Source organism: Lissotriton vulgaris, chromosome 7 (genome assembly GCF_964263255.1).
Source record: "Lissotriton vulgaris chromosome 7, aLisVul1.2, whole genome shotgun sequence".
NCBI lineage: Eukaryota > Metazoa > Chordata > Amphibia > Caudata > Salamandridae > Lissotriton > Lissotriton vulgaris.
The window spans coordinates 974,808,846-974,880,934 of NC_141695.1; positions in this window are offsets into that span (position 1 = coordinate 974,808,846).

The window sequence follows — 72,089 nt, forward strand, 5'->3', positions numbered from 1 at the left end:
ATTCCCTGGTTATAGTTAGTTCAGCTAACTATAACTCAAGCCCCCGCAATGCACTGCTGATGACGTCACATATTACATCATTCATTACATCACTGGTGACATCTCAAATGACATCACTGATGACATAATCCAGTGAATATGGTTTTCTTTAAAATTTAAACATGTATTATATATATATATATATATATATATATATATATATATATATATATATATATATTTATATATATATATACCAAGCTGTATTGAAGAATGAGTGGCTGTATAGGTGTCTGGATGGAGTATTTAGTAGGTGTATGACTGACTGTTTAAGGGAGGTATTAATCGTGTCTTACTGAATGCTTGGGTTATTGAATATACTGTGTGAATGTCTGTATCAGTCTGTCTGCTGTTGTATACGCTGCTGCATGGGTTAGTTAGTAGCTCCATGAGTGTCGCTATGTGTTATTGATTGTTTGCCAGAGTATTCATATGGGCACCTGATTGTGTGTGTGGTGCATGGGGGTGTGTAACTCTGTGCATTTATGTTTGAGTGGAGTGGTTGATTCACTTGGTGTATGGGTTTAAGAGTGCATGTGAAACAGCTGTATGGGTGTTTGAGAGTGTATATGTGTGTGTTAGTGAGTGAATGGATGTCTCAGTGGTACATGTCCAAGTAACTACATATGTAAATGGCAGTATATGTGAGAGTTGGAGTATATAAATAACTATAGGTGAATCTAAGCGATTGCGAGAGTAGCTGTATGGAAATTGTGCACTCGTATCACTGATTCCATAAAAGAGTAATTATGTGTTTCTTTTTGTTTGCATAAGTAACTCTGGATGAGTGCTGGTGTGTGAGTGTATGTGTATGTATGAGTGCATATGTTATTGTTCTATTGATGAGTGACTGCATGTATGAGTAATTGTATGAATGAATGTGTGAATGTATGTGTAGACCTAAGAACCAGTGACTAGATTTGTAGAAACTGGTATTGGTGTGTCTATGGTTTGGAAAATGCTATTCTGTATTTTGGGAATGTATGACGTTACTTAGCATGCTATTACTTAGCATGCCTTTACTACGAAGTTTTTACTTCGCAAATGCCTTTACTTAGCAGTTTTTTATTACGCATACCTTTGCTTCGCAAAATCATAAAAAAGCATTAAATATGCATTAATAAGCAGTACTTTACTTCGCAGGATTTTACTACGCATAAAGATTCTTTTTTTTATTTTTTTCGCTACACACCAACACTACCCTCCACGCCCCCTACACTTCCCAAAACACTAAAACCCTACCCTACACTACATTTACACTACAACACTACCCTAAATCCTAAAACACTACCCTACACTACACATATACTACAACACTACCCTAAACCCTAAAACACTACCCTACACTACACATACACTACAACACTACCCTAAACCCTAAGCACTACCCTACACCACAAATACACTACAACACTACCTTTGTAGCTGTGGAGAAGTGTGGCTCAATGGTTAGAGCGGCAGACCCTGATGCAGAGGTCTGGACCGGCACCAAGGTTCAATTCCCGCCGCTGCCGGCCTTGGCGGGGTCTTGAGCTCTAAATTACTCGGACCTGATTTCTCGCCTCGGTGCCTATTCTAATCATGGGTCCCATGGTGCAACTCTGGGCAATAGCTTGCTTAATCTCCACAACGGCCCCAACAGCGCTGGGATGCCTGGCTTCACCTTGGGGATGCCCAGGAGTGGACATCTCATAGGGAAAAGCCAGGAAGGGTTCCTTAGCGGTATGAGTACAAGCGCCAGGAGACCCGGTCCGGGTAGCTGTGCGCTATACAAGTACAAAAACATATTAATATTTAAACCTTAAAACACTACCCTACACATACACTACAACACTACCCTAAACCCTAAAACACTATCCCCTACACTACACATACACTACAACACTACCCTAAACCCTAAAACACTACCCCCTACACTACACATACACTACAACACTACCCTAAACCCTAAAACACTACCCCCTACACTACACATACAGTACTACACTACCCTAACTACACTGCCCCACTTACCTCTCTCTGCTCATGGTACACTCTTCTCCTGCGAAGTAAAGGCATGCTAAGTAAAAGCATGCGAAGTAAAAGACAATGCTAAGTAAAAGATGCTAAGTAAAAGAAGTGCAAGTAAAAGATGCGAAGTAATGGTTGTTTACCGTATTTTGGAGACGGTGTATTAAAGGTTATACTAGGGTGTGAGAAGATGCATCAGATTCTAACATGGAGGATGTCATCAGTGATGTCATGTGAGATGTCATCAGTGATGTCATCAGTGATGTCACTGACCATGTCATGAATGATATAATATGTGACATCAGCTTGTGGGGGCACGAGTTATAGTTAGCTGAACTTACTACAACGGGGACATTTCTATGGTTTTGTACGAGTGAAATGTCCAACTAACCATAACGCCCCTGAAACCTAAGGTTTTTTCAGTAAATTTCTAAGGTGTTTTAAATGCTCATTTCTAAGTATAACGTGCCTGAAATCTATGCTTTCTTCAGTGTATATATATATATATATATATATTTAGCTTTATGAGATGCTTAAATCATTTACGTCTCCAACTGCCTGCGCTAATCCTACCCCTGTTTCTTGGATTTTATGTGATATTATCTACAGTTTTTTTAATAAAAAAATTGACAAAATCTATAACTAATTTCCCAGGGACTTCTGTATCTCTGACACTCCCCTTCCTCCTTCTAAAGCCTCCAGAAAGAAAGGTGTTGTTTTAGCTGGCTTCCCCCTTTTGCGTGATCAAGGGCTCGTGGAGCCTGAAACGCGTAGCTGTTTCTCTGCGCTAAATAAATCTTTGCACCTGATCCTGTGGTCCGTCTCCTCTCTCGCTGGTGTGGCTGTACTGCTTTCCGGGGGTGCTGCAGAGCTATTTTGTGAATATATATATATATCCACACCGGTTTCCACAACAATGTAACGGGCTAAATCCAGCCGCATCACCGCCAAGAAACAGGAGACCCAGATTTCCGTGAGCAATTTACTTTATTTCTGCAACGGACAGCATAACGTTTCGGCCTCCCAGAGACATTGGTCACATGAATATATATATATACTAGCAGCCCGTCCCGACGTTGTCCGGGAGCAATCATGGCTCAGGGCCCACGCCTGCCCTGACATTGTGCAGTCTTATGCCTTTATGTTTACTTTGTACGCTTTTGTAAGCTGCCCACGTCACTGCCCACGTCACTTTTTCCTCCTGTAATGCCCCATTTGGTACTTTCTCCCGATTGTCATTTTAGCTTTAAGCTGACCGCTCCACTTTGTACGCTTTTGTAACCTGCACACGTTTCTTTTTCTTTTTCCTTCTGTAATGCCCCGTTTGGTACCTGCCCACGTCACTGCCTACGTCACTTTTTCCTCCTGTAATGCCCCGTTTTCTACCTTCTCCCGATTGTCATTTTAGCTTTCAGCTGACCGCTCCACTTTGTACGCTTTTGTAACCTGCACACATTTCTTTTTCCGTTTGGTACCTGTTGCTCGCTTACCGCTCCTTCTGCCGCCGCCCCTCCCTCATGTTTGCTTTGCTCACTGCTTACTTTGCACCCTACCTCATCCGCCGCTCACCGCTCCTCACTGCCTGCCCGCCGATCTTCAAAGCCTGTCCCCCGCTCATGCCCGCTGCTCCTCCGCTCGTCACTGCCCCTCCCCGCGCTCATCTCCGCCGCTCCTCGTCACTGCTCCTCCCCGCGCTGATCTCCGCCTCTCCTCCCTGCGCTGATCTCCGCCGCCCCTCACGCTCGAGTACGCCACTCCTGATGTAAGCACGCACGTCGCGGCCGGCGCTACTTTGAAGGGACTACTTCTTTTTTTAACTTACATTTTTTAAATAACGTATTTATTTTTAATTTATATAGCCTATGTCCATCTGCACACCCTGAGGATTACAACGATGTATCGGGTGTGTGGATTGGCGCTGTGGTTCCCGAGTTTACCCGCCTCAAAGTTCTTCCTTTATAATAGTAGTATAGATATACCAATAGGAGAGCAGGAGGAGGTTTAAAGGTGGAGACGGACTGGTGTCGCATTTATGGAGGCATCTGACGAGGCGAAAGGTCGGCGAAATACATTGTGTATCATGCCCAGTGTCCATTAAAAGGCTTCTTCCACGATTTCCCCATGTGGCCTCTTGCTTCTCAGTTCGGAGGGACTTTGTTCGATCTTTATAGACGCTGGCCAGTGGCATGTTCAAGAGGCCCTCGTTCCATTTTGAGGCCGGAGCGTTTTCTGGCACAGCTGCGGCTGAACTTTTTCTGCAACCAAGGGATTGGTAGCTCCGGCCCGCCTTGGACTGCAGGGAAGGGATAGGGCTGCTTCCAGGAGCAGTTTGTCACTATACGAGGAGCCGAGAATTATTGCATCTCGACTCATGGCCCACCCGGCTGCTGCAAGAGGGGCTGGAACAGTAGTGGGGACTGGAGGAAGTCAAAGGACACTATTTCTAATTGTGCCCAGCCGTCGTAAAATTACTCACATTTCCCCGTGGACATTGACAGTTATGCTGTTTTCCCCCACGCATTGCCTTCCCACAATGGTGCATCTTGAGTACTGTAGTCAAGACCAACGGACTACAGAAGGCGTGCAAGCCAACAGCAATGGGGTGTTGTTTTCCAACCAATAGGAGAGCAGGAGGAGGTTTAAAGGTGGAGACAGACTGGTGTTGCATTTATGGAGGCATCTGATGAGGCGAAAGGTCGCCAAAATACATTGTGTATCATGCCCAGTGTCCATTAAAATGCTTCTACCAGGATTTCCCTGTGTGGCCTCTTGCTTCTCAGTTCGGAGGGGCTTTGTTTGATGTTTATACACGCTGGCCAGTGGCGTGTTCAAGAGGCCCCCGTTCCATTTTGAGGCCGGAGCGTTTTCTGGCACAGCTGCGGCTGAACTTTTTCTGCAACCAAGGGATTGGTAGCTCTGGCCCGCCTCGGACTGCAGGGAAGGGATAGGGCTGCTGCCAGGAGCAGCTCGTCCCTATACGAGGAGCCGAGAATTATTGCATCTCGACTCACGGCCCACCCGGTTGCTGCAGGAGGGGCTGGAACGGTAATGGGGACTGGAGGAAGTCAGAGGACACCATTTCTAAATGTGCCCAGCCGTCGTAACATTACTCACATTTCCCCGTGGATATTGACAGTTATGCTGTTTTCCCCCCATGCATTGCCTTCCCACAATGGTGTATCCTGAGTACTGTAGTCAAGACCAACGGGCTACAGAAGGCATGCAAGCCAACAGCAATGGGGTGTTGTTTTCCAACCAATAGGAGAGCAGGAGGAGGTTTAAAGGTGGAGACGGACTGGTGCTGCATTTATGGAGGCATCTGACGAAGCAAGAGGTCGCCGAAATACATTGTGTATCATGCCCAGTGTCCATTAAAAGGCTTCTACCAGGATTTCCCCGTGTGGCCTCTTTCTTCTCAGTTCAGAGGGGCTTTGTTTGATGTTTATACACGCTGGCCAGTGGCGTGTTCAAAAGGCCCCCGTTCCATTTTGAGGCTGGAGCGTTTTCTGGCACAGCTGCGGCAGTACTTTTCTTGCAACCAAGGGATATGTAGTTCCGGCCCGCCTCGGACTGCAGGGAAGGGATAGGGCTGCTGCCAGGAGCAGCTCGTCACTATACGAGGAGCCGAGAATTATTGCATCTCGAGTCACGGCCCACCCGGTTGCTGCAGGAGGGGCTGGAACGGTAATGGGGACTGGAGGAAGTCAGAGGACACCATTTCTAAATGTGCCCATCCGTCGTAACATTACTCACATTTCCCTGTGGATATTCACAGTTATGCTGTTTTCCCCCCATGCATTGCCTTCCCACAATGGTGCATCTTGAGTACTGTAGTCAAGACCAACGGGCTACAGAAGGCATGCAAGCCAACAGCAATGGAGTGTTGTTTTCCAACCAATAGGAGAGCAGGAGGAGGTTTAAAGGTGGAGACGGACTGGTGCTGCATTTATGGAGGCATCTGACGAAGCAAGAGGTCGCCGAAATACATTGTGTATCATGCCCAGTGTCCATTAAAAGGCTTCAACCAGGATTTCCCCGTGTGGCCTCTTGCTTCTCAGTTCAGAGGGGCTTTGTTTGATGTTTATACATGCTGGCCAGTGTCGTGTTCAAAAGGCCCCCGTTCCATTTTGAGGCTGGAGCGTTTTCTGGCACAGCTGCGGCCGTACTTTTCTTGCAACCAAGGGATATGTAGTTCCGGCCCGCCTCGGACTGCAGGGAAGGGATAGGGCTGCTGCCAGGAGCAGCTCGTCACTATACGAGGAGCCGAGAATTATTGCATCTCGAGTCACGGCCCACCCCATTGCTGCAAGAGGGGCTGGAACAGTAGTGGGGACTGGAGGAAGTCAGAGGACACCATTTCTAAATGTGCCCAGCCGTCGTAACATTACTCACATTTCCCCATGGACATTGACAGTTATGCTGTTTTCCCCCATGCATTGCCTTCTCACAATGGTTCATCTTGGGTACTGTAGTCAAGGCCAACGGGCTACAGAAGGCTTGCAAGCCAACAGCTGTGGGGTGTTGTTTTCCAACCAATAGGAGGGCAGGAAGTGGTTTAAAGGTGGGGACGGACTGGTGTTGAATTTATGGAGGCATCTGACGAGGCGAAAGATCGCTGAAATACATCGTGTATCATGCCCAGTGTCCATTAAAAGCTTCTACCAGGATTGCCCCGTGTGGCCTCCTGCTTCACAGTTCAGAGAGGCTTTGTTCGATATATAAATATATATATATATATATATATATATATATATATATCAACAACAGTAAGTTATAAAACTCACTAACGACCACTCCAATCGCGCTGTAATTTCAGATCTTTTTAATGGAGACAGCATAGCATGATGCGTTTCGCCTATTCAAGGCTTAATCATATGCAAATTAGCTCACGGATGGGTTCGTTGGCTTTTTAAATAAAACGTGACTTTAAACATTGAAAAGGGACTAATGCCCGACAGTTCGAAATTAAAGTGGCAGCAGGGTTACTTAATTCACATTCTTATCTCCAGTGTCAGTAAGTACTTAGCAGTCAATTGCGGATAAGTTCCGAGGAAATAAAGTATTTCCTTAATACCTGTGTCCTGACACTGTGAATTCATTTGCCTCTCATTCGCTGTGTTGGGCGAACCACAGCTCCCAGAATGCACCCTCATTGCTGCTCTTTGCCGGTTTCGTCTTTCAATGTAGATCTTGGCAAAAGCATTCTTTTTGGATTAGCTGCCAGCCAGTTCATACAGCGCCTTTGATAGGAAAAAGTTCCATGTGTGGCAAATGTTCCACGGCAACCGCTTTCTCCAAATTAAATCCTGCTACCATCCAAGTTATACTCCAATTGTTCTCGTCATCCAGAAAACATTTTCCACAGTGCGAAGGGCTCAGAGAAATCTCCTCCGCCAGCTCTAGCTGTTTGACCGTGTTTGTTACTCCAATCGAGGCGGGCCCTTCACGAGGGCCACTTCCATTCTTTTGCAGCAAGGTCACTGCTTCACAGCCGGTGGGCACTTCCTAAATTGGATTCTCTCCATCGTCACAGGAACCTGACAATGAAGCGCCTCTCCCAAGCGAGCCGGGGTCGTTTCCCAAGGTGTGTCAGACACCTTCCTTACATCAACAACAGTAAGTTATAAAACTCACTAACGACCACTCCAATCGCGCTGTAATTTCAGATCTTTTTAATGGAGACAGCATAGCATGACGCGTTTCGCCTATTCAAGGCTTAATCATATGCAAATTAGCTCACGGATGGGTTTGTTGGCTTTTTAAATAAAACGTGACTTTAAACATTGAAAAGGGACTAATGCCCGACAGTTCGAAATTAAAGTGGCAGCAGGGTTACTTAATTCACATTCTTATCTCCAGTGTCAGTAAGTACTTAGCAGTATATTCACTCAAAAATCCATAGGTTTCACACACGTTATAGTTAGGAATTAGTATTTAAAAAACCTTGCAAATTCATTGAAAAAAGCATAGGTTTCACAAGTTATAGTTAGCTGAACATTTCTCTCATACAAAACCTTTGAAATTCCTCCGTTATAGTTAGCTCAGCTAACTATAACTTGCGCGCCCGCACTGCACTGCACTGCACTGCTGATGATGTCACATATTACATCACTCATGACATGGTCAGTGACATCACTCATGACATCACTGATGACATCTCAAATGACATCCCTGATGACATCACTGATGACATCATCCAGTGAATGTGTGTCTTTCTGAAAAATATTTTTTTTATGTATGTATATCTAAAGGTCGATGGAAGAATAAATGGGTAAATAATTGTCTAAATGGATGTTTTTTTTTGTAAAATTGATTTTATAACTGACTTATTAAGTATATCTTAGTGAATAGGTGTACTAGCGAGTAGTATTTAAATATTTGAATATCTATATCAGTGTCTCACTTTGTAGATAAGTGGCTGCATGGGTTGGTGAGTAGCTACATGAGTGTGTATATGGGTTATTAGTTGGTTTTTTGAGTACCAAAATGAGTGTTTGTACGGTTCGGTGGGGAGTATTACTTAGAGCACAGATGTATGAATGACTGACTCACTGTTTGTATGTGTTTTGAAGACAGCATGTGTGCAGGACTGTATGAGTGGATGAGTGTGTGTATGGGTGTGTTAGTGAGTGAATGACTGTCTCAATAGTATCTTTATAAGTACCTACATATGTTTTAAACTAGTATATGTGAGTATTGATGTATATAAGTGAGTATATCTGAGAGCAACAGACTCTAAGACTCCCTGTATAAATATGTATGTGTTTCTATAATTGATTGTTTAAGAGAGTAAGTATGTCTACGATTCTGTAGAAGTTAGTGTAGTGGTGGGTGTATAGCTGTATATGCAAGTAAATGGATATTTTATAGTTTATTTGCATATGTGAGTATATGTGTGAGTAACTCTATAGATGAGTGTCGGTGTATAACATGATACATAGGTGTATGAATACATATGACGAGTCAGTACATGTATGAGTGACTATATAGAACTGTTGGTGAATGAGTGGATGTGTATGTAGATTTTGGGATTACTCAATAGGTTGTTCTAACTGGAATTGGTATCTCCATTTTTTTGAAAATTTTAGTTTCTATTTTCGATCCGGTGTATCAAAGGTGAGGAGGATACCAAAATAGAGGAGAACTGTACCTCTCGCTGCCCTGAAAACGGACTTCAGCAACCACGCTCCTTTGCTGTCTCTCCTCGGGCACTCGGACGTGGTGACGGGGGTGACCCGGAAGTGGATGAGGAAAAACCCGGAAACAGTAAGGCAGGACGAATAAGAAGCGACTACAAAGAGGCAGAGAAAACAATTGGGCATGCCAAAGATGGAGGCAGCAGTGTACAGACAGAGACGGAGAGAGAAGACGCGGGACCCGTAGAGGAGGCAGGAGTCCTAGAAGACTACGCGGACCCAGTGCAGGAAGACGCGGGATCCGAGGATACCAAGACAGCCCACGATCAGGACATCGACGAAGACAGCTGGTGTGAGGACTGGTGGTGTCAGGTGGATGCTGGAGAGCGGCCGTGACTCTAGGAAGAGTTACGGCGGGGTCGGTGAGTGACATCGGCTCTAGGGAGATTTGGGGTAGCGGTTGGCGGGTGGGAAAGGAGACGGGGAGGGATTGTTTAGCACTGTTATCTTGGTTTGGTTATCGGTGTTGACGCGCATTGTCTATGTGGTTAAACTACTCGGACTACGACCTGCTAGTGCAGCGTAGGCTAGTTAAATGCACGGCGCACTGCTATCATTTTCATAACATGCAAACTGTGAGCACTCTTTTCGTCTTACCCTAGGCACTATAAAAACTTTGCTCCCCAGAACCTACTTTCATAACCTAAATCTACCTCGGAATTCACTATTGACTGTGTACTCCGTCACCTTCTCACTTATTAGCACAGAACACAAATGGTGTGGTGAAGGGAAACACATCCTACCTATTTTATTATTGCCATTCTCACGGTCCCCTCTTTTTTTCCTCCCTTCTCTTATGAGCCACCGGGGAGACCAACCACGTCCTGAAGACAAGGCAAAGATCACACGAGAACCTTCATCACCCACTACTTCCCCGGAGACATCAGAAGAAGAAGAAATTATCGAAGAACCTTTACCAATCCCTGTCACATCGTCATTTGTTTTCAATAAACCTTCTTCCTTTAAACCACCACTACCGCCTCCACGCCTGTTTATAAAACCCGCCCTCTTACAAGTGGTATTTACCAACAAGGGGTGGTGATGGACAGAGTTTCTGAATTAAGCAGAATACTCTCACCCAGTCAGGAGATCAGGGCTAGATCCAACACCGTTTTTTAGCTCACTGCACCATCCATAAATAACGGTGATGGATCAAGCCCTGATCTTTGGACTGGGTAAGAGTGGTCTGCTTAATTCAGACATTCTGTTCATCACCACCCCCTTTTCTGAATCGTTTTTGGCCACTATAGGTGTGGCAGGGTATACTCAGACATGAGTCCCTTTCTCACTGCACCATCAGGATTCAAGCAAGCCGGGCCGACGACGGCTGAAATGCCAGAAACCGGTCCCCGGCAGCTTGTCTCCTTTCTGGTGAAGAATTGGCTTGGTAGTTTAGTCTGCCCTGTTGCCATGATGCACTGGGCCAGGGACAGACTGATTTGCATATAGCCAGGTTCTGAGCTGGGATGGTGCAGTGAGATAAATAACGGTGATGGATCAAGCCCTGATCTTTGGACTGGGTAAGAGTGGTCTGCTTAATTCAGACACTCTGTTCATCACCACCCCCTTTTCTGAATCGTTTTTGGCCACTATAGGTGTGGCAGGGTATACTCAGACATGAGTCCCTTTCTCACTGCACCATCAGGATTCAAGCAAGCCGGGCTGACGATGGCTGAAATGCCAGAAACCGGTCCCCGCTGCTTAATTCAGAAACTCTGTCCATCACCACCCTTTGTTGTTAAATATTTTGTCCACCATAAGCGTGGAAGGGTATACTCAGATGTGAGTCCCTTGCTCATTGCACCATCAGGATTCAAGCAAGCCGGGCCGAAGACGGCTGTAATGCCAGAAACCGGTCCCCGGAAAGCTTGTTTCCTTCCCAGTGTAAGAATTGGCTTGGTAGTTTAGTTTGCCCTGTTCCCATCATGCACTGGGAAAGGAACAGACTAATTTACATATAGCCAGGTTCTGAGCTGGGATGGTGCAGTGAGATAAATAACGGTGATGGATCAAGCCCTGATCTTTGGACTGGGTAAGATTGGTCTGCTTAATTCAGACACTCTGTTCATCACCACCCCCTTTTCTGAATCGTTTTTGGCCACTATAGGTGTGGCAGGGTATACTCAGACATGAGTCCCTTTCTCACTGCACCATCAGGATTCAAGCAAGCCGGGCCGACGACGGCTGAAATGCCAGAAACCGGTCCCCGGTAGCTTGTCTCCTTTCTGGTGAAGAATTGGCTTGGTAGTTTAGTCTGCCCTGTTCCCATGATGCACTGGGCCAGGGACAGACTGATTTGCATATAGCCAGGTTCTGAGCTGGGATGGTGCAGTGAGATAAATAACGGTGATGGATCAAGCCCTGATCTTTGGACTGGGTAAGAGTTGTCTGCTTAATTCAGACACTCTGTTCATCACCACCCCTTTTCTGAATCGTTTTTGGCCACTATAGGTGTGACAGGGTGTACTTAGACATGAGTCCCTTTCTCACTGCACCATCAAGATTCAAGCAAGCCGGGCCGACGACGGCTGAAATGCCAGAAACCGTTCCCCGGTAGCTTGTCTCCTTTCTGGTGAAGAATTGGCTTGGTAGTTTAGTCTGCCCTGTTCCCATGATGCACTGGGCCAGGGACAGACTGATTTGCATATAGCCAGGTTCTGAGCTGGGATGGTGCAGTGAGATAAATAACGGTGATGGATCAACCCCTGATCTTTGGACTGGGTAAGAGTGGTCTGCTTAATTCAGACACTCTGTTCATCACCACCCCCTTTTCTGAATCGTTTTTGGCCACTATAGGTGTGGCAGGGTATACTCAGACATGAGTCCCTTTCTCACTGCACCATCAGGATTCAAGCAAGCCGGGCCGATGACGGCTGAAATGCCAGAAACCGGTCCCCGGTAGCTTGTCTCCTTTCTGGTGAAGAATTGGCTTGGTAGTTTAGTCTGCCCTGTTCCCATGATGCACTGGGCCAGGGATAGACTGATTTGCATATAGCCAGGTTCTGAGCTGGGATGGTGCAGTGAGATAAATAATGGTGATGGATCAAGCCCTGATCTTTGGACTGGGTAAGAGTGGTCTGCTTAATTCAGACACTCTGTTCATCACCACCCCCTTTTCTGAATCGTTTTTGGCCACTATAGGTGTGGCAGGGTATACTCAGACATGAGTCCCTTTCTCACTGCACCATCAGGATTCAAGCAAGCCGGGCCGACGACGGCTGAAATGCCAGAAACCGGTCCCCGGTAGCTTGCCTCCTTTCTGGTGAAGAATTGGCTTGGTAGTTTAGTCTGCCCTGTTCCCATGATGCACTGGGCCAGGGACAGACTGATTTGCATACATCCAGGTTCTGAGCTGGGATGGTGCAGTGAGATAAATAACGGTGATGGATCAAGCCCTGATCTTTGGACCGGGTAAGAGTGTTTGCTTAATTCAGACACTCTGTTCATCACCACCCCCTTTTCTGAATTCTCTTACAAGTGATGTCACAAGTGGGATCACAATGCAAGATGGAGGCTGCCATGGCAAAGATGATGAGATTCAAGAACACCTGGGGAAAATCATGGAACGGTTTCTGAATGTTGTGGAAGAAGACCGGGACAAGATTCAAAAGGTCATTTCCGGACAAGGACAAACACACGAAGCAGCTATGGGCAAACTTACTGAAGTACTAGGACAACAAAAAGGTCCTACCACTTTACCCTCCGTAGTATTGCAACGATACGTGGCAGGAGAGGACCCTGATTTCTTCTTTAATAATTTCGAGAGAATGGCCACTGCAACATCTTGGCCGGCCGAGAAATGGGGCCAATATTTGGGACCTTTATTATCCGGCGACTTACAGGCCGCATACCAAGCTGCAACTCTACAAGGAGCAGTCCCCTATGCTGATATCAAGAGATGTATCCTAAAGAGACTAGGAATAGATGATGAAATTTATAGGGTGAAGTTAAGGCAAATGAAAGAAGGACCTCAAGAAACCCCTCGTGCCTTATACTTCAAAGTAAAAGATATGACAGATCGGTGGCTCAAACCTGCTACTACGGATAAGGATGGGATCATGGCCAAGATCTATCTAGAACAATATCTAACCTCTCTACACCCCCCAATTCAACAATGGGTGCAACAGCAAGCAAACCTTTCTCTGGAAACCACTGTTGAGATAGCTAGTGCCTACCACAGAGCTTTAGATTTTCAAAAAGGAAAAGACAAGTCAACTGGGAAAACAGGAGGGCATATGGGAGCAAGACATCCCCGACCACCACTAGTACAGAAACCTGAATCCCTGACTTTCATGCCAAGAGCTCCATCCCTTAGTACTCCTCTTCCTCCACGTCCACCTTCTACAGGGCCACAATGTTTTCAGTGTGGAGGGATGGGACATATAGCTAGGTTCTGTATATAGAAAGAGGAACCCATGGAGATCGGGATGGACCGTAACTATTACTGTTCACCTACCGAAAAGAAGCCACCCCCATATAGGTGCACTGTTTCAGTAAACGGACAACCTCTAACTGCTTTGGCTGACACGGGTTGTTTACATAGCGTAGTCAGGCCTCAAGATCTTGGTAAAAAGTTAGGACCTATAGATGGAATGGTGGCCATTAAATGTGTTCACGGGGACACGAAACCCTACCCACTGCTCAGGTTCAGATCCAACATTCTCATGATGCTGGAACGTCTATGACTGTAGGCCTTATACCCCGACTACCAGAACAAGTAATCTTAGGAAATGACTATCCCAAGTTAACTCAGTTATTGCAAAATGCTCCCGTACCCGAAGAAGAATGGCTGTCCACCGCTCCTTTTTCCACTGACACAGGGAAAGAATGGCCTTCAGCCAAACCAAGGTTAAGTCGAAGGCAAAGAAGGGTGGAACAAGGGAGAGAACCCATGGTAATGCCTATTATACCCGAAGAGAATCCCTGGGAAACAGACAGGAATTTCCATGCTGCCCAAAGAGAGGACCCTCTACTTCAAGAAGCATGGAGCAAGGCTCTTGAAAACGAAGAACCACAACATGTATGTCCTTACTTCTTTGTAAAAAAGGGTTTGTTATATAGAAAAGGAGGACCTAATCAGAAAACCCAGTTAATCCCCAAGCAGTTTCGAGACAGAGTGTTATACCTAGCTCATAGTTATCTTTTAGGGGGACATTTTGGGGCAGATAAAACGGAGAAAACCATTCTAGAGAGGTTTTACTAGACAGGGATATACCATCAGGTGAAACAATTGTAGGGAATGCCCGATTTGCCAGAAACATAGCCGATATCAACCCCCTAGGGTACCTCTGCAACCCTCTCTATTATTGATGAACCATTCAGTCGAGTGGGCATGGACATAATAGGCCCCTTGCTACCCTCGCGTAGTGGTTGTCGCTATGTTCTGGTGCTTGTTGATTATGCTACGCGATTTTCCGAAGCGGTACCCCTTCTCCGTCCAGACACTGCCAACATTGCCAAGGCTATGATTGGAATTTTTTCTAGAGTAGGATTCCCCAAAGAGATACTGACGGACCAAGGAACCCCTTTTGTCTCCAAAATGATGCAAGACATTTGTACTCAGTTGGGGGTGAAGTATATAAAAACAGCAGCCTATCACCCCCAGACAGATGGCTTAGTTGAAAGATACAATGCCACCATTAAGACCACCTTAAAAAAAATACTGGCGTTAGAAGCACGGAAGAGGGAAGATATTCTCCCTCTAGCTCTCTTCGCCATTAGGTGTAAGGAGCAGAAAAGTACTGGATATTCTCCTTTCGAGTTGTTATATGGACATAAACCCTGCACCTTACTTGACATGGCCCAAGAACAGTGGGAAAATGAACCTAACAATACGAAACCTCTCCCTGAATATGTCTCTATCTTAAAGACACATTTGAGACAAATTCGGGATATTGTACGAACTAACCTGGAAAACGCCCAGAGTATCCAAAAGGGTCAATATGACAAAGGGACTAAGAGTAGATCATTCCAAATAGGAGACCTCGTTTTACTCATGATGGCTACCTCAGACCAAAAGTTGTTGGGACAATGGCAGGGACCTTATAAAGTCATTGCTCAGGTCACTCCAGTTACCTATCGCATTGAAACTGATGCTGACAAACATGTAACCCAAAGATACCACATTAATTTGCCCAAAAAATGGGAGGGACCTGCACCAGCAACAGTGAATGTGGTAGAATCCCCAGACCCTTTGTTCCAGCAGAGTATTGATACCGAACTACCAGTTCCACAGAAAGAAGAGTTGATTCAAAAGCTACAGTCTTTGTCCCATGTCTTTTCTACCTATCCTGGGAGGGTTACTCTTTTTGAACACATCATTAAAACTCCACTGGGTAAACGAGTCAAATTAAGACCATATCGTATCCCAGAATCACGCCGTCAAGTGATACGAGAAGAGATACAGAGCATGTTAAAGATGGATATTATTGAACTATCTAGGAGCAAATGGAATTCGCCCATTGTACTTGTACCCAAACCTGATGATTCAGTCAGATTTTGCATAGATTTTCGCGAAGTAAATAAGATTTCTGATTTTGATACATATCCCCTTCCACGGGTGGACGAAATGGTAGAAAGCATAGGAAGAGCCAAGTACATTAGTACCCTGGATTTATGTAAGGGGTACTGGCAAATACCTCTCAAGAAGGAAGACAGAGAAAAAAACAGCTTTTTCTACCCCTGATGGGTTATATCAATTCAAAGTAATGCCATTTGCTTACATGGGGCCCCGGCCACATTTCAGAGAGCCATGAACATAGTTTCGAGACCCCATAGCAAGTACGCTGGGGCTTATATCGACGACATCGTGATATATAGCGATACCTGGGACCAACACCCATCACACCTTTCTCAAGTTGTTCAGACTTTGGGGTCATACGGGTTAAGAATAAATCCCGCCAAAAGTCATTTGGCTGCACAGACTGTGAAGTACCTAGGGTACCTGTTAGGGGAAGGAGTAATAAGACCTCAGACATCTAAACTAACAGCCATTTCACAAATCTCAATACCCAGAACAAAAAAAGATTTGAGAGCTTTTTTGGGGTTATTAGGGTACTATAGACGGTTCATCCCTAATTTTTCTCAGCTAGCGGCCCCCCTAACTGACCTCCTACAAAAAAACAGTCAAACAGAAACAATTTTGAGATCCCCTCCTGCTGGTGTAGTGAGTTCTTTCGACGCTCTAAAACATTCTCTAACTTCAGATACTGTTCTGATAAGTCCCGATTACACCTGACCCTTTATCTTGCAGACAGATGCTTCTGACCAGGGCCTGGGAGCGGTTCTATCACAGGAAACCCAACAGGGGGAGAAACCAATCTCATACATTAGTCGCAAACTGTTTCCACGAGAGAAAAACTATGCGACTATTGAAAAAGAGGCCCTGGCCATCAAATGGGCCATTGACTCCTTGAGATATTATCTGGAAGAAAGGGAGTTTACTCATTTTACTGACCATGCACCCCTAGAATGGTTAGCCAGAAATAAAGGTCATAATGAAATGGTACTTAGATGGTTTCTGTCCTTACAGCCATATAGATTCCATACTAAGCATAGAAAAGGGAAAGAACAAGGCAACGCTGATTACCTGCCCAGATATCCCCAAAGTACAGACTCTAGAAGAAGGACAGCAAGGGAAAGGGGATGTGAGGAGGAGACCGGAATAGAGGAGAACTGTACCTCTCGCTGCCCTGAAAACGGACTTCAGCAACCACGCTCCTTTGCTGTCTCTCCTCAGGCACTCGGACGCGGTGACGGGGGTGACCCGGAAGTGGATGAGGAAAAACCCAGAAACAGTAAGGCAGGACGAATGAGAGGCGACTACAAAGGGGAGAGGGTAGAGAAAAAAATCGGGCACGCCGAAGACGGAGGCAGCAGTGTACAGATGGAGACGGAGAGAGAAGACGCGGGACCCGTAGAGGAGGCAGGAGCCCTAGAAGACTATGAAGAACAAGAGGAGTTGGAGGGTCTGTGAACAAAAAAGCCGAGTCTACAAAGTCCTCATTAGAAAACTGCACTTTTGGATTGCACTGAACCAGACCAAAGTGGTCATAAGACACTAAACGCATGATAGATATCCTATCAGCCCACCCATTTGGCGGAGCCTCGTCATGTAGGACGTCTAGAACCAGGATGGTGTGTCCAAGCCTAGATGAATTGGCTCAAGTAATAATATATAAAGTGAAGAGGCCTCCCCTTCGGCTTTGGTTTTAGCCGAGAGGTACCGACGGAGAGAGCGGGGCCTCAATCTCCGAGCCGTTGCCGGGTGAGGTGAGGCTTGACTCCCACATATTGTTGGGACTGTATCCTATATCAACAAATGGTTCAAGAGGATACGGTAGGATGGTCCGTGTGACCACTCCATTATTCTGACAGTCCTTTATTTTATTTTTGGTCTGTCATCTTCACTTTATATATTATTACTTGAGTGTACCTTTGCAGTAGTAACATCTCATACAAGTGGCCCTGAAGAATGCCGGTGTAGTTTCACCTTTTGGCAGAAACATGTTGGCCTATTTAACAACACAGCAAAGCAGACAGTGATTTAGTCACACTGTCCTACATTTCTTTTTAATCTGGCGTCTTGGTGAATATTATTAAAGTTTTTCTTTTGCCTCGACCGTCATTTTAACATCACTCTTTCACTTTCTTTGTTTGCACTGCACTTTACCAGCACCGCCCAGTGGCATGGACACTTTGACTGTATGAACCAAATTTGTGTGATGTCTAGCCAATTCATCTAGGCTTGGACACACCATCCTGGTTCTAGACGTCCTACATGACGAGGCTCCGCCAAATGGGTGGGCAGATATGATATCTATCATGCGTTTAGTGTCTTATGACCACTTTGGTCTGGTTCAGTGCAATCCAAAAGTGCAGTTTTCTAATGAGGACTTTGTAGACTCGGCTTTTTTGTTCACAGACCCTCCAACTCCTCTTGTTCTTCACAGTTCCATTAAGGGTATTTGAGTTTGGACGGTCTATAAATATATTCCCCTTGACCCTCCTTAAATAGTTGTTTTTCAGCCCTAGAAGACTACGCAGACCCAGTGTAGGAAGACTTGGGACCTGAGGAGACCAAGACAGCCCACGATCAGGACGTCGATGAAGACAGCTGGTGTGAGGACTGGTGGTGTCTGGTGGATGCTGGAGAGCGGCCGTGACTCTAGGAAGAGTTACGGCGGGGTCGGTGAGTGACATCGGCTCTAGGGAGATTTGGGGTAGCGGGTAGCGGGTGGGAAAGAAGATGGGGAGGGATTGTTTAGTACTGTTATCTTGGTTTGGTTATCGATGTCGACGCGCGTTGTCTGTGTGGTTAAACTACTCGGACCACGACCTGCTAGAGCAGCGTAGGCTGGTTAAATGCACAGCGCACTGCTATTATTTTCATAAGATGCAAACTGTGAGCACTCTTTTCGTCCTACCCTAGGCACTATAAAAACTTTGCTCCCTAGCCCCTACTTTCATAACCTAAATCTACCTCAGAATTCACTATTGACTGTGTACTCCGTCACCTTCTCACAGATTAGCACAGAAGACCAATGGTGTGGTGAAGGGAAACACATCCTACCTATTTTAATATTGCCATTCTCACTGTCCCCTCATTTATTCCTCCCTTCCCTTATGAGCCACCGGGGAGACCAACCACGTCCTGAAGACAAGGCGAAGATCACACGAGCACCTTCATCACCCACTACTTCCCCGGAGACATCAGAAGAAGAAGAAAATATCTAAGAACCTTTACCAATCCCTGTCACATCGTCATTTGTTTTCAATAAACCTTCTTCCTTTAAACCACCACTACCGCCTCCACGCTTGTTTATAAAACCCGCCCTCTTACAGTTACATTACAGTAAGAGTAGGTATGCCACAAGGATGATGTCATCAGTGATGTCATCAGAGATGTCATTTGAGATGTCATCAGTGATGTCATGAGTGATGTCACTGACCATGTCATAAGTGATTTATTATGTGACGTCATCAGCAGTGCATTGCGGGAGCGCAAGCTATAGTTAACTATAACGGAGGAATTTCAAAGGTTTTGTATGAGAGAAATGTTCAGCTAACTATAACGTGTGAAACCTATGGTTTTTTCAATGAATTTGCAAGGTTTTTTAAATGCTAATTCCTAACTATAACATGTGTGAAACCTATGGTTTTTTCAGTGATTTTTATAGGGTTTGTAAATGATAATTTATAAATGTATTAATTATTATGACTTTCTTTTTATACAAATGTCTTATATTTTTAAAAAAATATTTATATTTATTTTATTTTTTAGATTATATTTTATATTCTTATTATAAAATAATAACAAACATAAATTGCAAAGTAATTTTTGGATGAATTATTGCTTGACGTCGGTTGCATGTATAACACAGCTCCAGCAATTCTCTTGGGGACCTATGCTCACAATGCTGTATTAATCCTTACACCTGCTTCAAGCATGTGCAAGGTTTTGACGCAGCTCAAAAGTCACTGAATAAAATGTTATACATTTCACTCAGTCACTTTTAGGAGGCCCTGCTGCACCCCCTTCTGCACAAGAAAGCCTCTTCTGGTGCAGCGCTTTACAATGTAATACACCCTCCAGATGCGTCACATTGTTAATAACACACACCATGGCACATCTTTTGCACCACCGCTGTGTCACAAAAGTGACACAACAACTGTGTAAAAGAGGCACAAGGGGATTGTAAATCCGCCCCTAACACATACAAATTCACCCAGGCACTTTCACCAGCAGCGCAAATTGAAACATAGACTTGTAACTAAGCATGGGCGAATTTTGCGAATCTCGCATTCCCGAATTTTGCGGATTTGCGAACTCGCAATCCGCAAAATCCGTGAATTCCCCCGTTTTTTTTTTTTTATGTTCGCGCGTGTTTCTGCCAGTTCGCGAGGGTTTTTACAATTTCGCAATTTGCGAACTTACCTGTCGGGTCGCAAGTTTTGCGAACTTGTTGTTTCTACGTGTCCAGCCTGTTTGGGACACTCTTCTTCATCACTGCCACTCTCTGTCACCACTGCCACTCTCTGACTACTCATGCCACCCTCTGGACCACCCATGCCACCCTCTGTTTCATCACCACACCCTCTGGTTGTCCAGTGTACATTATTTTCGGCAAAGCAAAGCACACCTTCCCTGCCTCAAGTGACCTGAATTAATTTGGGGCTGATTAATGTGTCACAGAATATTTTTTTAGCTGCCACCTGCTTCCTTAGTGCTTCCTGATTAGTGATCTTTTGCACTTGCTAAGTGCTTTCATTGTTGCAAATTTAGTTACAACACCTGCCCTGCCCCAACTGACAATAATGAATTAGGGGCTGATTAATGGATTTTAACTTCCAGCCTGGCTCCTGCTTGTCTCCCTTAGCTGTAATTCAGGACCTTTGTGGCATATGTGTAACTATTCTGAGGTTCAGAGCAGGGTCACATAATAGTTGCAACTGGCAACTGAACTCTGGAGGGGCCCCTCAGGAAGCGCTACAGGAAATGGCTACTAATGATGAGCCTGAACTTTTGAACCTGGTAAGTAGTTTCAGTTTTGCTAAGATCGTATTTCTGCAATTTAGCACTTACTCGCGGGGTGCGAAGTTGTACTGGCAAGCCGCGAACTCACGCGAACAGTGCGAGCAAGCCATAAAATCCGCTGCTCGCGGATTTGCGGATTTTGCGGGAGATTCGCGGATCTCGCGGATTGCGAATTTACCGAAAATCCGCAAAATCCACGAGCGAAACGGATTTTCCGCCCATGCTTACTTGTAACATATTTATGTACATATGATACATTCAAGTGTTTCGGACATACTACTGTGTACTATAGATAAACACCTTATAGATTTATGCTGTAGCAGTTCCTTATAGTTCTGCACTTTCACATTCTCCATACACTACTAACATATTCATTCATTCCTTTATGAACTACACAATCATTCTGACAAACTTTTACTCACTAGCATAGAAATATAGTTCTTTCTTTGACCAGTGAAGGTAGTTCTAAATAGAACTGTTTTTTTTGTTTTGAATTTTTTTTGTGTTTTCTCAACAAATTCCAAGCGGAACAAAAGAATAAAAAAAGAACAACTAATGTTGAGGACAGCAATGATCCTGCATCCTGTGTTTCATCAAGTCTATAGACTGTTCCCCATACCACAAAAGTTTATCGCAATAAATGCATAGAATTTTAACTTTGGCAAAGTCAGAATCAATATGTGGGTGTGGACTGCTTGCTGAAAATGCTGCTGCCGCAGTTGATGCGCTTGGTGCAGAATATATATATATATATATATATAGTTACTTCTAGTATACAACAGGGAGCTGCGTCGCAGGGAGGTGTTGAGAGGCCACACCCCTTTTTACACCTCTCTGTGGCTCTTACTGGAAGTAGCTGGTGGGCTAGTTGGCCTCCAGGGGCTCACAGGACTCAAGGGGACATAATCCCCCTATTCACAACACTCCAGAGGGCGCGTTTGCACAGTGGTGCAGGGAGGGGGCGTGGCCTGATTTGACAAGTATGCAAACACACCCTGTGGAGTGATTTAAGTTGAGGGTTTTAAGTCCCCTTGAATCCTGAGGGTCGCTGGGGGTGAACTAGCCCACCAGGTACTTCCAGTAAGCGCCAGAAAGCTGCATTACAGAGAGGTGGTCCAAGGCCACACCCCTTTTTACACCTCTCTGCAACACAGCTCTGTGGCGCTTACTGGAAGTATCTGGTGGGCTAGTTGGCCCCCAGGGACCCTCAGGACTCAAGGGAACTTAATCGCCCAACTAAAATTGCACCGGGGTGCGTTTGCACAGTAGTGAAGGGAGGGGCGGAACCTGACATAGTGTGCAAACGCACCCCCTGGCACAATGTAAATTTGGGGATTAAGTCCCTTTCAATCCTGAGGGTCCCTGGGGCGAACTAGCCCACCAGGTACTTCCAGTATGTGCCAGGGAGTTGCCTTGCAGAGAGGTGTTGAGAGGCCAGGCCCCTTTTTACACCTTTCTGCAAGGCAGCTCTGTGGCACTTACTGGAGATAGCTGTTGGGCTAGTTGACCCCCTGGGACCCTCAGTACTCAAGGGGAATTAATCCCCAAACTTAAAACACACCAGGGGGGGTGCATATGCACAGTGGTGAAGGGAAGGGGTGGGGCCTAACATCGCAAGTGTGCAAACGCACCCCCTGGCACATTGTAAATTGGGGGATTAAGTTCCCTTCAATCCTGAGGGTCCCTGGGGGAGTACTAGCCCACAAAGTACTTCCAGTATGCGCCAGGGAGCTGCGTTGCAGAGAGGTGTTGAGAGGCCACGCCCCTTTTTACGCCTCTCTGCAACACAGCTCTATGGCGCTTACTCGAGGTACGTGGTGGGCTATTTGGCCCTCAGCGACCCTCAGGATTCAAGGGGAATTATTCCCCCAACTTAGAACCCGCCAGGGGGCATGATTGCACAGTGGTCAAGGGAGGGGGCGGGCCTGATGTAAAGTGTGTGCATATATAAATATATATGTATATTGCCTACTGGCGGTCGCCAGTAGGTATATATAGTTAGGACCTAGTTACCATAGGAAATTCCGAGCATTCTATTGGGAATAACTTTGGCGCCGATTGAGGGATCTGCCTGTAATTTCCCTTAAATTTGCCTCGCTGCGCTCCGCTCCTTCCCTGAAATTTACATAGGGACATTCTGACAAGGCTACAGCTCGAATGGCTGAGCGGAATTACACCAGATTTGGCAAAATGGTAGGGACATGTATGTAGTAGTGCCTTTTCTTTATTTGGTGAAAATCCCTACAGTAGTTGTTGAGAAAATTGAATTTGAGCAAATTATATATCTATATGCGCTCAACATTCTATTGGGAATACCTTTGGCGCCGATTGAGGAATCTGCGTGTATTTATCCAGAATTTTGGCCAGCTCCCCTCCGCTCCTTCCCTGAAAGTTTCAGGGGGATTCGTCAAGCGGGGGCCGAAAGGGGGGTCCCAAAACGTGTTTTCCCCATGTTAATTTCCATAGGGACATTTAGACACGGCTACAGCCCGAACGGCTGAATGGAATTACACCAAACTTGTCAAAATGGTAGGGCCTGGTATGCACATGTGCCTTTGCTATTTTATTGAAAATCCCTCCAGTATTTCTTGAGAAAATTGTATTTGAAATTTTTGAAATGGCATTTTCTATGGGACCTTTAGACACGGCTACAGCCCGAACGGCTGAACGGAATTACACCAAACTTGACAAAATGGTTGGGACAGGTATGCAGTAGTGCCTTTTCTATATTTGGTGAAAATCCCTCCAGTAGTTGTTGAGAAAATTGAATTTGATCAAATTATATATCTGTATGCGCTCACCGTACGCGCACCGTACGCGTACGGTATGCGTACCGTACGCGAACGTGCGCGTACCCTTACGTGCGTGAGTGAGTTTCTGATTGGCTGGCAGTCCACTGTCAACATTCCAAACTGTCCAAACCAGGAAGTTTTGGCCACCATGTTGTTTTTCAGGAGAACTGAGGCACAAGAGAGCCCAAAACAAGAGTGGAAAACACGAAAAGGGGGCAGGGTAGAGACCCCCCAACCCTCTAGCCCTTCTCAGGGGGTCCCAGAAGGACCCCAAGGACAAAATAAAATACAAAAAAATCGAGGGGTACGCACACCATACATGTACGGTACCGTGCGTGTACCCGCGATTTAAAAAAAAAAAATACTTTTTTTTTGCCCTTTGTGGTCCTTCTGGGACCCCCTGAGAAGGGCTAGGGGGTCAGGGGGTTTTTTCACTCTTGTTTGGTGTTCTCTTGTGCCTCACTTCCCCTGAGAAACAAGATGGCTGCTCAGGTGGTCCGAGAAGGATAATGACATATATAAACGTTATCCGCTAATAGAATTAGCATTTACAAAACCTTTGAAATTTATTGAAAAAAAATAGGTTTAAAGCCTGATATAGTTAGGAATTAGCATTTAAAAAACCTTGCAAATTCACTGAAAAAACCATAGGTTTCAGGCCTTATATAGTTAGGAATTAGCCTTTAAAAAACCTTGCAAATTCACTTAAAAAACCATAGGTTGCAGGCCTTATATAGTATTATAGTTAGGAATTAGCATTTAAAATGTCCCCAAAGGTGCCCAAAGCTCCAAGGATGCTACTCCACCGAGGACAGTTTGACAAAACCCTTTATTTGAAACCAATGCTGACGTTTCCAATTATTTCCATTCCCTGACGCGTTTCTGAGCAATCATGCTCCTTCCTCATAGGGGGAAGACTGGCAAAAAAGGAACACACCCAACCAGCATTTCCGCTATTTGTATGTGCTCCCAGGTGAGCAGCATGCCGGTCGTTGTAGTGTCCATTAAATCCCCATGGTGGGGTCTGTAATCTTGTCAGGCTAATTCATACTTCCATTTCGTTATAGTATTCAAACCCTCCAGTGGACTTTAGAAATTCAGCATCAGTTTTAATTCCGAAGTCGTCTGTGCAGCCATTCGGCTCGGGAATTTCCCAAACCCACAGTCCTGTATCAGTGTCTATACAGGTGGTGCAATCCTTACACATTTTGGCTGCTGTGTTAAACATGTCCCCAAAGGTGCCCAAAGCTCCAAGGACGCTACTCCACAGAGGACGGTTTGACAAAACCTTTTATTTGAAACCGATGCTGACATCTCCAATTATTTCCAATCCCTGACACGTTTCGGAGCAAACGTGCTCCTTCCTTATAGGGGGAAGACTGGCATGAACGGAACACACGGAATTGGAGATGTCAGCATCGGTTTCAAATAAAGGGTTTTGTTAAACCGTCCTATGTGGAGTAGCATCCTCAGAGCTTTGGGCACCTTTGGGGACATATATATATATATATATATATATATATATATGTATACTAGCAGCCCGTCCCGACGTTATCCGGGAGCAATCATGGCTCAGGGCCCCCGCCCGCCCTGACGTTGTGCAGTATTATGCCTCTATGTTTACTTTGTACGCTTTTGTAAGCTGCCCAAGTCACTTTTTCCTCCTGTAATGCCCCGTTTGGTACCTTCTCCCGATTGTCATTTTAGCTTTAAGCTGACCGCTCCACTTTGTACGCTTTTTTAACCTTCACACGTTTCTTTTTCCTTCTGTATTGCCCCTTTTGGTACCTGCCCACGTCACTGCCCACGTCACTTTTTCCTCCCGTAATGCCCCGTTTTCTACCTTCTCCCGATGGTCATTTTAGCTTTCAGCTGACCGCTCCACTTTGTACGCTTTTGTAACCTGCACACGTTTCTTTTTCTGTTTGGTCCCTGTGGTTCGCTTACCGCTCCTTCCGCCGCCGCTCCTCCCTCACGTTTGCTTTGCTCACTGCTTACTTTGCACACTACCTCATCCGCCGCTCACCGCTCCTCCCCGCCGCTCCTCACTGCCTGCCCGCCGATCTTCAAAGCCTGTCCCCCGCTCATGTCTGCTGCTCCTCCGCTCGTCACTGCCCCTCCCCGCGCTGATCTCCGCCGCTCCTCATCACTGCTCCTCCCCGCTCTGATCTCCGCCTCTCCTCCCCGCGCTGATCTCCGTCGCTCCTCACGCTCGAGTACGCCACTCCTGATGTAAGCACGCACGTCGCGGCCAGCGCTACTTTGAAGGGACTACTTCTTTTTTTAACTTATATTTTTTTAAATAACGTATTTATTTTTAATTTATATAGCCTATGTCCATCTGCACACCCTGAAGATTACAACGATGTATCGGGTGTGTGGATTGGCGCTGTGGTTCCCGAGTTTACCCGCCTCAAAGCCTCAAAGTTCTTCCTTTATAATAGTATATATATATATATATATATATATATATATATATATATATATATATATATATATATATATATATATATATATATATATATCAATTCCCGTTTTCTCGTAAAGAGAATTTTTTTGCCTCATGCACTCCCGTGTCCACAAATAGAGTGCCAGCCACAGAGGTTTCACTTAATTGTAGTTTAATCAGCAGTCAGCAACCAGCAACACCTTACGCGTTTCGGTCTCAACGGAGACCTTGCTCACAGGTAGCTGAATTAACTACCTGTGAGCAAGGTCTCAGTTGAGACCGAAACGCGTAAGGTGTTGCTGGTTGCTGACTGCTGATTAAACTACAATTAAGTGAAACCTCTGTGGCTGGCACTCTATTTGTGGACACGGGAGTGCATGAGGCAAAAAACTTCTCTTTACGAGAAAACAGGAATTGATTTGACCGCAGCGGGTCCTGCTGCGCCTCGCGTGCACCGCCGGAGAGCACCCGGGAGCCTCCGACCTGGACCAATTTCGAATGCATATATATATATATATATATATATATATATATATATATATATATATATATATATATATATATATATATATACACATATACACATATATATACATATATATATATATATATATATATATATATATATATATATATATATATATATATATATATATATATATATATATATATATATATATATATATATATATATATATATATATATATTTATGCAATTCTGCAAACCAAAGTCACACGATCACCAAAACACATTCCTTAAACTGCCTACTAATTAATGCTCAATCACTCTCAGCACGGCAAGCATTACATCTATGACCTTTTTTCACTGACATATAACTAAACTTACTCTTCACAATTGAATCATGGTTGGGAGCTGACATGTCTCCAGTGTTGCATGAATCCATTCCTCTAGGGTGTTAAACTATCACACAAAATCGTATAGGCAAAAGAGAAGGTAGCATAGCTGTTGAATTCAAGCCAACGCTAAATATCACTAAAGCTGACAATGTCTCCATACAATGTTGTGAGGCACTCTTCCCCAGATGCAACCCTACACCAACTACCTCCTGTAACGTCCTACTCCTTTACTAACCTCCACCTAGAAATGCAACATTCTCAGACACACTTATAGATACAGTTACAAACCTGATTACACTACACTCCAACCTATGTGTTATTGGTGACCTAAACATTTGATTTGACAAACAAAATATGCCTTAACCAAAAACAATAATCACTGGCATAGAGGCACCTAACCTACATCAGATCATCCACAAATCCACACACATCACATGACACATCCTAGATGTCATGTTTTCAAATACAGAACTAGTTAATTTTCAAATGATGACTCCAGCCACATGACCAGTCCACCATTTACTTGCTTTCCAACATAAAACAACACAAAGCTACCCACCTATAATTACCGTACATCCATCAACATATCAACCATGTAACAAACTCAATTTTGGACACTTTGAAAAACAACTAACATCTAATACAGATCTAGGCACAATAAATTCCATTCAAAACTATATGAGTGGGTATAGAAAGCTTTTCAAAACCTAATCCCTCTAAGGACAACAAAGCAGGAGAAAAGAAAACAGGCACTTTGAAGAAATACAGATTTAAAAGAGATGGAACAGCAAGTTAGAAAGCTGCAATGGACCTGGCTCAAAACAAACACCAATAAAGACAAACTTCACCTACTGAAACTTAGCAGATTCTGCAAGTCAGCAATCAAAAAAGATCCTGTTCAGCTAGAATTCAAAATGCTAATGCATTGCAGGTTTCCCCTTCCGGTGCGAGGAACACAAGGCTTCTGGGTGATGTAGTTCCTCGTGTTCCGTTCGCCACCCGGTGGATTCAGGCAAGGATTGCTGACATACCTATTCCTTCCGTCACCCAAAAAGGAAGAGAAAGGAGTGCCTACCGCTTTGCACAAAGGGTGATGGACAATGATTGTTACACTTAGGCTTGGGGAGGGGGCAACACAACCCTGCTACCCTTTCTTGTTGATTTCCGCTCCAGGGGAAGGAATCCCTGTAGGATAGTGAGTTTCTGTTGCAGTAACCCCCCCACTTTTTGCCAGACTACTGATGCACTTTGACTTGATGTGCCCTGGGTCCCTACCAATCAGGTTCCCAAGGCCTGTGATCTTTCCCCAAAACTGTACCTTGTACACCCAATTGGCACACTCTGTCCACAGGTCAGCCCCTGGTAAATGGTACCACAGGTACCCAGGGCACAGTGACCAGGGAAGGCCTCTAAAGGCTGCAACACTTATTGTGCCACCCTAAGAGGCCCTGTACGTTTACACACACACACAGGCTGCATGTTTTGGTGCCGAACAAAGTGAAGAGTCAACATGTCACACATCCCAGTGTGCCATGCTTACAACCCACTGCCCAGGCACAGATCAGTCACCCCTCTAGCTGGGTGCCCCATAACAGTGGTGAGGGTATAGGTGCATGAGCCCTGCCCCCCTACAGTGTCGTAGTCCATCCTTAGACAGTGTAAGTGCAGTGCTGCCATTAGGAGTATATGGTGCTGGGAGCTTGTCATTATGAGCTCCACAGCACCACAATGGCTACACTGAAAACTGAGAAGTTTGTATCAAACTTCTTAGCACATTAAACTTACACTCATGCCAATGTGGGATTTAATGAAAAATGCACACAGTGGGTATCTTAGAGATTTTCCCTCCTAAAAAACAACCAGCCTCTGGAGGGTTCCCTGTCTGGTACATACCAACCTGCCACTACGAGACATGTTTCTGGACCCTAGGCTGGGAGCCTTTGCTCCATGAGCCCAACAATAAAGCCTTTTCTGGGTGGATGTGTTCACACCTCCAAAAGGCCAGGAAGAGACTCCCGTGGCAGGGGAGCTTATAAGGCCTGGCAACATGACCCCCAGCCTCTCCTGCTATCAGGAGCAGGCCCCCTTCCTGTCTCCCTTCCTTTTCAGCGGTATGACAGGCGGGAACAACTAGCCAGTCCTGAAGGTGTGCCCACCTCTGCCAACTTCACCCCTCAGGTGGGAGAGGCTCGGTGAAGCCCTCTCTTTAGTGCCTGCCATGTTGCAGATGGCAGGCACTCCCCATTGAGGATTACGGATTATGCTCACTCCCCCACGTGGGGTTAGCACACCAAGGGTGTAGTCACCCTGAGGTCAGTAGCCCATTGGCTACTGACCTCTAGACCCCTAAAATGCCCCCTAAATACAGTATTTAGGGGGAAGCCCTGAACCAAGAAGGCAGATTCCCGCAACCAAAGAAGAAAAAGGATGAAAGAAGATGCCCAGAAGAAGAGACTGCAAAGAACAACTGACTTGGCCCCAGCCCTACCGGCCCCTCTGCAGTTTCCCGAGATCCTGTGCCAAAAATCGTCTTGTTCTGCAGAACCTCTGGGAGGACTGACTGCCTTCAACAAAGACTGGATCTGCTGTGAACAGCAGCCCTGTTCAAAAGAAACTCAGAAAACAGACTCTGAGCCTGCTGAGGACAAAGAAACCTGACGCCTGGAACTACCACTGCACCTGTCACCTATGGCCTGAGTTCGAGTGGCCCACCGGTCCCCGCGAGGTCCCCCAGTGCTTCAGAGCCTGAGGCCACCATGGGTTGACCCCTCCAGGACTTCCCGACGTCACCTGCAGCCTCTTCACGGAGACTCCCCCCAACTGCAAGTGGCCCAGTAAGGTGGAATCCCCTGCATCCAGCGGCCATGCGCCCTGGAGAAAAGAACCTGAGGTGCACCTATGTCCCTGAGCCCTCCAACTTACCTGCCCAGCTGTTGGTTCTTCCCAGAAGTCTTCCTGGACCAAACCTGCAGCTAAAAACCAAAAACCGAAAGTCCCCATTAAAAACAACAGGGCACCAGATGCCAAAACAGCACTCTGCACCCAGCCACCCCAGTGCCGCTGCGGTGCACTATGGGTACTAAACCGTATCCCCCTTTGCCCTGAGCTTGTCTCCCACAACCAAGTGGGATGCTCATCAGCAGCCACCAACTGGAGGCCCTGTATCCCCCATTGGGTAACACTCGGCCTCAACACTCTGCACCTGGCCACCCTAGTGCCACTGAGGGTGTAACAAGAGTGCATCACCGTCCCTGGTAGACCCCTGAGTCTACCCCCAGAAACTCCACTCCCACTACTAAATACTTACCTCAAAACTGATAAACATACTTTCCTCCATTTAATAACATTGACTGTTTTTCTTGGAAAAGTTTGGAATTTGAAAACCTAAAGAAATTCTTCTAAATTGTACCAATTAACAAAAACGATTTCAGTTACCTGATTGCAGGAGATGTCCCAGTATAGTATCCAGGTATAATACACTGTGTAAGAAAAGTAATCTCAAAAGTAACTTGCCTTTAAACACTATTTTCCTCCGTAGGATAACATTGACTTTTTCTAAAGGAATTCTTTGAAATTACACTGTTTGACAAAAACGATGTTACTTAACTGTTTGCAGGAAATGTCCCAGAGTAGTATCCAGGCATACTACTCTGAGTAAGAAAGGTAATTCAAAATGTTGCTTACCTGGCATTTAAATGAAAAACCCATTCAAGTCTATGTACTGTATTTACCAATCATTGCATTTCTCTGAAACAATACTGTAAGTCAAATCTCAAGTACATTTACTATTGCAATCCAAACTGTTTACAAACTGCATTACTACTATAAAGTATTTATTGCTTACCTGTGCCAGGCTTGCTTGGTTCTAGAAAATAAAATAACTAAAATAATATTTTTATACGAAAACAATTGGTCTGAAGTTCAGTCTTTGAGCGTGTGAATTCATTTGCTGACTGAGTGTGTAACAAATGCTTAACACTGTCCTCTGATACTGACTTTCTGCTTCACCACACTTCCACAAATAGAGAGTAACATTCTATCTAACTTTACCTCTGCCAACCTTAGTGGTTCACTGGACTCTGTGCACACTATACCTCTCTTTGGCATAGTTTATACAGAGCCAGCTTCCCACAATCCCCAAGGCCTAAGCCTAAGAAGGCTCAGAGAGGAGAGGGGGTGTGAATACATACAGCTCAGGGAAGAGGGTAAGCTCCCCCTTCCTCTTTTTTGAGAGATAGGACCAATTGTTGGGCTCCGGGAGGGTTGTTGCATGCCTCTTTCTACTTAATCAAATATACTCGGCCCCCTCCCCATATATATATGAGTGCTCCCTTATGCACAGGACAAACATGGGATTGAATATATCTATATATATATATATATATATATATATATAAAAAAATATATATATATATATATATATATATATATATATATATATAGATATATTCACTGAAAAAAACCATAGGTTATAGACCATATATAGTTAGGGATTAGCATTTAAAAAACCTTATTTTATTTGCACAAAACCATTGAAATTCCATATATAGTTAGTTGCACTAACTATATATCGCGGACCCGCAATCCACTGCTAATGATGTCACATATTACATCATTCATGACATGGTCAGTGACATCACTGATGACATCACTGATGACATCTCAAATGACATCACTGATGACATCACTGATGACAACACCCAGTGACTGTATGTTTCTGTAAAGTTAAAATATGTCTTACATATTGAAGAATGAGTGGATGTATAAGTGTCTGGATGAAGGATTTAGTAGGTGCATGACTGACTGTATGAGAGAATGATTAAATGTGTCTCACTGAGTGCATGGGTTAGTGATTAAAGTGTCTTAATTTGGCAATCATTATTTATGTTCTTCTGTAAACTGCTGCATGTTTAAATCAGTAGCTATATCAGTAACTATATGGGTTATTGAATGGTTGCCCAAGTATTTGTATGGGAGACTGAGTATGTGTGTGGGTGGCTGGGAGGTGTATAACTCTGTGCATAGATGTGTGAGCAGTTGATTCCCTAGGTGTATGGGTTCAAAAGTGCATGTAGAAACAGCTGTATGGACAGTTGACTGTGTGCGTAAGTATATTGGTGAGTGAATGGATATCTCAGTTCTACATGTCAAAGTAAGTACATATGTGAAACACACTCCATGTGGGAGTTGACATATATAAATAACTGAACATAAGAGCCAGTGAATGTGAGAGTGGCTGTATGAATCATTGTGAACTTGTATCAAGGATTGTATAAGAGAGTAAATATGTGTTAGTATATGTTTGAATAAGTAAGGTGTGTATAACTGTATAGTTGAGGAAATGGAGGTGTGATTGAGTCTTTGCATGACTGACTAGGTGTGTGAGTCACTCCATGGATGTGTGACAGTCTGTGAGTGCCTGTTTACACTGAGTGTATCTAAGGTTATATTAGAGTCTGAAGATGTATTATCACATAAATGATATCATCAGTGATGTAATCAGTAATGTCAAATGAGATGTCAGTGATGTCATCAGTGATGTCATTTGAGATGTCATCAGTGATGTCATCAGTGATGTCATTTGAGATGTCATCAGTGATGTCATCAGTGATGTCACTGACCATGTCATGAATGATGTAATATGTGACATCATTAGCAGTGGATTGCGGGTCCACGATATATAGTTAGTGCAACTAACTATATATGGAATTTCAATGGTTTTGTGCAAATAAAATAAGGTTTTTTAAATGCTAATCCCTAACTATATATGGTCTATAACCTATGGTTTTTTCAGTGAATTTTCAAGGTTTTGTAAATGCAAATTCCTAACTATATATGGTCTATAACCTATGGTTTTTTCTGTGAATTTCATTGGTTTTTTAAAAGCTAATATCTATAGCTGTAAAATATATTCTTTATTAAGTGATGTATCACGTAGCCCGTGAGACGCCTCATGATGCATCGCATAACCGTGACGTATCGTCTCTGCAGCGCAAACCAAACCCAAAACGTAAGCGTGCCAGAACACGCTTAAAGATATATATATATTTTTTTAACCTTAATTAGACAAAATCCACACGTGCACATATCACAAACGTTCAAAAAACACAATATGTCGGACTCCCGTTACGCTGCCGGTTAGCTGCCCGGTTAACGTACCAGGAAGCACCTTTACCGCGAAAAATCGCAATTTTTTTTTTCACCCCCCAGGGAACTTTAATAGCCCCCTCATCAATCCTAGGGGTTCAGGAGGGGTCTGCCTTACCCCTTTCATTCATTTACACCTTTTTTTTTTCCACCTCTTGTCTCTCGATCCCACAGAGAGACAAGATGGCGGCCGCTCCAGACTGTTTACAATGATAACAGCCAATCAGCTTCTCCTCAGACTCCCGTTACACTGCCGGTTAGCTTCCCGGTTAGCTGCCCGGTTAGCTGCCCGGTTCGCGTACCAAGACGCGTCTCTACGGCGAAAAAATCGGATTTTTTTTTTTTTTTTGGGGCCCCGCGTGGCTTTATAATATCCCCCTCATCAATCCTAGGGGGTCAGAAGGGGTCTACCTTGCCCTCTTTCCTTCATTTCCCCCTTTGTTTTGGCCTCCTCTTGTCTCTCGATCCTACCGAGAGACAAGATGGCGGCCGCTCCGGACTGTTTACAATGTTGACAGCCAATCAGCTACTCCTCAGACTCCCGTTACACTGCCGGTTAGCTTCCCGGTTAGCTGCCCGGTTCGCGTACCAAGACGCGTCTCTACGGCGAAAAAATCAGATTTTTTTTTTTTTTTTGGGGCCCGGCGTGGCTCTATAATATCCCCCTCATCAATCCTAGGGGGTCAGAAGGGGTCTACCTTGCCCCCTTTCCTTCATTTCCCCCTTTGTTTTGGCCTCCTCTTGTCTCTCGATCCTACCGAGAGACAAGATGGCGGCCGCTCCGGACTGTTTAGAATGTTGACAGACACCGGAGAGCCAATCAGCTTCGCTTTGCAAAGTTCCGATACGCGAAAAGTTCTCGAACCGGAGCGCTGCCCGGAGCGCTGTTACAGATATATATCTTGTTTTAAACGTTAATTTCTCAAAATTCACTGAAGCACATATATTGAGACCTAGCAAAGGCACATCGGGCTAACAGTCCCTACAATTTTGCCAAGTTTCGTGGAAATCCATTCAGCCGTTCGGGCTAAAAGTGAGGCCAACCGCCCTATGGAAATTAACATGGGAAAAACGCGTTTTGGGACCCCCCTTTTTTCTCGGCCCCCCCTTGACGAACCCCCCCCAAATTTCAAGGAGCTGCTCAGAAACAAAATGTGCCATTTTCCTGAAAATTTCAGCCAATTCCGTCCACAAACGCCAAAGTTATTAGGCATAGAATTTTCAAAAGTTCCATAGAGAAAAAATTCTAACTATATATACCTACTGGCTATCGCCAGTAGGTAATATATATATATATATATATATATATATATATATATATTACCTACTGGCGGTAGTCAGTAGGTAGTTATAGTTAGGGCCAAGTTTCCATCAGAAGAGCATTTATTGTTTTGCTTATAACTTTGGCGTTGTTTGATGAATCTTCATGACATTTTCAAAACTAATTCTTTGTTCATTTCAGCTCCTATGGTGAGAAATTTGGGTTTATTGGTCAAGGGGGGGCCGATATAAAAGGGGGTCACAAAATGTGTTTTCTCCATGTTAATTTCCATAAGAAACTTTAGACAAGGCTACAGGTCAAACGGGTGAACGGAATTACCCCAACTTTGGCAGGGAGAAGGGACTTGGTCTAGAAAGCACGTTTCTATTTATTTGGTGTAAATCCATTCAGTAGTTTTGTAGAAAAATCCAAATTTACAGATATCGATATTTGGGAATTTTGCCATCTGATTGGCTGAGGCATTGCGAGTACAAGCTTGCTGCTTATTGGTTGCGAGAGCTGCGAACGGTTGCAACTAGGAAGTGTTGACTGCCATTTTGTGGTTCCGTTGAAGCGAGTAAGGGGAAAAATGGGCGAAAAAAGTAGGATAGGAGGATAGGGGCAATGTAACTTCTGTGGGAGAGTGCGAAGGGAAGTAATCACTCTTACCGGTCTGTAGGTGCAGTGTTGCTCAGTGTGACATGGTGCTGAGATGATATGCTGCTACACTCGGGTACGAAACCGAGAGCCTGAATCGCGAGCTCATTGCTGTAAAGTGATGTGCTCTGGTCTTTGTAGCATACGTGTGCAAGTAGTGTTAGTAAGAGTTTATACCATACAGGGAGTGGGAAGCGAACTACTGACTGCTATCGTGTGGCTTTACTATACCGGAAGCGGGAAGCGAAGTGCTCACGCCTACCGGTGTGAAGGCTTGGGGATCAAACCAAGGTGATTGCTGTAAAGGGATGTGCTCTGGGCGCTGTAGTATACGTATGCAAGTAGTGTTAGTAGGTGTTTATACCATACAGGGAGTGGGAAGCGAACTACTGACCGGGACTGTGTGTTTATACTATACTGGAAGCGGGAAGCGAAGTACTCATGCCTACCGGTGTGAAGACTCGGAGATCAAAGCGAGCTGATTGCTGTAAAGTAATGGGCTCTGGGCGCTGTAGGATACTAGCTGCTGTAGTATAACTGTGTAAGTAGTGTTAATATGCATTTATAGTAAATAGGGAGTGGGTAGCAAATTACTTTGTTCCTACTGCTCTGAAGACTTGGGGTTTAAACCGTGAGCCTAAGTCGTGAGCTCATTGCTGTAAAGTGATGTGCTCTGGGCGCTGTAGTATACCTGTGGAAGTAGTGTTAGTTTGCATTTATACAATACAGGAGTGGGAGCAAACTATTCACCAGTACCGGTCTCAAGACTTTTGAATGAAAGTATAAGCTCATTACTTTAAAGTCATGTGCTCTGTGTAGTATTCCAATGTAAGTCATAGTAGAATGTTAGTATGTAATTCTACTAGAATGTAACGGCCAGATTCATCAACGTAAAATCGGCTCGCAAAGGGCCAGATTCTGAGAATTTGGCCTTTTGCGAGCGCAATTTTTGCATTTGGGATTCATCATCCCAAATGCAAAAATCTCTATTATAGAATTTGCATTTTTGCGAGGAATTGCATTTAAGGAATCTCTATTTGAGATTCCTTAAATGCAATTCATGAAACATTTAAAATTTGTGAATTCGCAATTTTGGGCCGCTATTTACCGCGAAGTCAAACCTCGTGGTAAATAGCGGAAACTTAGAAAAATGCACTTAAGTGCATTTTTCTAAGTTCTATGTTACACACACACATGTCCTTGGGACATGTGTGTGTGTAAGACCAGCGTCCAATTTAATTTCAGGGGTGCAACAGGGTGTCCTTTGGACACCCCTGCACCCTTGAAATCGCAAACTCAAAATGTGAATCGCTAATAGCGATTCGCACATTGATATGTCTTCCCATTCATTCCTATGGGCCTTTAGGCCCATAGGAATGAATGGGGAGTTATTCCTTATTTGCGATTAGCAATTAGCTAATCGCAAAAAAGGAAGCTGTAGGAATTGCAAAATAAATTGCGATTTGTAAATGATTCCCGTTTTGCGAGTCTGTAATAGCGATTCCTTAATAATCGCTATTACAGACTCGCAAAACGGGACTTTGATGAATCTAGGGGTAAGTATGTAATGTTAGAATGTAGGGCTGTCATGAGGGAAACCTTGGAGAGTTTGTACACGGTGCTGGAGAAGATGGTTGCCTTGCTGTCTACTCCTGTTGGTGGCTGTTTAAGGTGTCTTGTTTTCCTGCAATAAATCTACCTATCGGATCCACGGCTGTCTGCCTCTTCACTACATAAATATGGCGAAGAGCGGGAGAAGGTAAAAAGAAGGCAGAACTCACCAATATTTCAAAGTTGCTAGCGTTGTCCTGAAGACCCGTTTTCTTCGTGTAGCTGTTTCTACCAATTCCAGGGTCGTCGGCTCATTGAACTATGTCATCCGATCTCTGGTAGGATTGATATTTTTAGATTTTGCACTTCCTACACTCTTGTCGCTGTACTACACGTGTGAAGGTAGTGTTAGTATCCGTTTATACTAACCAATGCATCATGGTCCTACGAAGCGCGACTTCCCAGGTGCAGCTCATACAGTGTCTCGGGGTGTGCATCCGCGGGCCATTTATGTTTGCTATTAGAGGGTGGGTGCATGCCTTCCACCCTGTGACAGCAATTCCTTGTTTGATTAGTTGAAGCGAGGGAAGGACAACCTCGTATCGCTTTATTAGAGCGGACCCGGATGCTAAAAATGAAGAAAAAAAAAGAGAAGCTGGGTCTCACCCGTTCATTTAAATGAAAGCCCCACGGGGGTAATGTTCTGTGGCCAATCCTATTATTATTTTGTTGGGTCTCTGTAGGACTCGGAATCTTAATGTCACATGTAAATTAGGCGCGGGAGGGCACAGAGACATTTATCAGCCTAGGGGATCGCCACCTTCCCGGGTATTGTTTACTAATTCTTTGGGGGGCTTCTAGGCCAACTGAAGTCCAGGGATCGCCACCCTCTGGGGCTTTACTTAAGTATGCAGAGTGTGCCTCGGACGGATCTGAAACCTCGGTGGTCCTAGGCAGTGCCTTATCGGTTCTGTTATCACATGGGCAGTACTCATGGTGTTATAAAGTGATACACGCTTAGAACCCTAGTAGTTGTAGAATTACGCAGGCTTCATTTATGTAAGTCTGTTGATTTATATTTGGTAGGTGCACCGCAAAATTACAAATGTTTTCCATCATAACCTCCAATAAACAGACGATTTTCAAAATAAACTATAGACAAATGTTGTCAGAAAAAGAAGACCTATACACTCACTCATTTATTGGAAAAAAAATAACCTTTATTAAAACAACACAAATAAATGGAAACACAAGTTTATTAGAACAAACTAGAGGTGGGCGGAATTTGCGTGGTCGCGCTAAGCAAAGCTCGGCAAAATGGTAATTAATCACAGCGAGCATGTAAAAGTTCCACAAACATGCGGAATTGCTTGTTCCGCCCGTTCCCGATGCTTTTTTCCTGTTGACGAATACTGTATGCGTGCTCGGAGGGAAATATCTTGCAAACATGCAAAAAATTCCACGGAGCCGGAGAATTTTTGGCAATTCTGCGTTCTCCACGGAATGCGAAATCACCAAAATTCCTCAAATTCTGCGAGTGGAACGGAATTTACTGTCCAGGTCTAGAACAAACAACAGTATAACATGAAATACGTGGGTGGGACTCCTCCAGAAGCAAAGTTCAACACCTGCAAGAGAAAAATGAAACATAGGTATGTTTGCCATGTGGAAGAGGAAAAGAAAGGTAGTTCGAATAAAAGGAAGATAGTGAGAATGGGAGGGAAAGGGAGTGGGTGGAAGGGAGAAGGGGAGGGAGAGTCAAAAGAACAGAGGGAGGAGGAGACATAGCGTCAGCCTACTGACCCCATCCCTCAGTGTTTATCTCCCATCACCCGTTAGTCTAGGACGCTAGGATCAGCGAGAAAGAGTGTGGTTCACAAGTCCTTAAAATGAAACATATGAATGAGGCCAGAGATTATATTATTAGCTACGGGAACATCACTTGCCTGCACCTGTGCACCCAGGGTGCTGCACCTAAGCATGTTCTGAAAATCCGTTCCGCTCGCGTATTTTGCGGATTTCCGGTAAATTCGGGATCCGCGAACGCTCGCGAATTTACCGAAAATCCGCAAATTCGCACGCAGCGGAATTTTTTTTCTTGGTGATACAATTTTGCGGCGTGCGGCGTAAGTTCGCAATTGCGAACATGTAGGTGCGGCGGGCAGCAACAATCTCGCACTCCCGAAATTACAAAATGTGCAATTCTGCACAAGAAATCCACTAGCAAGCAGCATATACCTTCTGAAAATGATGATTTTGATCAGAATAACTCCTCAGGTTGACATTTGCCTGCCCTTTTTTGGATTTGAGGCCTTTTGACTTTCTTTGGATCACTTTTGGATTAGAAATCAACTTTCACAAGTAAGTTTGTTTGGGGCATTACATTTGCTGTTCTGCAGAAAAACGAGTTTTGCTAAACTGAAAGCACTCAGCAGGTGCAAAAGTTCAAATTCATCATTAGTAACCATTCCCTGTAGTGCTTCCTGACTGGGGCCCCTCCAGAGTTCAGTTGCTAGTTGCAACAATTGTATGACCCTGCTCTGACCCTCACAGCTGGATCATAGAATAGCTACCAGTAGGCCACAAAGGTCCTGGAAAAATAAATTGCACTGCAACAGAAAGCAAATTACAGATAAGGAAGCAGGTGCCAGACTGAAATTTCAAAACAGTGACACATTAATAAATCAACCCCAAATTAATTCATGTCAGTTGAAGCAGGGCAGGTGTGCTTGCTTTTTCCCCCCATAATCTACAGTGATGAAGATGAACCAGAGGGTGGCATTGATGTACCAGAGGGTGGCATGGGTGAAACAGAGGGTGGCAGTGTTGAAACAGAAGGTGCTGTGAACCTGTGATGATGAACCAGACGTAGAAACAACATAGTCGCGACCGTTGCGTGCCGCCAAGTAAGTTCGCAATTGCGAACTGGTACAAAATCCTCGCGAACTGGCAGAAACCCTTGCGAACACTATAAAAACGAAAAAATCCGCAAATTCGCGAGAATTTGCGGATTTTGCAGATTGCGAGTTCGCAAATACGCAAATTCGCGAACGCCAGATTCGCAAAATTCGCCCATGCTTAGCTGCACCCCAGCATCTTCTCCCGCACAATTGTGCTCAATTGTATGTCCTGCACACCCAGGCTTCACTGCTCACCTGCCACCATCGGTGTGTCCAATGACGTGTTGGTGTAAGCTCCGAGTCCGGGGTACCATTGTAGGGTGAGAGAGAAGGTCTCCGGTTGGGGAAGGTGTCTTGACACCACAATGGAAGGTGTCAGAATGCCAAGGTATTATGACGGGGTGAGCACCCGCTCCGCCCATTTTAGCTCAATGAATTCAGTATCTGAAAAGGGAGAAATAATTTAATGGTGGAAACGTCTGGAGGTAAATGAAGGTTTATTTCAAGCTTAATAGAAAACACCAGTTGAGTGCATCCTTTGTTTTTCAAGTGCGATCTACCAACTGTTAGTGGTAATCGTAGTTCAAAGAGGAGTTGGAATGCACGAGAATAAAGAAGGTTAAATAATAATATGTTATTCCAACGTTTATATATAAGGAACAGAGCTAGAAGCATAATGTGCGCGTGTAATCCAGTGGCGGAAGCCTGTGTGCATGTACAGTTAGTAATGAGCTCACTACAGTGGCCTAAAAGCCCACGCCACGTGTCTGTAGTGCAGCGAGGCCCGCTGGCTCTGGCCTACAGTATGGTCTAGCAGGTCCTTAAAATGAGACAGACATGTGACTGAATGAGGTCAGAGATCACATTATTACTCAGGGCAACTTCGCTTGTTTACACCTGCACACTCAGGCTGATGCAGCCCACCCCCGCAGCACCGCTCTCAATTGAAGCCGCTGTGCACCCAGGCCCCACTGCTCACCTGCTGTCATTGTTGTGTGTACAAACACTACGGGTAGCAGTGTTCACAATTCAATTGCAGTGTTCATTGCAGGATGGTGTACGCCTCATGAATCCCTTTTGAAACTCGTCTGCCAGTAGGGTTCAGATTTTAGAGCCAGCGTTGATTGCCAGGATGGTGTACTCCTCATGGATCCCTTAGTTTTTTTGTGCATTATGAGATATGCAAGGTGGATGAGACCATATCACCTGAGGCAGTGTGGAAGAACTGGAACATGTGGCGTTGTCGTTATCCTATTTAAAAGGTACGCAAAGTGGGCTGGGCTTGTGTACGCCACAACAGCGTAGGGGGGTGAATAATTGTTCTTGGGATCTGGGCATTGTTCGGTTCCTGCCTGGCCAGGAAGTGTACTTATGTGTGTTTCTGTTGCAGTTTTGACATCGCAGAATGCGCAATTTACATTAATGTAGCATGGACCAGGAGGGCGGCAACTATCGCTAATGAGATGCTGATCGAAAACATTGAATGGCCAATATCACATGTCGTTGTCAAGCTTGTAGATATGCGCAGAAACCCATGTCAATGGTGTGAAGTAATATTGAAAATGTTGCTATCGCGAAGGGCACACATGTGAATGTGCTCAGATGGAGGAAGGATCAGCAGTGAGGCTATGCCATACACAGTGATAACGCTCATTAAAGTCAAGCAATGTATGTCAAACGTGAATCTGAAAGTCTCACATATAACACACTACTATATTGGTAAAGCCTGACAACAGAGCGTACAGCAATACAAATCTACACATTACTGTTTACTGTTTGTCACATGTGATCTAGGATGTGCACTCTGCCCATGGCTGATGATACTTCTTAGAGCCACCAATACCCAGGCCGAAAGACAGCACAATAATGTGTGCACACACCAGGGGCATCGTGTAACACACATTTGTTTTTTGATGTAACGTTTGAGATGCATGGCCATCACACGTGTTAAGCTAATGTACATGCCATGAAAAATACATATTTTTGTGGAAGATATAAAACATTACATCATTTTCAAAGTTAAATAAAAGAAGTATAATAGAGATCGAAAATATGTAAACATATAATAGAAAAAATATAAGCTTTATGAACATTAAAATATGAAATTAGCATTTAAAAACATTTGAAATTCACTGAAAAAAACATAGGTTTTACAGATGTTATAGTCAGGAATTGGCATTTAAAAAACCTTAGAAATTTCAGGGTCGTTATAGTTAGTTGAACATTTGACTCATATAAAACCAAAAAAATTCGCCTGTTATAGTTAGTTGAGCTAACTATAACGCACGCCCGCAATGCACTGATGATGACGTCACATATTACATCACTGATGACATGGTCAGTGCCATCACTGATGACATCTCAAATGACATCACTGATGACATAATCCATGTGAAAATCTGATGCATATACTGATGCCCCAATATAAACTTTGATACACGCACTCTAAAATACAGACTACTATTTTTGAAACCATACACACAAGAATGCCAGACACTACATACCACCCACTATTTTCTACGTCTATACACACATCCAGTCACTTATACATATGAGTGAAATATCCAACTAACTATAACGTCCCTGAAACCTATGTTTTTTTCAGTGAATTTCTAAGGTTTTTTAAATGCTAATTTCTTACTATAACGTCCCAGAAACCTATGATTTTTTCAGTAAATTTCAAAGGTATTTTAAATGCTAATTTCTAAATATATAACGTGTCTAAAACCTATGGTTTTTTCAGTGACTTTCAAAGGTTTTTTAAATGCTAATTTCCAATTATAATGTTGATTAAACCTATCTTTTTTTCTGTGTTTTTTAATTATCATCCTATTCCCATCCTGGTGAAAACTGCAAATCTCACTACTTTTCCATCGATACCTTCTGCCAATAAAATTGCCAGAAACGAGACCCACAACTAAAGCTAATGATATGCAAAGCAGGTATTCCTGTGAAGAAAAAAACGAAAACACCACTTCCCCATATATTTAATGACCAGCCAAATCTGCGATCCAAAAAGCTGGCGATAAGCCGAGTTAGCAGTAACAAATTAACATCAAGCTTTAACTGGTGTAAGGAGGTCGACTATCTACTGCGTGAATTGGACCTAACTCACAGCCACATCTATAGAGCTACTGATCATGCAGCTCCGACACCCAAAAAGGCACAAAACCCAGCACCACTACCATAAGAACCTCCCCCCTGGAACACCCCCCTACTACCACCAAGGCAGCACAAAACAGGACAACAGACCTTCCCAAAGCACCATGGCCCCTCAGCCCCACAATACCTGAATGTTGGGAGATGTGGCAACCAACTATCTATGAAGGAGGCAAGTCACCCATCAATAATAATACACACAATGCCAAGTTTAACCCTGATGTGCTGCACAGACCTCACTATGTAAAGCACAAGCCTCTCCATGTGCAGATATACTATTGATACTTGTAGTGTAGTGCACCGTGGACGCCACCATGTTACCTCAGGCAGTGGGGAAGATCTCGTTCATGTTGCTGTGTTGTCCCCACCTGGAACCGTAGTGGGCTGGTCCAACGTACACCACTCCACTGTAGGAGTATGAAAAAATAGGCCAGGTCCTGGGTGTGGTTCACTTGTGGGAAGACCAACGAATCTGCCAGAGCGGCAGCCCTCACCCTGGCATGTGGCAGCCATCATGACTGTGGGCCTCCCCACACAAGCCTCCTGCGAACCCCGCGGCATAGCACCACAGACTTATGTCTGTACCAAGTACTGCCTTCAATCTACACTGTGGACAGCAGGGCTCACAATTCAGATGCCGTGGCGATTGCAGATGAGGCAGTCCAGTAGGCAAGACACTTTGCTCCCAATGCGGCCAGCACAGACCATGCATGATCGCAGGCTGCGCACAAGCGATATGCTTTAGGTGTCACTAACTCACTGCACCATAAGTCATCGCCATGTGGCCTTATCAAGGCAGAATTCATTAGACAAAAGACATTGCTCCCAGTGCGGCTCGCCGGGACCACGTATAATTGCAGGTTGCACACACGCTGAGTGCTCTAGGTGCCACTAACTGTGCAGCTCAACTCAACGCCACGTGACTCTTCACCCATCCTGACCGCTGCCTCCGCCCTGCACTGGGGTAAGCATGGTTTACAATTCAAGATTAAGTAGCAATGCAAATTTTGTAAGAGACCATAATGGGTTACGAAGACGAAATGCTCAAAATCTGTGCAGCTCAAGTCAACGTCACGTGGCTGTGGGCCTTTTCTGACTGCTGCCTCCGACCTACACTGTAGAAGACCAGCCACCTGTGGTGCCAACTAACCCTGTTCAACATAAGCCTATCTCACATGTGTAACTGTGTCCTGTGTCCTGAATGGCAGCGACCCCAACTTTGTGGCAGCCACCATAGCACCAGACTCCCTTCAATCAGTGAGGGATATTTGCATATGGAAGGCCGGCGACACGTCGTGCCACTGAACCTGCACTTTGCAGCCAGGTGGGGCCACCAAAGTATACACGTGGCTGTGGGCCATTGCTCAACACTACCTCTGGCCTACACTTTGGAAGACCCGCAACACATTGTGCCACTAACTGTCTTCAACACAAGCCGATCCCACAAGTGGATCTGTGTCCTGAGTCCTGAATGGCAGTGACCCCAAGTCCATGACAGCGACCACAGCACCAGAATCCCTCTGATCAGTGAGGCATATTTCCATATGCAATGGCGGCGACAAGTGGTGCCATTAACCCTTTTTAACACAAGCTGATCCCACATGTGTTACTGTGTCCTGAGTCCTGAATGGCAGTGACCCCAAGTCCATGGCAGCGACCACAGCACCAGACTCCCTCTGATCAGTGAGGCATATTTCCATATGCAATGGCGGCGACGCGTGGTGCCACTGACCCTCTTTAACACAAGCCGATCCCACATGAGTAAATGTGTCCTGTGCCCTGAATGGCAGCGACCCCAACTTTGTGGTAGCCATTATAGCACCACACTCCCTTCAATCAGTGAGGGATATTTGCATATGGAAAGCCGACGACACGTTGTGCCACTAAACCTGCACTACGCAGGCCGGTAGGGCCACCAACGTATGCACGTGGCTATGGGCCATTGCTCAACACTACCTCTGGTCTACACTTTGGAAGACCCGCGACACATGGTGCCACTAACTGTCTTCAACACAAGCCGATCCCACAAGTGGATCTATGTCCTGAGTCCTGAATGGAAGTGACCCCAAGTCCATGACAGTGACCACAGCACCAGAATCCCTCTGATCAGTGAGGCATATTTCCATATGCAACGGCGGCGACAAGTGGTGCCATTAACCCTTTTTAACACAAGCTGAACCCACATGTGTTACTGTGTCCTGAGTCCTGAATGTCAGTGACCCCAAGTCCATGGCAGCGACCATAGCACCAGACTCCCTCTGATCAGTGAGGCATATTTCCATATGCAATGGCGGCGACGCGTGGTGCCACTGACCCTCTTTAACACAAGCCGATACCACATGAGCAACTGTGTCCTGTGCCTTGAATGGCAGCGACCCCAACTTTGTGGCAGCCATTATAGCACCACACTCCCTTCAATCAGTGAGGATATTTGCATATGCAAGGCCGACGACACGTTGTGCCACTGAACCTGCACTACGCAGGCCGGTGGGGCCACCAACGTATGCTCGTGGCTGTGGGCCATTGCTCAACACTACCTCTGGTCTACACTTTGGAAGACCCGCGACACATGGTGCCACTAACTGTCTTCAACACAAGCCAATCCCACAAGTGGATATGTGTCCTGAGTCCTGAATGGCAGTGACCCCAAATCCATGACAGCGACCACAGCACCAAGTCAAGTCAAGTCAAGTCAAAGAATTTATATAGCGCACTACATACCCGGAGGGTTTCAAGGCGCTTAGGAAGGGGAGGAGGATTACTTGTCAAATATCCACGTTTTAAGTTGCTTTCTGAATGCTAGGTGGTTCTGGGTGAGGCGAAGGTAAGCGGGGAGTGAGTTCCATGTTTTAGCAGCCAGGTATGAAAAGGATCTGCCTCCCATGGTGGTCTTGTTGATGCGAGGTACAGTGGCGAGGGCTTGGCTGGAAGAACGTAGTTGGCGGGAGGGGGTGTAGAAGGACAGTCGTGAGTTGAGGCATTCTGGACCGATGTCGTAGAGTGATTTGTGTGCGTGGGTAAGCAGTCGGAAGGTGATCCTCTTATTGACGGGTAGCCAGTGAAGGTCTTTAAGGTGACCAGAGATGTGATCGTTGCGTGGGATGTCTAATATGAGTCTGGCTGAGGCGTTTTGGATTCGTTGGAGTTTCTTCTGGAGTTTTGCGGTGGTACCTGCGTAGAGGGTGTTTCCGTAGTCCAGTCGGCTCGCGACCAGAGCGTGGGTGACTGTTTTGTTAGTGTTATTGTTATTGTTAATGGGATTTTATAGCGCGCCTAATCACCTGCAGGCCTCTAAGCGCCAGGAAAGATGGTAGTAACAATAACTTAGCAAGATGGGATTACACTGTGCTCATACTTTGTCTGAACAAGAATGTTTTTCCTTGTTTCGGAGGGGATCCAGCAAAATGTTTTTCTGAGCATGCGAAGAATGTTGAAGCAGGAAGAGGATACGGCGCTGACTTGTCTGTTCATTGAGAGTGAAGAATCCAGGATGACGCCTAGGTTCCGTGCGTGGTCTGTCGGGATGGGTGCTTTTCCGAGGGCTTCCGGCCACCAGGAGTCGTCCCATGCGGAGGGGGATGTACCTAAGATGAGGACTTCTGTTTTGTCTGAGTTCAGTTTCAGACGGCTTTGTTTCATCCATTCGGCAACTTCTTTCATTCCTTCGTGTAGGTTGGTTTTGGCGGTGCTGGGGTCATTGGTGAGGGAAAGGATCAGTTGAGTGTCATCCGCGTATGAGATGATGTTGAGGTTGTGTTGGCGTGCGATGGCCGCGAGGGGGCTCATGTATACGTTGAAGAGGGTGGGACTGAGTGAGGATCCTTGTGGTACGCCGCAGATGACTTCAGAGGCCTCGGACTTGAATGGTGGAAGGCGGACTCTCTGGGTTCTTCCGGTGAGGAACGAGGTGATCCATTCAAGTGCTTTTCCTTGGATTCCGATGTTATTGAGGCGTTGTAAAAGGGTGTTGTGGCAAACTGTGTCGAATGCTGCAGAGAGGTCGAGGAGGATGAGGGCGACTGTGTCTCCGTTGTCCAGTAGAGTTCGAATGTCGTCTGTTGCTGCGATGAGGGCGGTCTCAGTGCTGTGTTTTGCTCGGAAGCCAGATTGTGAGGGGTCGAGGGATTTGTTGGCTTCGAGGAAGGCGGCGAGCTGGTTGTTGACAGCTTTCTCGATGACTTTGGCCGGGAATGGAAGAAGCGAGATGGGGCGGTAATTTTTGAGCTCGGTGGGGTCCGCTGTGGGTTTTTTCAGAAGGGCGGTGAGTTCAGCGTGTTTCCAGTCTTCCGGGAAGGTGGCGGAGTTGAAGGAGCAGTTGATGACGTCTCGGAGGTGCGGTGCTATGACGGAGTCTGCTTTGTTGAAGATGTGGTGAGGACATGGGTCTGTGGGGGGACCTGAGTGGATGGAATTCATCAGGCGGATGGTGTCTTCAGTGGAGATTGGGTTCCAGTCGTTAAGGGTGTTCACGGAGGGAGAATGTTCAGCAAATGGTTGGGTGGGTTGGTCTCCGGGTTGGTTGTCGAAGCTGTTGTGGATGTCTGCAATCTTGTTGTGGAAGAATGAGGCTAGGGAGTCGCAGAGGGCTTGAGAGGGGGTGATGTCGTTGGAGTTGGCCGAGGGATTGGAAAATTCCTTGACGATGTTGAAAAGTTCCTTGCTGTTGTGGGCGTTGTTGTCAAGTCGATCCTTGAATGCTGTTTTCTTGGCCTTTCGGATTAGTTGGTGGTGAGTGCGGGTGGCGTTTTTGAAGGCGTCCTTGGTGCTGGTGGTTCGATCTTTTTTCCAGGCCTTTTCAAGGGAGCGGCAGAGTTTCTTGGACTTCTTGAGATCATCGTTGAACCATGAGGCCTTCTTGCTGCCAGGTTTGTTTTGACGTTTTTTCAGTGGTGCTAAGGTGTCAGCGGTGTTGGATAACCATAGGGTGAGGTTGGCGGCGGCTTCGTTAGCGTTAGAAGAGAGGGCTGGGGTGTTTTGAAGGAGCGATGCGGAGATTTGGTCCGTGGTGATTTTGTTCCAGTTCCTTTGCAGGGTAGGTTGGAGGTGGATGCAGGGTTTTGGTTTGTTGTAGGTGAAGTGAACGCAGCTGTGGTCAGTCCAGAGGAGGTCCCTAGTGTGGCTGAAGGAGACATGGTTGCTGGATGTGAAGATGGGGTCGAGTGTGTGACCTGCGATGTGGGTGGGGGAAGTGACTAGTTGTTTAAGTCCGAGGTTGGCGAGGTTGTCCACGAGGGTGGCGGTGTTGCGGTCGTTGAACTTTTCGAGGTGAAAGTTGAGGTCTCCCAGAAGGATGTAGTCTTTGGAGGGGAGTGCGTGTGGGGTGATGAAGTCCGTGATGTCTTCACTGAATTTTGCGCGGGGTCCTGGTGGTCTGTAGAGGAGGGTGCCTCTGAGTGTGGTTTTGGGGTCGATGTGGATCTGGAAGTGAAGGTGTTCGGAGTTGGCGAGGTTGACGTCAGAGCTGGTTGATATGCGGATTGATTTCTTATGGACGATAGCGATTCCTCCTCCTGTGTGGCTGGTACGGTCTTTGCGAGTGATCTTATAGTCTTCAGGGATGGCAATGGTGATGTCTGGTGCGGAGGAAGCATTCATCCATGTTTCCGTAAGGAAGGCGATGTCCGGAGAAATGGTGTCTAGTAGATTCCATTGGTCAATGGCGTGCCTGTGGATTGATCGGGTGTTGAGAAGGATGCAATGTAGATGGTTGGGGTCGGGAATCTGTGGTGTGGTCGTAGCGGGGATGTTATCGGTGCCGCTGAATTTGCAGGAGAAGCAGGAGAAAGGTCCATGGGTTTGTCCAGGGGCGGCTTGAACGCAGTTGGGAGCGCAACCGGGGTTAAGGGCTAGGAGGGTGGCGGCATCGTAGGTAATGCGGGAGGGCTGGGCAATGCGAGGGCCAGGGGGTATGGCGCTGGGCGCGGTCCAGGCGCGGACGGGCGTAGACGGGCTTACCTTTGGCGCACCTTCGGCGCGGATTGGGCGCGGTCGCTGCGCGTGGACGCTGCGCACGGGAACTCCTGTCATATATGGATAGTGGGGGGGGAGGGGCGAGGGCGTCTCAGCTGGGAGGCGGGGCGGGCTACGGAGGACAACAATCAACAAAATGGAGGCGGAGGGGTCTGAAAGCCGAGAGCGCTTGGGGGAGAACGCAAAAACAGGAATAAAGTTGGCAAATAAACAACAATGCAACTAACGCTGGCAATTGAACATGTAATTGGGCAAAGCGGCGGTCAGAGCACACAGCTGGCAGTCGGTAAAGGCAAAGCGCTGCGAGTACAATACCACAGTCACAGGGGGAGCGACCACTCTGCTGGGAAGCGGAGATCGAGTCACGGCGCTTCCAGGTACTGGAGCGCTGTTTGTTGTCTGTGGGAGGGCGTCTCAGCTGGGAGGCGGGGCGGGCTACGGAGGACAACAATCAACAAAATGGAGGCGGAGGGGTCTGAAAGCCGAGAGCGCTTGGGGGAGAACGCAAAAACAGGAATAAAGTTGGCAAATAAACAACAATGCAACTAACGCTGGCAATTGAACATGTAATTGGGCAAAGCGGCGGTCAGAGCACACAGCTGGCAGTCGGTAAAGGCAAAGCGCTGCAAGTAATGGAATAAAGTTGGCAAATAAACGACAATGCAACTAACGCTGGCAATTGAACATGTAATTGGGCAAAGCGGCGGTCAGAGCACACAGCTGGCAGTCGGTAAAGGCAAAGCGCTGCGAGTACAATACCACAGTCACAGGGGGAGCGACCACTCTGCTGGGAAGCGGAGATCGAGTCACGGCGCTTCCAGGTACTGGAGCGCTGTTTGTTGTCTGTGGGAGGGCGTCTCAGCTGGGAGGCGGGGCGGGCTACGGAGGACAACAATCAACAAAATGGAGGCGGAGGGGTCTGAAAGCCGAGAGCGCTTGGGGGAGAACGCAAAAACAGGAATAAAGTTGGCAAATAAACAACAATGCAACTAACGCTGGCAATTGAACATGTAATTGGGCAAAGCGGCGGTCAGAGCACACAGCTGGCAGTCGGTAAAGGCAAAGCGCTGCAAGTAATGGAATAAAGTTGGCAAATAAACGACAATCTAACATCTTTTACTGTGTCCTGAGTCCTGAATGGCAGTGACCCAAGTCCATGGCAGCGACCAATGTACTAGACTCCCTTCGATCAGTGAGGTATATTTCCATATGAAAGGCCGGCAAAACATAGTCCCACTAACCCTCTTTAACACAAGCCGATCCCACATGTGTAACTTTGTCCTTCGTGCTGAATGGCAGTGACCCCATGTCAGTGGCAGTGACAACCGCACCAGACTCCCTTCGATCAGTGAGGCATATTTCCATATGTAAAGCCGGCAAAACGTAGTCCCACTAACCCTCTTTAACACAAGCCGATCCCACATGTGTAACTGTGTCCTGAGTCCTGAATGACAGTGACCCCGAGTCCGTTGCAGCAACCACAGCACCAGACTCCCTTCGATCAGTGAGGCATATTTCCATATGGAAGGCCAGTGACACGTAGTTCCAGTAACCCTCTAAAACACAAGCCAAGGGGGCGTGGCCAAGATGGCGACCTGGTCGGACGCGGACTTCAGTGGCTCCCTGCCCTGATCCCTCTTATAGCCCCTTAAACTGCATTATTGACCCCCTGAGCCCCAGGTACCTTGGTCGCCCAGTGCACACACTCCACAGTCGCCCCCGGAGCATGGTGAACAGGTAGGAGAAGCCCTGCGCTGTGCTTGCGGAGAAAAGCCTCTGGGACTGGGGAAATGGCGGCCAGCCTGAAGTGGTGACTGGCTCCAGCTGACCTCCGACTGCATCCTGGACCCTCCTGTGGTCGTCCGGACCCATGCTGTGGCCTGTTTGAGCTGTGCACTGGATTTGGAAGCTGTGCTGGACACACAACGCTGTTTCCATCATACTCCCGGCGGTGTGAGGCGCTGCAGGCCGGGAGTTGTGAAACTCGAGGCCCCGGCTCCCGGCCTGTGAGAAGTATCCTGCGGAGACCTCACCGCTGCCCTACCGACTTACACCCCGAGCGGAAGAGAGGAGCCCCGGAGTGCACCGCTGCCCCAGTGTTGCTACAACCTGCTACGGCGGAGTGGGGGCAGCAGGAGAAAGGGGCCGGAGGGTACCGGCTTGGACGTCGCTGTGAGCGCGGAGTGGCTGTCAGAGCGCAGCGGAGCTGCCTGGGGTTGGCGGGCCAGTGGAGACCCCGGGACACACGCCCTTCAACAGACCGGGGTCAGCGTCACAATGCTACAAGGCTCCAGACGTTGCCGGGTAGAGCACAAGATAGGTGGCCTGGGTGACAGCGGTGATAGAGGTGAGGAGAGCGCCGCAAGGCGGCTGGGGGCGCACAGCTCGGGGGGCATACTCGAGCCCCCGGCGTTGGGCCTAGCCGCGATCGACAGAGTGGGGGAGGGGCTGAGCACCTGACTCTATCTGTACGGGGATCACCGTCTGCCAGGAACCCACCCACTTCCTACACATCCAGAGATATCGAGAGTCCATCTAGGGGACCAATTCTGTAGCGAGATTGGGACGCTACGATCGCCCATCTGGACGCGACCCTTAGATCTACCACGGGCCCCACAGGGGCAAGCCTTGAGTACCGACTCTCCGACAGGCCCCTACACAGCAGTTGATACCCCCTGCCCAGAGGAAGAGGAGCATGGTGCGGGCCCTTCTTGAGATGGCGGTCTACAGGCCAGCTCCCCACAGGGGGCCTGGAGGTCAGGACGGCGGAGTCAATAGCCCGCAGCACCACAGACTATGGACACGCTTGAGAACCCCGGGCCTAGATAGTCCATCCTGTCATTCCTAGCAGCTGGTGTGGAGATATGGCCCAGCGGCTTAACAAGAAATGGGGGGGGAAAGGGACTCAGAAGCTTCCGGAGCTGCTGACAAAAACCCAACCCAAGACTGGCAAAGAGCCACCTTCCCCAGAAACCGTAAAGACACCACCGGTGCCCTCTGGGGACAATGCGCCCATCACCAGGTCCTTTCTGGAGACCTTGTTCAACTCACTTTGAGATGAATTCAATCAAGTCCCTGAAGCAGGATGTGGCCGGGGAGGTCAGGGAGCTCAGGAGAGATGTGGAGGGGCTTGGGGAGCGAGTGGTCGTCATTGAGGAGGCTGACCAGGCGAGGAGCGACGAGATCGAACAGCTCCAGCAGGAGGTTCTGAGACTCACGGATCAGCAGCTGGACCTTCAGGCCCACACAGAGGACCTGGAAAACAGGTCCCGTCGCAACAACATACGGGTCCGGGGGGTCCCTCTGAAAACAGAAGGGTCCGACGTGGCTGGGTCCCTGCAGGATCTCTTCCAGAACATCTTGGGGGAGCCTGCTGACTTTGTCATTCGGATCGACAGGGCACATAGAGTAGGGCTTTCCAGACGCGCTGCCGCCCCACCTCCAGACATCTTAGCCTTCCTCCCTGACTTCCCGCTCAAGGAGCGGATACTTCGGTAGGCCAGGCGAGCGCAACCCCTCCAGTTTCGGGGCCATCCTGTCGCCCTGTATCAAGACCTCTCAGCCATCATGCTACAAAAAAGGAAGGCATTCAAATGTGGCAATGGATTTTCTACGGCAACAGGAGGTTCCATATTCTTGGGGACACACGTTCCGTCTGATATTTAAGTTAAATGGAGAGTTGCAACAGATGCGCTCGCTCAAAGACACTTGTGGGTTACTGGGGATTGAATTGGAGGAGGATGCACCACTGGTGAGATCATCGCAGGGGCCCTCCGGAGGAGGCTGGCGAACAGTGGGTCGTAAACGGTCCCCGACGCACCGCCTGAAATCCGAAGCCGACATCATAACACAGGAGAGAGCAACGGCGGTTGCAGAGGTGGCCAAGGAAACGTCATCCTCTGACTGATTTCTACACCCCTTGAGGGGGTCACTCATAGCATACCATTAAGATTTTGACCCTTAATGTCCGGGGCTTAAATAACCCAGTAAAATGGCGCGCGATACTGTCCCACTTAGAAAGCACCCAGGCACACATTTGCTTATTACAAGAAACTCATCTGCTATCCCACGACTGCCACCGACTCCGCTCACAGAAATTCCCGACGAAATTCTTTTCTTCTGGCAACAATAAGACCGCAAGGGTGGCGATTCTGGTGGCACGGCACTTTAAGGGGGAGGTTCTACACAAATGGGCAGAACAAAGGGGGAGGCTGCTGGCATACCGATTTAGGATAGGGGGCCTCATATATAGCCCTAATGAGAACCAGGAGCACTTTTTACACTCGGCCCTGACTGACGTTACATGCACATCAGATAGATATATCGTACTTGGGGGGGACTTCAACATGGTCTTTGACGCATCCCTGGACAGGTCCTCTCAGCGCACCCCCCAAATGGGAGCGTTTTCGTCCGGGTGTAGGGACCGGATGGCAGAACTGGATCTTCATGATGTCTGGCACCGTACACACCCCCGGGATAGGGAATATTCGTACTACTCCGATGCGCATAAAACATACGCCAGGTTGGACCATTTACTGGTCACGGGGCCTATGTGCGTCTTAGCTACCGCGATGGAGATAGGAGCTATCTCCCTGTCGGACCATGCGCCAGTCTCTACCACAATCCAGTTGCCACCGATATCATACCCTCTAGGGTCTAGCATCTCAGAGACACTTTGTTGCATAAAAAAGCAGTGGTGACGCGCATTCAGGACACTATCCACGACTACCTATCTCACAATGCCAACGCCGACACATCCTTGGCGACTCAATGGGCGGCTATGAAGACTGTAATAAGGGAGAATTTCTGTCCCTTTCCTCGGTGGAAAATAGGGATCGACAATGCAAACGAGACGAACTCACCCAGCGGGTGCGCTAACTCGAACATGTGCATCAACACACGGGAGCTCCCAGAATCTGGAAGCAACTTAAAGTGGCGAAGAAACTCCTAGAGGCCCTAGATATGGACCGGGCGGAGTATGCGGCACTGCGACTGTGGCACGCCTACTATACCGGAGGGGACAAGTGTGGCCGTCTCCTGGCGAATGGGCTTTGGGTTGCGCGCCAATGGCAATTGGTGAAAGAACTCTCTGGGCCTGACGGGGCCATGTTCACCCAAATCGTGGACAAGTTCTGCAGCTTCTATGCAGCTCTCTACATGGGTAGCCCTTTGGACGACCAATCAGCAGCGGAATACCTAGACTCGGTTGCTCTCCCTTCCCTGACTCCCTCACAGGCAGAATACCTAGACAGAGATATCCGTATTGAGGAAGTGATCTCCGCCATTGCCAAACTCAAACATGGGAAAGCCCCAGGGCCAGACGGCTACACGTCCCTCTTTTACAAAACATTTTGCACAACGCTGGCACCGATTCTCACTCGCCTGTTCAATCTCTTTTCTGCACCAGGCGCCATTCCACCTGACCTTCTGCGGGCGTCCCTTACGGTCATACCCAAGCCGGGAAAGGACCCAGGCCGATATTGCTCCTGAATGTGGACCTTAAGTTATATACTGGAATCCTAGCGGCTCGATTTGCCCCCCACCTGCCGGGACTTGTGGATCCGGACCAGGCGGGGTTTATTCCTGGACGACAGACGGTGGATAACACCAAAAGGATCGTTCACCTCATAGAAAAAGCCTCCCGAATTCCTTGGTTGATGCTAGCGGTCGATGCTGAAAAGGCGTTTGACCGAGTACACTGGCCATACCTAGAACGGGTCCTGACGAAAATCGGTATTGGGGAAAAATTTTGCTAACTCATATTTAACTGTAACAAATTCCCCGCGGTGGTGGTGTTCATGAATGGTTGCAGTTCGCAGATCTTCGCCATCGAGAGGGGCACGAGACAGGGGTGCCCGCTGTCCACCCTACTCTTTGCCTTTTATATGGAGCCATTTGCCCAGAGGATCCGCCAGACCCCTGCGGCAACAGGGGTGAAGTTTAGCAGCTTCACCCACACCATCAATCTCTAAGCGGAAGATGTCATTCTGTCACTAGAGAATCTGCGAACGGCCCTCCCAGCCTGCATCGTGGAGATAGACACCTTTGCAAGGGTGGCGGGCTTCAAAATGAACTTAGATAAATCTGTTGTTCTGGATCTGTCCCTCGCTCCTGCCACCAAAACTTACTTGCAAGACCTCTTCCGCCTACAATGGTCGTCCGACCTCGTGCCGTACCTGGGGATCCAGCTGGCCCCTACCTTGCCGGCCATGGTGAGGGCCAATTACGCCAAACTCCACGGGAAGATACAAGAGGAGTTGAGACGTTGGAGGCGCGGCACCCTTTCTTGGCTGGGTAGAATTGCCGCAGTCAAAATGACCGTCCTCCCCTAAATTCTCTATCTATTCAGAGCACTCCCGCTACAGCCGCCTGTGGGCTGGATTCAACAAACGCAGGCATACCTATTGCGCTTTATCTGGCAGGGCCGGAGGCACAGACTAAAGAGGACACTGTCCACTCTGGCTCCGGAGTCAGGGGGGCTGGGGATACCGGACCTGCGCAAATACTTTCAGGCAGCCCAGCTACGCAATCTGGTGGAGTGGGGAAAGTGGGAATCGGACAAACACTGGCTCTTCCAGGACCAAGCGGTGGCAGGGTACCCACTCCAGGAAATACCCTTCCTACGCAAAGCCCATCGACCCGCTAACTTGTATGCTTCCTTTGTCACGAGAGTCCACCTGAAGGTGTGGGATGCCACTAACACCATGCACGAGCTCACCACCTTCCCTTTACCACCTACACCACTGGTCGATAACCCAGATTTCACCCCGGGGCTAGACAAGGGAGCCTTCACACACTGGCGGCCCGCGGGGTGTCGTTCCCTCTACCATATATATGGTCCGGATGGCATCATTCCCTTCCCACTCTTTAAACAGGAATACACATTACCAGAGACGGAACGGCTACGCTACATGCAGGTCACCACTGGGCATTGCACCCACAAGTGAGAGAGATGGCTGATAGGAAACTCCTACCCTACGAACGGTGGCTTGTATCCTGAACTTCGGACACCAAACTGATATTCGATGTTTATAAATTCTTGCAACCGCCATCCACACACCTCCATAACCCAGGTAGGGAACGCTGGGAACGGGAACTGGGTAGGTCATTGAGCCATAAAGAATGGGACCAGATCTCATACAGAGCTAGACACTCAGCATACCACACGGGGCTTACGGAAACGCTAACCACGGTATCTACATACTGGTATTATACCCCAGAGCGGATACATGAGATGGACCGCAGCAAGACCAAAACCTGTTGGCGGGAATGTGGGCCCGTAGGCACATTATCACACATTGTGTGGGACTGCCCGCTTCTACACTCTTACTGGAAGCAGGTGATAGATGACATTGACACTCATTTTAAGACCGAGCTGCCTCGCTTCCCCGCCTACATTCTACATCAGTTTGATGAACTTTGGCAGACATTCCACTCCCTGTTGGCCACTGAATTTAGGGAAATCACCTGCCCGAGATATCTTCACATATTACGGCTCACTACACCTGAAGTGGGGGATTCCTAAACAGTCTCAGAATGGGATGTCCATCCAAGGTGGGGGCAAGGAGAAACAGGGTAAGATAGACCTGAGCACTGGACGGAGGGAGGGGGGGTGGGAGGGGCTGGGGAGTTGGGGGTTCAGGGGGGAATTTTCTGGAGGGGGTTTCTTCCTTTATTGCAGCACTGCCTATACCAGTATAACTCTGCTGGGCATATTACTTTTGGACTGTCAGCAGGAGGGCTTCCGAGCCTCACGCGCGCTTCTGGCCATTGCAGATCCGCATCTCATATGCAACGTATGTTCTGTTTCTTTGTGCTGGTTCAATAAAAATGATTTAAACCTAAAACACAAGCCGATCCCACATGTTTAACTGTGTCCTGAGTCCTGAATGACCGTGACCCGAACTTCGTGACAGCGACCACAGCACCAGACTCCCTTTGATCAGTGAGGGTTATTTGCATATGGAAGGCCGGCGACACGTGGTGCCGCTGAACCTGCACTTCACCGCTACCTCTGGCCTACACTACCATCAGCAGGCCTCACAATTCAGATAGAGTCCTGATTCCACAGGATGCAGTTCAGTAGGCAACACAAATTGCTCCCAGTAAGGCCGTCCACACCAAGCACCATCACAGGCTCATACAGTCTCAATGCTTCTGGTGCCACTAACCCTATTTAACACAAGCCAATTACACATGTGTAACTGTGTCCTGAGTCCTGAATGGCAGCGACCCCAACTTCGTGGCAGCGACTACAGCACCTGACTCCCTTCAGTTTTATTTGTTGTTGTTTCCTTTAAATACATTTTTTTTATTTGTAAACATATACATGACCAAGATTCTTCTTTGTCCAACTGCACAGGGACACTTCCGGGCCCAAGAAGGTTGGTGGGGGTATGTTAGTAATGTGGGAAGAGGGTGCATTACCTGCTGATGTGGGGAGAATCAGCGTCAAAGGAGTATCTCTCACAGAAAAAACTCCGATAGGTTTTCACAAATGCCTCGGACAGATGCCAGCTGACGGACTGAATCACAAAATGATTTTTCAATACTTATGTAGTGTGAGTTATGAACAGTTGGCACCCACGCTCACAGAGGTACAGATGTGGCCCATCCATTCGACTCACAGACGCAGTACTACGAGCCGTCCGCGTCATTGTGGCTATCCCTGCCCTGTTCCGTTGTACACCACGCCACTCCGATTACGTTCTGACGTTGGCACCACATAGCTACCTGCCGCAGGCATACTCACTGTTGGTGTGCAGGTCAGTGGTCTTGTTCTCAACATTTCACGGCCACTGCCTGAGGGCAGGTTTGCACACACACCACACCCATACGGCACATGTGTCACAGGCCATGTGACCACACAAATATATTGGATTGACAACGTCACATCCTTTATTGCCGGTGCTGACTGGATGGTGGATGCTCCACAGGTCAGAATCATAAAGAGTCCATGAAAAGTTGTGCAGAAGGTTTGTGGCACCCTGAGCTGTATGGCCGTCAGGGGCCTACCACCTTGTGGCATGGACTTAAGATGTACAGGGTTACTGCCACCTGAAGCTCATGTGGCTGTCAGGGGCCTACCACCACGTGGCACGGACTTGAGTTCCACAAGGTTAGCAGCACCAAAAGCTGATGTGGTCTCCGCCATTGATGACTCAGGACTCAGTGACATATGTGAGGTCTGCAGGGCCACGGAGAACCTGATGTGATCTCCGACATCTGTGAGATCTACAGAGAAGCTGATGTGGTCTCCGCCATTCATGACTCAGGACTCAGCAACATCTCTGAGATCCGCGAAGTTTTGACGGGCACATGGAGTGCCCACTGCTGCACCCTCCGGTGGCACCAGGTAATTATTTGCTCATGGATGCAAAGGGGTGGCAGTCTCTCTCTCTCTCTCTCTCTCTCTCTCTCTCTCTCTCTCTCTCTCTCTCTCTCTCTCTCTCTCTCTCTCTCTCTCGCTCTCTCTCTCTCTCTCTCTATCTCTCTCTCACTTCCCTCTCTTCACTCTCTCTCTCTCACTCTCTTCATTCCTTTCCTTCTATCTCTCTCTTCCTTCTCCCTTTCTCACTCCCTTTATTTCCTTCCCACTCTGGCTTTTTTATCCGTCTATGTTTCTCTGTGTCTCAGTCCTTTGATATGCGCATTGCATACATCCCTATTTTGTGCTTTATTTTCCAGGCTCTGTTGTCGATATCCATGGTCCCCACAGGGGTGTTCCGCCTTGTTGCTTTGTAATATTTTTGTAAAATGTTGTTTATTAGTTTATCGTTTATATATGTTTATAAAAAAATAAAGTTTGAAAAAAAATTAATAACATTTTTGGTTGTTTTCTTAACAGCTGTGTACTCTTTCTTGTTCTTATTACTGTCATTTGGTGAGGTCCACCATGTGTTAAATTTTGGGGCAGTTATTGCGGGAATACTGGTGATGTCTGCCATTTGCACCAACTTCTGAATAGTGTGTTAGATTTATCTCAACTTTAGTTGCATTAAAGTGCTCATTATAAAATGCAGATTAGCCGATCCCGTGCAAACAGACAAGAGATGCACCTTTGCGATTTATTCTAAATACTAAAATCCTGTATTGAATTGCACTGTGGTAGTGGGTGCACTTACAGTGTACACACAAAATGAATGAAAAAATCTCAATGTATTTATATTGATTGGGAATAATGCGTCAGGTGTTGGATCTTGACGGGATATACTGCCCAGTTTGTCTATTGTTCTGCATATGAAAAAATCACATCAACTGCAATAAGCCACGTTAGCACCAGGGATTTTATACCTGCTTTCAGCTGGTGTTAAGCAGGACAATTACCTGCAGCATAAAAGGGAACACAGCCAGGAGCCACACCTTAACACCCACGGGTGCCATAGAGTCAATCAGCATGATACAGGGATACCCATGAGGGCCACAAAAGACTCATTGCAACAACCCCAGGACCACCAACGCCCCCAAAACCCACATCTGAGCAAGTGTGTCCATGTGGTCATTGTGTTAGCATGATAGGCACGGGCACTGCAACATCACAGTGTGCTGTCTTCACCGGACGTTACAATATCACCTCAGCATTGGCAGTGACCATGGACATGTAGCTTTGCACGTATCCTCCTGCATGCACAACTGGCGTGTGCTGGTCCGGCGTACCCAGGCATAGCAGGGCTGTGCCTATACGGCAAGGGAAACGGGTTGTCTCGTACATGTCCGTGTGCAGGAAGTGCAGTAAGTGTGTCTCTGAGTTCTGGTGTGGCCTGCCAAAAGGGCCGCAGCAGTCAATATGGAAAAGTGGCATGCACCACCTCCAAACAGCACTGTCATGGTGTAGTTGGAATTCAGCAGGACATGAGCGAAAAGGCATTACAATGGTTTGCCATACTAGTGCACGGGATACAACAGTGCACCATATAATAGTGTGGGGGCTTGTGAGAGCGAGGAGCAGCGGTTTCACAACGTATCACACAGTGAACCCGCCCATGTGCCAAGTGCTGGGCATCTCATCCATGATGACCAGGGTCGAAGACATCCCACACCACTCACGACCGGCCTTTGTACACATCCTGTATGAATGCAGTTGGAGAAGTTACTGTAGGGATGAAAGGTTCTTTGTCAGAGCTATCTTGCACTAGCACATCTGCTGCTCCGAGAAGGTACTTGTAAGTGGCCAGCCCCCCTGACAGATCGAATAATATTTGCATCCGTCTCCCACACTACGCACTGCCCGATTTGAGAACGAGTGCACATCCCACACTAAAAAGTTCTTTGTCGTAGTTAGCGTGCGTGAAATGGCCTTCACATGTACTCCCACCACACCCCTGCCCTACACCCATTGCACAAACACCCGGCTCATTGCACCAAGCTGTGCCATTTCATCCACAACACTGGCAAGCGGTAAGCCAGTGCAGCTACAAGCAGAGCCACTGACGCAATGGAAGGGCATCCCAAACACATGGTCAACTCCATTCACGTCCACCTATACCTTGCATGGCTGCTGCATTTCCTGGGTGCAATGCCTTTGTCAGTACTGCGGATAAAGTTACCGGCTGAACTTCCGCATTGCAGACGTAACTTGTGTTCAACCTGTATTGCAATGTTGCACATGCCTATCCGAGTGGTGTGCCTCTCCAACGAGTGGGTAGCTGACATGTATTATGACGGGTGTGCGCGCCCCCTGTTGGCCCACGACCAGGAGTGTCATGGTGATGCCCGTTTATGGCATGCATGGATTTTTCGCATGCATGTTGAGAACTGGGCCTGGGAGATTGCATGTGTCGTAGTAAGCACTTACCAAATTTACCCACTTCCCGATTCTGCTTTGGTGCACCTTGGGTACAGTGATTGGAGTCAGCACATCTGTCCCGGTCACCTGATGGATTACTTCAACGACATGTCAAATATTGTGGCCAACCATCACTCATTAGAGATAGTGGCTTATGCCGCTGCACTTGCGTTCATGGACGAGTGGCAAGGTACCTGCAACCATGGCTCGATGTGCCACATTGCACGTGTCCTGCCGCATCATTGCACATTGTACATCTGCTCACATGTCCCAAAACAACAGTGGACATGACTGCATTGGCACCAAATTATTTCTGAGGCGTGGACAACCGATGCTGCCTGACACTGACGTGTGTTGGTGATGGACTACTTGGAGTTGAACATGGACGTTTTCCTATATTCCTTATTCAGGCATGCTGTTGGATTTGTCTGCATATCGTGGCACTACTCTTGGCCGCACTGACACACACTTTTTTTTATAAAGTTTGCACATTTGCACTTGTCTCCAAATTTGTTGTGTCTTTTTTTGTACGCCATTGTGTGTGTCCTGCACTCGCTGGCTGCCTGCCATACGTGAATTGCTACCCATCCGGACTGTGGGTTTGTACCTATGCGTTCTCATGTGCCTCTTTCGTACTGACGCTTTTGGACGCTTATCCGCCACAGGGGAGTGCAGCTGTGTCCTGTGTTCGATTGTGCGAATGTGTTTGGTCAGCATTGTGTTGGATGTTGATGTACTCTGCTTCGTATGTGTGTGTACTGCATTATGTGTGAGATGTCCCTTCATGTGAGTTTTTGTTCGCCCTTCTCCCTTTCAGGCAGTGTGGTTTTCACTTCTATGTTCGTTCAGTGGTGTGATGTTGGCGTGTTGTGTGAAATGTGCTCCTTGTTGGTGTGTTTCATTTTGGCCATTCTTTGTCTATACTTGTGCTTTACTTATTTGTGCATGTGTGCCATTGTGCCCATCTCCCCCATCCCCGCACTCTCTGCTTCTTCCTCTTCCTGGTGCTGCTGTGTCTGTAATTGTGTTGCTCCACACATAAATACATGTAATAAACAAATTAGAATAGTTCTTTGATTCTTTTAGGTTTCCAAACTTCTCTCTATTGGTTTCTTTTTAGTTTTCCATATCAACAGTTTTATTAATATTCAAGGGCACAAAGAAGTCAGAAGTGCAACACACTTTCTATAACATCCTCCAACACATGCAATTTAAAAGTTCATCACTTTTTTTAAACCGAACAATATTTTTTTGCAACATTTTCTTGAACATTTAACGGCACGTGCAGATTAAAAGTTCACAATTGTTTCAAGTTTGCACCGTGTTTTCCAAATGCAAGTAGCAGGAGTGGTTGAGAAGAGCAAATTTTATCCTATGGTATGTACTCCACGTTGAAACTGCTTTTGCTTAACCAATCACAAAGATGCTTTTCCACAAAACAAATGTGCACCCTACTTTTAAAAAACAATGCTTTTCATCTCCAAATCAGGTATTGTTTTGTATGGCAAAAAAATAGTTTCCCATCTTTAAACATATCTCTTATTCTACGGAGGAACTGCATGAGCTACAGACATCTTTCCATACCTTCCACCCCTACATTCAAAATGCTAGTGTGGATCGTAGGACATAGCTATGTTTTCTGGTGCAAGAGGTATGCAGAACAGAGATGTATTGACTTACACCTCGGTTTTCAAAATGTGCACATTAAATGGTTTGCACAGAGAGGATTGAAGTGGCACCAATTGCTACCTTTGGTTAAAACCTCTTTGCATCTTCCACACCCTGAACTCATGATTGTGCATTGTGGTGGAAATGACCTAGGCACATTGACTGGAGTAGCTTTGGAAATGGTTTTGAAGGACACCTTTGGACAATTGATGTTACTTTTGCCTCAAACTGCCTTTGTATATTCCAATATATGCCAAAGACAAAAGTGCAAATGGTCAAACCAATTCTATCCTCAGATTGAAAAATGTCAACAAAGCTGTGTCTGCATACCTCAGAGACCATAGAATGGGGTCGATCTACAAGAACAACAACATACGTTCATAGATCAAGGAAACAAAGTTTTTCTGAATAACCTGAAGTTGCGCATCCACACCTACATATAGCTCCAATTAATGAACACAAGGGCTCTTTTTAGAGCCACCCTATAACTGACAACTTAGCCCCGCTATTTTAGATCCAGGTAAAGGCAACTCCCGGACCCTTGGCAAAATGCATTCTGCACGCAGCTGTGGTTCAGCGGCCAGACCATCTGACTTTGCAGCACAGCGCCCTCGCTTTCATCACCGGCTCTAGCGACAGCTCAGGATAGCACCATATGACTCTGGGCAATAGCTCACTTAACTTCCACACCGGTCCTAAGCGCCTGCAGACCCGTACGAGTGAGTAGTTTACACTTTACAAATACCGGATTGATTAGAAATGGCAGAATTGAACTTCACACTCCCTCTGTAGCACCCCCCAATCACCCTACAGACGAGACACTGTTTAAAACAAAAGTTCCTCTTAGTACGTATGCACACATAATGACACTACTTGGACAGGTGTGCCACATCGGCCATAAAACATGAGTTCAGAGCACAGGGATCACGGTTTAATCCCCTGCTCCGGTAGCAGCTCAGCTTTGCACCATGTGACCCTGAGCAATAGCTCACTTAATAGCTCACATAATTTCCACGCCGGCCACCAGAGCCTTCTAACCCATAGGGGTGAGTAGTTTGCACTACCGTATTGATTTACATTTGCACTCCCTGTATGACACCACCTAAGCACCATATACAAGTTACCGTGTTCTGAATAAAACTTCCTCCTACTACATATAAAATATTGCTGACACTACTTGGACAGGTGTGGCACAGTGCCCAGAGCACATGACTTCACAGCATAGGTCACACAGTTTGGGCTCACGGTTTCATCCCCGAGTCCAGCATTAGCTCAATTTAGCAGCATGACACTCTAGGCAATACCTCACTTAATTTCCGTACCCCGCAATTTCAGACCAGTAGGGAACAGTAGTTCAGCAGCTTTATCCCCGAGTCTGGCAGCATCTCAGCTTATGCCCCCTTCGCCATCAGACCCATAGGAGTGAGTAGCTTGCTCTTTACAAATACCGAATTGATTTGATACGTGCAAATTACATTTGCACTCCCTGTATAACACCCCCTAAGCACCATACACAAGTTACAATGTTTGAAACAAAAGTTCCTCAGAGTAGGTATAACTACATGCTGACACTACTTGGACAGATGTTGCACAGCGGCCGGAGCACATGACTTCACAGCATATGACACGCAATTTGGACTCGCGCTTTCATCCCCGAGTCTGGCAGCAGCTCAGCTTAGCAGCATGAGACTTTAGACAATACCTTATTTATTTTCTGTACCCCAGGACTTTCATACCAGTAGGGGTCAGTAGTTCATCCTAGTAGGTATAAACACGTGCTGACGCTACTTCCACAGGTGTCGTGCAGTGGCCAGGGCACATGAATGCACAGCATAAGACACACAGTTTGGGCTCACACTTTAATCCCCAAGTCCCGCAGCAGCTCACCTTAGCAGCATCAGACTCTAGGCAAGACCTCACTTAATTTCCGTAGCCCAGCACTTTCAGACCAGAAGATATGAGTAGTTCGCTTCGCACCCCCTGTACAGCACACCCTAAACACCCCACAAAGGTTACAGTGCTCCTACCCTCCTCTTTCCTACTTTTTTGCCCTTTTTTCCCCTTACTCGCTTTAACGGAATCACAAAATGGCTGCCATCACTTCTAGTTGCAACCGCTCGCACCGCTTGTAGCCAATAAGCAGCAAACTTGTGCTCATAACACCTCAGCCAATCAGATGGCCGAATTCCCAAATATCGATATCTTTAAATGTTGATATTTCTCCAAAACTAATGAATGGATTTACACCAAATAAACAAAAGACCCTTCTCCCTGCCAAATTTGGGGTAATTCTGTTCACCCGTTCAACCTGTAGCCTTGTCTAAAGTTTCCTATGGAAATTGCGTGGAGAAAACATGTTTTGAGACCCCCCTTTCCCCCCCCTTGATGAATAACCCCGACACTTTCAACATAGGGGCTGATATGAACAAAGAATTAGTTTGGAAAATTTCATGAAGATTCATCGAACAATGCCAAAGTTATATAAGCAAAACAAAAAATGCTCTTCCTATGGAAACTTGGTCCTAACTATAACTACCTGCTGGCACCGCCAGTAGGTTATATATATATATATATATATATATATATATATATATATATATATATATATATATATATTCAAACTATGTTTGTCCCCAGGACCTCCCGGGTCCAAAACAAAAGAAGCCGCCACTGCAGTCAATGCGTTTTTCAGAAACTTATAAATTTATTTTTCGAACCTCTACAGCATGTAGTCACAGCGAAAACCAACGCGTTTCGTGAGCTCCCAACTCACTTGATCACGGTTGTTACAAACACTGTTTGCTGAGAATAATTTAAAAGGGAGTCCCTCCCCCCATCGGTCACATGATTTCGACCAAGTGTCACCTTGACCCTATGGCCTTCTGGGATTCGTAGTTTTTTTGCAAATTATTATTTCATGTTATTTTCACAGAAACAACAGTTAAACACCCATTATATGTTGATTAACATTTTTTCAAGATATAAATTCCTTGCATGATATTTACATTTAGGAAATTCTTGTGACCTGGAAAGCTTAAAGATGAGAATTAACTTTTTCGTGAAAATGAAAGCCCTCGAGTGGGCTGACTCAGTCATCTGATACCTTATACATTTCTTGCTTACTTCCAGTCTCTCAAACATTGCTCATTTAGGTATTTCCAGTCTTGGGAATTAAATAACTTTCAACTTATAGTTGATCAAAATTAAACAACCAGTGCAGTGTTTCTTAAACTTGTTTAAAGCCCTCTAGTGGGCTGACATTACATACGGTGTTTGATTGTGTCCCAAAATCATTTAGAGTTTGGTTCTCATCTATCTTGTGCCGTGGTTTTGTGGAGGGAAAAAGTTAATTATGGAGTTCGTTCAGAGAGGCGTTCTTGGATTTCAAATGTGTACATAAAGTTCTTCGGACTGGTTCAAACCATAAGGGGTCATTGTTCGAAAGTTCAAGATGTGGCGTGATTCCTTTTGGCGCAATAGTTTTTCTCGATGTCCACCCCGGTCAGTTGGGGCCAATGTTTCCAATCCTAGAAATTTCAAAAGTCGCCAATTGCCATCATGGTTTGTCTCCATGTGTTTGGCCACTGCATTTCCTCTGTCTTTGTTAGTTGTGGCCCTGGTGTGTTCCAAGATACGCTTCTTAAGTTCACAAATAGTGCTTCCAATATAGCGTAGCTTGCATGGACATTCAATTAGATAGACTGTATACTGACTTTTGCAGGTGATTAGTTCCTTGATCTTCCAAACTTTTCCATTAGCCATTTCAATTTGTTTCATTGGTCTGGCTATCTCGCAAACCTTGCAGTTGTGGCATTTATTAAATCCAACTGTTTTCAGCCAAGATGTTTTTTTGCGGTTCATGAAATGGCTATGGATCAATTGGTCCTTCAAATTTTTTGTTCTCCGGTATGTGACCACAGGATGATCACCCATTTTATTGCCAATTGTCGGATCCAGTTTCAATAATTTCCAGTTTTTTCTTAGAATCTGGATTACTTCTTTTGCTTCTTTACTATAATCCAGTATCAGTCTTATAGGTTCTTCCAACTCTTTTTCTTTGATCTGGGGTTTCAAACAATCAGCCCTCGATTTTTCGTTAGCTCTTTCCCAACATTTTTTCGTCAGGTTTTTTCCATATTTTCTCTTGCGGAATCTCTCCATCGTTGTTACACTGTGCTTCTCCCACTCTGTTTCTTCGCTACAGATTCGTTTCACACGGAGAAATTCCCCATATGGTATGCTTGATATTAGGGCAGGTTGATGAAAGCTTGTGGCTTCCAATGTTGAGTTTGTGGCCGTTTTCTTCCTATGTAAAGTCGTTTCCACTTTGTTTTTTTGGATATATACTTCTGTATCCAAAAATGTTATCGATTGCCTGCTTTTCGTGTAGGTGAATTTCAAACCTCTTATACTGTTGTTTAAAAGTTCAAAATATTCCTCGAATTCACTCTCGCTGCCCCCCCACACTATGAATAGGTCGTCAATGAATCTTTTCCATTGTACGATGTGTTGGGTATATTTGGCATTTCCTTGATTCCAGGCTATTTCTTCCTCCCACCACCCCATTGCTATGCAAGCATAGCTTGGACTGAATGAGAACCCCATTGCCGCGCCATTTCGCTGACGATAGAGTTGTTCTCCAAAGAAGAAGATGTTGTTTGAGAGTAACATTTTGATCATTTCATACAACATATCATTATGTTCCTTGTAATGTATGTTGCGTTTTTCTAGGAAGTATTTGCAAGCCATCAATCCCAAATCATTGTCAATGTTTGTGTACAGTCCAATAACATCCATGGATATTAGCCAATAGTTATCCTGCCAAACCAAATCAGATATTGAACACACAAAGTCTGTAGTGTCTTTCAAGTATGATTTTAGATTTTCCACATAAGGTCTTAGAAAGAAATCAATAAAGTTTCCCATTGGTTCCATCAAAGAGCCGTTTGCTGACACTATCGGTCTTCCTGGTGGTCTAGTGGGATTTTTGTGGATTTTTGGCAGGAAGTACATGGTTGCCATGCGTGGAAAATCGACTGTTAGGTATTTCCTTTCATCATAGTCGAGTAAATTCCCATTCTCCCATGTTAAGAGTTTTTGGTCTAACTCTCTCTTTAGTTGATCTGTTGGATTCTTCCCTAGTTGTTCATAATACTCGGGGTTCGATAGTTGGTTCATCGCTTCCTCCATGTAGAGGTCCTTATCCCAAATCACCACGTTTCCCCCCTTATCTGCCATTTTTATTTCCACATTTTTGTCGTTGATAAGGGTTGTCAATGCTACTCGTTCTTGTGGGGTTAGATTGTCTTTGAATTTTGTTTTGGGAATGTTGTATAATTCCTGTATGACCGCCTCTTGGAAGATATCGATTTTATTGCCTGGAGTGAGTTGTGGATAGAATTTGGACTTGGCTTTCATTTTGCTTGTCCCAGCTCCTAATTGTGGTATGGCTGTGTTGAGAGTTATTTCATTTTCTTCCTCTGTATTTAAGTTGAGAAGAGTAAGATACCCGTCTACATCTTTTACTGTTAGATCTGAGGATGGTTTCATGGGGTTTCTGTGGATTTGAGGTTTGTTTTGTCTCTCTAGAAAATGTTTAGCCAGTTTGATCTTTCGAATATATAGATATAGGTCTATCCTCGTTTGTGCTAAATCCATTTTTCTTGTGGGACAAAAATTAATGCCCCTTTTAAGTAGAGTCGTTTCCGCTGGTGTCATTATCCTTTTGGATAAGTTGACCACTTGTAATTCTTCCATCATTTGCCCTTCTTCTGTCTCATGCCCCTTGTTTCTGGGCCACTTTGTTGATTTTGTGCATTTTCGTCTCCAGCCCCTTCTGGTTTTTTTTGTTGTTGTTGCTGTTGGCTTTTTTGTCTGGGTTGCCAAGATCTTCCGCGGCCTCTTCCTCTTCCTCGTGTTTGTCTGGGCGCCCCTTGCTCCTGTTCCCATTGCCGCTGCTGAAGCACGAGGCGCATATCCCCTAAAAAACGTTTCTGTTCTTCGTCTAGGTTTGTGTCTTCATCTGCCAATTCATTGGATGTGATAGAAGATAGGCTGGAGGATGAGATATTTTTAGCTTGTGATGGTTTTTTGTAGAGATCATATTTTCGGGCAAACGTGAAGATTCTACCTTCCGCGTAGTCGTTTGCGTCTCGTACAAATTTATTATGTTTTCTCAACCTCACAGTTTCCTCATGTTTCTCTATTTGTTGTTCCAAATCCTCTTTGAATTTAGTCATTTCTTGATTCAATTTCAAAGCTTCCAATTCTTTTTCCACTTCTTTCAGTTGTTCCTTTATTTTTTCCAGTGCTATTTCAATGTGCCTAACCAGTATCTTTATTAGACCCAATGATGAGTTTAGGATGTAAGCCCCCCATTCCTGTAGCAGCTCATTAGTTACATCCTGCTGGCTCGGCATCAACATTATTCTTAGGCCTCTTGGGACCCTTTCCGCTTCCAAATATTTGCGTAATGCAATCACTTCCCACGATTTATTGATTTCTTTTCTGGTTAGTTTTTCCCAGGCTCTGATTTTCCCTTTTGTGTCATCCTTTGGTGTGTCACTCTGTTTGGCTTGAGCTCTCTCCATGTTCCCCTTGTCGAACATGTTCGTTACAAGTTCCTTTCTTTTCGCCTCTCTTTTCTCCATTTCTTCAATGCTGTGAAATACTGCTTTGGTTCAGTTATTCAATTTATTATTTTCGTTCTGTTTCTGTAAATGACTGCCGGCTATTAAGAAACTGTTTGGGCTGATTCTGGTTCCCTAATGGGTATAGGCGTTTATTGGATGAATGCGCGTGTGTCACTGTGTGTCACGCGCTCTTTCCAAAAGTTTTTGCATCAGAAACAAGTGCCCCACGTTCTATTTAGCCGTTTGCGTAATCGCCAGGATTCTCCTTTACTTTTTAGGTTTTTCTGCCGTTAGGAAATGTCCGGACTCGACGTTTATTATTCCGTTAATAAACAGAAGGAGAGAGGGGGATCCCTTCTTACCTCGGATGTGTTCTCCGGGCAGCGTGGGTCTCCGTCCTCCACCAGCGTCTTCCGAGTCTGTTATCCTTTGGCTCACGATTTCAGTGCGATGAGCACCCCAAGAGGAATTCCAAAATACTCCCAAGGCGGTTCCGCTCTCCTCTTGTGTTTGGGCGCTTCTGGCAAGTGCGTCGCTTCACGCGGTAGAACCAAACCGCAACGTATTCAAACTATGTTTGTCCCCAGGACCTCCCGGGTCCAAAACAAAAGAAGCCGCCACTGCAGTCAATGCGTTTTTCAGAAACTTATAAATTTATTTTTCGAACCTCTACAGCATGTAGTCACAGCGAAAACCAACGCGTTTCGTGAGCTCCCAACTCACTTGATCACGGTTGTTACAAACACTGTTTGCTGAGAATAATTTAAAAGGGAGTCCCTCCCCCCATCGGTCACATGATTTCGACCAAGTGTCACCTTGACCCTATGGCCTTCTGGGATTCGTAGTTTTTTTGCAAATTATTATTTCATGTTATTTTCACAGAAACAACAGTTAAACACCCATTATATGTTGATTAACATTTTTTCAAGATATAAATTCCTTGCATGATATTTACATTTAGGAAATTCTTGTGACCTGGAAAGCTTAAAGATGAGAATTAACTTTTTCGTGAAAATGAAAGCCCTCGAGTGGGCTGACTCAGTCATCTGATACCTTATGCATTTCTTGCTTACTTCCAGTCTCTCAAACATTGCTCATTTAGGTATTTCCAGTCTTGGGAATTAAATAACTTTCAACTTATAGTTGATCAAAATTAAACAACCAGTGCAGTGTTTCTTAAATATATATATATATTCCGATTCCAATTTCTTACAGCCCACTGAGCTATTGAATCTATCACACACGCTCAATATGTACAATTTTTGTATATCAGGTATACACTGATAATACGTGTGTTTTATGAAAGTTGCAACTTCTTTCTTTTGTTGTTTTTGGGACTGTACATAGTGTTATATTTTTCTACCAACCAATTTTTTTTCCACTCACATTGGCACATGCACATATGAGCACAAATTTAGTGGTGGTTATGTTATACCATTTGTAAATAGATAGTCATATTTTTTGTAAATATTTGTATATAGGTCTTGATATTTATGATATATGTAAATTCATGAATTATGAATTTTTAAATAAATATTATAGACATTAGCTCGTGGGTATTACACAATTTAGTTGTCACTTATATGTTTACATCGCATGTTCTAGTGAATTCAGGCTTTAATGTTCAGTATTAGACTGGTTTGCAGTTTGAACAATCTGCATTAGGCACTTTATATCCTTTTTGGATAATTGCATTCAAGCACGGAATATCAAGCACCAGTCACTTTAATAGCCTGTGGTTCTGGCATTCTGCATTCAATCAGTTATGATATTCATTAGGGCCATTTATGAGATATGTGCAATACTACTGTGATAGGAAATGAACAATGCTTACAAATGTCACAATGTACATTTTTTAATATATGATGACTTATATTATATTTTATAACAGTATGACCTGTTGTATATACTGTATTTTACATTATATACATATATAATGTTTTCTTGCAATGTTGTGATCAAGTGATTACACCAAGAATCTGTTGTCTGTCCATCTGGAAAGTTGCACCCATTTCTATGTTTGTTTGCACAATCATGTGATGCACGACAGGAGGTGTGGCCCTTGGGAAGGGTCAGGGAAAAAAAACATATAAATTAACAGGTTGACTGGTTCAACGGTGTGTGAACAAGAGTACATCGTACTCGAAACGCGTCATTTGAAAGGTCTTAAATAAATATAACATTCTGCCTGAAAACGTGGGGTCTGCCTTCTCCTTTCTGTATAGGTGTATGAGTGCATATGATAGTGTTGTATTGGTGAGTGACTGTATGTATGATTGATTCTATGGGTGAATGAGTGAATGTGTGTGTAGACCTAGGAATCAGTGAGTGTGTATGTAGTAACTGGTATTGGTGTGTCAATGGTTTCAAGAATGGTAGTCTGTATTTAACACTGGGTGTATCAAAGGTTATATTAGAGTGTGAGGAGGTGCATCGTATTATCACATGAATGATATCATCAGTGATGTGATCAGTGATGTTAAATGAGATGTCATCAGTGATGTCATCAGTGATGTCATTTGAGATGTCATCAGTGATGCCATCAGTGATGTCACTGACCATGTCATGAATGATGTAATATGTGACATCATCAGCAGTGGATTGCGGGTGCGCGAAATATAGTTAGTACAACTAACTATGTAGGAGCAATTTCAATGGTTTTTTAAATGCTAATTCCTAACTATATAAGGCCTGAAACCTATGGTTTTTTAAGTGAATATATATATATATATATATATATATATATATATATATATATATATATATATATATATATATATATATATATATATATACATATATATATATATATATATATATATATATATATATATATATATATATATATTACCTACTGGCGATAGCCAGTAGGTATATATAGTTAGGATTTTTTCCCTATGGGATTTCTGAAAATTCTATGTCTAATAACTTTGGCGTTTGTGGACGGAATTGGCTGAAATTTTCAGGAAAATGGCACATTTTGTTTCTGAGCAGCTCCTGAAAATTTGGGGGGGGGTTTGTCAAGGGGGGGCCGAGAAAAAAGGGGGGTCCCAAAACGCGTTTTTCCCATGTTAATTTCCATAGGGCGGTTGGACTCACTTTTAGCCCGAACGGCTGAATGGATTTCCACGAAACTTGGCAAAATTGTAGGGACTGTTAGCCCGATGTGCCTTTGCTAGGTCTCAATATATGTGCTTCAGTGAATTTTGAGAAATTAACGTTTAAAACAAGATATATATCTGTAACAGCGCTCCGGGCTGCGCTCCGGTCCGCTTACTTTTCGCGTATCGGAACTTTGCGAAGCGAAGCTGATTGGCTCTCCGGTGTCTGTCTACATTCTAAACAGTCCGGCGCGGCCGCCATCTTGTCTCTCGGTAGGATCGAGAGACAAGAGGAGGCCAAAACAAAGGGGGAAATGAAGGAAAGGGGGCAAGGTAGACCCCTTCTGATCCCCTAGGATTGATGAGGGGATATTATAG